Source organism: Paramormyrops kingsleyae, chromosome 17 (genome assembly GCF_048594095.1).
Source record: "Paramormyrops kingsleyae isolate MSU_618 chromosome 17, PKINGS_0.4, whole genome shotgun sequence".
NCBI lineage: Eukaryota > Metazoa > Chordata > Actinopteri > Osteoglossiformes > Mormyridae > Paramormyrops > Paramormyrops kingsleyae.
This window is the reverse complement of record NC_132813.1, coordinates 17,846,721-17,906,542: the sequence shown is the minus strand read 5'-3', so window position 1 is coordinate 17,906,542 and position 59,822 is coordinate 17,846,721. Positions and strand designations below refer to the sequence as shown.

The following is a 59,822-nucleotide window of genomic DNA, read 5'->3' as shown; positions in this document are numbered from 1 at the left end:
TGCACATATTAATCTGCCACTAAGTTGTCTTTCAAATTTAAAGCTTGCGGTCGGGTAGTTTTGTATTATTGTTTCATACAGCCTTTAAACTGTAATCTCCAAATAATTATGTTAATGGTTCCCAATCATACTGATTACTATCGTTCAGCGGCTCTTCCCGTGGGAGGAAAAAAACATTGTTCCTCTATTTATTTCAATAATAGGATCTGTAATTTTACAATCACCATAACTCCCTTAAAATATAAACTATGAAACAAGTACATTTTCATGATCAAAAAGCGCACTCGGGAATGGAGTCTGCTGTCGTAAGTTCACATCGGGATATTTTTTTATCGTCCTTTTAAATGTTACATGTTCTCTGTGAAAAGCATGTGAAAATGAACAGACCCCGGGGGCGTCAGCATGGTGACTCGTTAGTCAAAGTCATTTAGCGTTGGCTACCAGAATAAAGCTGCTCAGCTTTTGCCTGGGGAGGTAGAGGGTTAAGTTCGCGATGACTCACGCATCAAATCTGCAAAGAGCAAACGGACACAGCCGTCTCCACTGCGGGGACAAAGATAGGCTGGACCGTCTCTGTTGATTCAGTATTATATAAAAACGCACAATTCCTGCCCTGCGTGCAGTAAAGCCACTCCCAGAATTGATTTCAAGCAATATATCGACCCTGTAAAATATGAACAATATGCCTACATACTGTTATACAGTGGTTGAATGATCTTTTCTGCAGTGTGCATCAAATTTCTTTCGCATTTCCTACATACCAGAAAAAAAAATTCAGTGACCTTTCCAATGAAGTCCTATATTGATTTATCTGTGCACCTCTTTCTTGCATTCATGAATATATCTCTTGAGAAGAGGGAACTGAATTTAATGGATTCCATTTATCTGGAAAGTTAATGTAGACATATGTTAAACAACACGGTAACTCCAGGTTCAGAAACTAAATTATCACATTTAATAACCAAATTCATAAAATATCTTAGAACCAGTTTGAGAGATCATTCCCACTGTTTCAAGCAGGTCTCCATCTGCCTTTGGTAAGTCCTTAACAAAGTGGCAGAATCCCTCATAAAGCAGCCTGTGCGTGTGGCTAACTGATCGTTCGTACCACCTATATAGCCAAAAGCAAAGTAACTATATAATTGCCCATTATTTCTTTAGCCATATCCCAGCGTCCTGCCTTGCTCACCCCTGGGCCTGTGACATGGGGTCGTAAGTATATTTCTGTAAACAAATCCGTAGGTCCCGTTACTCTGTTTATAGGCTTGAGGTCGATTGTTTTTTTTCTTGATTATGACGCTCCTGTTTTTTTTTTTTTTTTTTTTTTAAAGCCCGCCGGTTTCCATTCGCCCGCAAGCCTGCACTCCGGAGTCAGCGAGCGGCCGGTGTGAGTGATGCTGCCTCGGGCCACAAGGGGCTTGACGTCAGGAGCCTGTTTGTAGTCAGGTCACGGCGAGGTGTGTGCGTGCTGGGGGTGCAGCCGGAACTGAGTCACCCTATGCTGAGAAATCCGTGTGGCGGGGGAGAGGCGCAGCCCGCTTCACTCTGGCTGTTGTAGGCCGAGCGGGCGGGGGGGCGGGATCTATAAATAAGGAATAGTCTGCTAGATCCACGGAACTCCATTGATAAAAATCTACACTCCAGGCAGGGAGCTGTACTGTATCCGGGACGTGTAGGTAGGGTGAGAGGTTCACCTGTGTGATACTTACAGAAACATATCACAAGACCGGTCACGTGATATCTTATTCTACATGGTCATCATGTGTTCACATCTATTCATGTTGGTTCAGCTTTCTAGAAATGTATTTTTTCGTCTTTTTTAGTCAGTATAAGAGCTTAGTTGTTCATGCCTCAGTGATTTGGCAGGTCATTTGGATAGGATGCTGTCGGTATGTAAACAGCGTAAGTCCCCCCTCGTGCAACGCCACACGTGACTTGTAGGTTTGAGGTTTTCTTACATGCCTGTGTCACATTCTGTCTGGTCTCTGATAAAACATAAGTACCTCCAGGGCTGAAATGATTTAAATTACAATGCCTAACCACTGAGGCGATTCAATGAATTGAGCTTAAATTATCCTCTAGTTCCTGACTAAGAACGATCTCACTTGCAGGGAGCCCAAAGTCATTGCCCACAAGAGGATATTAATGGACCGGGCAGAGCTGCTCCGCTGATTTATTATCGAACTAAAAGGAGTACTGTTTCATAGAAAATTCCAGAAAGAACTTGCTGAATACTCACGAAAAGTTTTCGTGACTGATGGACGATACCGTGCAATCTTTCGCGATGTTCGAATAAAGCGGTATAACGGGGAACGCGTGTATCACTAATACGCCTAAATGCATGACATGTAACAGGTGTTAACATAGGCGCTATGAAAACATTACGGTTGTAAACGAAAGATAAACATTTCGGTTAGATCGCATGCTAGATTAATTATATGTTGGAATTAAATGGAATTAGGGACTAAACACTCAAAATCTTTGGGACACACACAAAGAGAGGAACCTAATACAAATAATAACGTTATAAATAATAAATGCCTCATAAAGATAAATAGATAAATTCTACAATAAATATGGCACTTTATCGGTTATCACGATATCGGATCATCTCATTGCGTTCATTCCTACGCGCGTCAGGTGTGTGCGCTCCATGTATTGCACGTTACAACATGTCTTATAGGAGAACATGTTAGAAGTAGGTATATTTACTCGTATTTTCTGCTAGACTTGAGAGAGGTGCCCTGGGATCAATCAAAATGACAATGGATTTACACCTAAGACACTTGATGACAGCATGTAGCATTTTGGCAAAAACTGTCATCTTTAGCCAGGAGAGTACCTGTTATACCTTCGAGAAAGATGTCAACCTTAACCATGAGCTGTTTGCACTCTTTCTTGTCCTAGTATGTTTAATGTCGAACTGCTGAATGTAAACTATGATTCATCTCTCCAGGATAGCGGGTATGAGGCAGCATGTAGGCGGGAAATATTCCCTAACCAAATATAGCTTTAATTTTAAAACCCGCCTACTTTAGCATTTTAGTATCTGCTCATTACTTGCTGGGTGGAGGGAAAAAAAAACAAAAACCTTTAGAAAATGACAAGGCGAGCTAATTACGGTGATTCCTCAGGGCATAAATTATGTGTTAAAAGTTCCTCTAGTGTCTGTGTCTCTTTAGAGCTGGCAGTTAAAATCAGGTCCCTAAGCAAGGAGATGGGGGATTTATTTTGAGCCCTGCCACTTTTTCTTTACGCCTGAAGATTGGTAAACAAACAATAGACCAGTGAGAAAGTGGCTTTAAAGGCCTCTGCAGGAAGACTGGAGGGGCGGAAGGCCCTGCCCAGCTGAGTCACATGCACCTTTCTTTCTGCATTCAAATGAAAAGTCTGTTCATAAGATAACTAGAACTGAAACAGAACTTCAACCATACAGTGAAAGGGGTAACGCAGTTTAATGAATTTGTAAACAAATGCTCTCAATTAAACTCAAATCTCTTGCTTAAATGTCTGATTCCCAGTCATTCACGTTACCATGAAAGTGTCCTTGGAGCCATTCATCAGCTTGTAAAAACACACGGCTCCCTGGGTCTGGATTTCACCACTTGTTACTCATGTAGGCAGGTTGCTGATGTCTCTCTCAATGTGACGCTCCATAAAAAGGCATCATTGTGTCCCTGTTATCCATTCAACCTGGATATGTCATCTAAGGTGACAAATGGCTCTACCCGTCTCTCTGGAGCCACAGGGAAACTGCAGTCGGACATGTGGGTGGCCCATCCTGGTCGCACTGTGCCTGCCACAATTGGGCCAGAGAACGGTTCCCTGCATCACTAAAGCAGGAAGAGTGTGGCCTGATTAACAGACTGACGGACAGATCAGCCAGGCCCTGTGGCTCTGCGGCTGTAATATTCTGCTATGCTGCTGTAATGCAATGATCTGAGTGGCTCTAATGCTCTGCTATGCAGCTGTAATGTGCTAATCTGCGCAGCTGTAATGCGCCAATCTGCGCAGCTGTAATGCCCTGCTATACAGCCGTAATGCGCTAATCTGCACGGCTGTAATGCTCCGCTATGCAGCTGTAATGTGCTAATCTGCGCAGCTGTAATGCCCTGCTATGCAGCTGTAATGCGCTAATCTCCGCGGCTGTAATGCGCTGCTATGCAGCTGTAATACACTAATCTGCATGGCTCTAATGCGCTGCTATGCAGCTGTAAAGTGCAAATATGTGCGGTTGTAATGCACTGCTGTGCAGCTGTAATTCACTAATCTGCATGGCTCTAATGCACTGCTATGCAGCTGTAAAGTGCAAATATGTGCGGTTGTAATGCACTGCTATGCAGCTGTAATACATTAATCTTCATGGCTGTAATGCACTGCTATGCAGCTGTAAAGTGCAAATATGTGCGGTTGTAATGCACTGCTATGCAGCTGTAATACACTAATCTGCATGGCTCTAATGCACTGCTATGCAGCTGTAAAGTGCAAATATGTGCGGTTGTAATGAACTGCTGTGCAGCTGTAATACACTAATCTGCATGGCTTTAATGCGCTGCTATGCAGCTGTAAAGTGCAAATATGTGCGGTTGTAATGCACTGCTATGCAGCTATAATGTACTTATCCATGCAACTGATCCATGTGAAGCCCCCCCCCCTTCTATTCCCTCCATTTTGTCATGGAAACGGGTTTATAGTTGGTTTGTGAGTTTAAATGGCTACAGCAGGACTTCATGTTGAACATTTAAATACCCATTTCACTTGCCATGTAGGCCATTGTCCTGTTAATCTAACAACGGGGCCCGATTGTGTTGATAAAGTCGCTTTAATTACAGATGACTCCTTGGGGCATTCCTGCTCTCGCTGTCATTGCCGCTTCAGCATATCACGAACATTTTGCGTGTCCTCAGTCAGCACGCTCAGTGCGCACTGGGGGAGACATTCACTCTGCTGGGGGGAGACTCCAGCCCCAAGGCCCAGAAGGGTGATCCTCAACATGACCTCTGATCCACATGTGACAGGGTGTGCATGTGGTTATGTGTTCTGTGTGTGCACACCAATGTGTGTGTGGAGTAATGTGTGCTGTTTGTGAATGTGTGTGTGTGTGTGTGTGGTAACTCGCTGGCTGCTCTGTCTTCCTCCTGTCTGGCCGCCTTCCTGTTTTCGCTTGTTTCTCCGCAAGTCACAGCCCAAACTCCTCTGCTTTTCTACAACGCCCCCCCCCCCCCCACTTTGGCTGGTTTCATTGGCTGAGGATATTAATGAATATTTCATGAGATGTAATACAGACTGCGGCCACTTTGAAGAAGGTGAAAGTATAAAAGAAACAGTGGCAAATAACCCTGCTTACACTTTCATTTCTTTTTGACTTCCCTTCTCTTTCTCTTTCTCTGCCCCTCGCTCATACTTTCAGTGACACAAACAGCAAACCCGTGCGCGGTTGAGGCAGAGCTGAATCAAAGTACTCGCCTCCATGGCGCTGGCGGTGATCAAAGAGTCCCGCTCATTAGACCCATGATCGATAGCTCCGGTACGCTGCAGTCTGCCCGCTCCAGCTCCCTGACTCACAGGAGTGGGGAGAGAAGGTCTGCCATTATCTGCAGATGACAGAGAGCAGCCAGGTTTGGGTTTGAGTTTGGGTCCTGGTGCACTAATGAGCGGCAGTATGCTGACCCTCCTGCTTCTGCTGTCCTAATTCCCTACTCGTCTTCTGAAACCCCTGAAGCTCTCCTTTTCGCAAAGGTGTGTAGCAATCAGTGCACTAGGTTCTTCTGCTTCAAGGAGAAGAGTTCCTCATATGGTCTGGAGTTTCAGCAGTGCCATCTGTCGCTGGTGATTCATACGGGATCCTTCGTCTATCCTTCATTTGAAGGATAGAACAGAAGGATCCATTCAAATTGTCGACCTTGAATCCACAGGGTTTCTGGCGTTCAGGGATTCTCAAGACCATCCCACCCAGGCCCCACAGCGACCACATACCCGGGTCAGAGCCGAGGCTCTGTCACTACCAAACACACCACGATGCGTCAGTATCCGCTGCCAGCCAGGTTCCAGTACTTTCATCGGAGACCTGCGCTGCTGGTCTTTGAGGTCCCAACATCTGCAAGTGTCTGCTAACAGCATCCGTCTATGGAGGGTGTGCCTCCAGCTCCGCCAGCTGTGAGCTATGGTATCCATGGTGATTCTATTGCCTCGCTTCATCACCATGGTGGCAGGTGTGATTCAGTGACATCTTCGCAGGTCTTACACTCTGCGTATACCACGCCAGACTGATTGCATGTTTATCGCAATAACGATAAGGTGTGGCGCATAGATCTCGGACTTGAAATTGTCATCGTGGAGAATAATTGCAGTGAATAATAGCTGTGAAGTCAAGATGAGTTTGAAGGCCTGACGTTTGAGGCGTGAGGAATGCAGCACTGGACAACTGCAATTCATCTGTTCACTGCGAAGAATGTAGTGCATTTCTCATGCATTCGCATCCTGCGCGTCTCCTTGGTGAGTAAACACCAGAATGGTGGTCAGAGAGGCACAGATTTCCTGTCACTATGCAAAAGGGGTTTCTCCAGGATGAGGCAGATGGCTCCTCTGAAGAGTCCTGGACCAGTGCAGCGTGAGTGAGCCCGGGGATAGCCACTGAGGGCAGGACGAGGCTGTGAAGAAGGAAGTGAAGGAGTGTCGACTGATGAGGTGAAAAGCAAAAGGTGGCCAATGAGGGGAGAGGGGGAGGCGTCAGCAAAGGACTGACATTCGGCCCTGCAGGATGCAGGAAGTGCTGGGGCTCTCTCTCTCTCTCTCGAGACCAGTGAGGCTTTGAAAGCCGTAGTGAGCGGGACCTTTGTGAGCTGTCAGTCAGGAAGGGATCTCATTGGTTACCTTGCTGCTTCCTAATGATGAAGCCAAGCTTTTGCTGGAACTGGAGATGAGATGGGAAGTCGGGTTACTCTGGTCATCAGTACACATTCTGGCTTAGAGTGAATAAAGATCTGAGCACATTAACCCTGCACCAGTGTCCCTGCTTCCACTTAAGGGTGGAGGGACATTAGGCTTTAGGGAAAGGTCAGACATGCTATAAGGGCTGATTACTGTGCACAGCCCACATCATGCCCTCAGATCGCTTATCCAAGCCTCTTTCTGGTCCTCAGTTTGAATTAAAGGCCAAGCTATGGGACCCTCATCTATTAGCCCCCACCCTCCCCAGTCCCCCATCTCAGTGTAGGTCATTGTACTCTAACTAGTTTTAGAAACGAAGGTGGTGCTGCTGCTCATGCTGGCCGTGCATCACTAAAGCAAATCATGGAAAATGAGACTGACAAGGAGAAAGATTCTGGCTGGGGGTGTATATCAGTCAAGCCAAGTATCATGGTGAGTGAGGACAGAGCCAGAGGCTAGAAGCAGATCTTGAGGTAGGGGCAGAACTAGTGGCAGAGCTAGAGGCAGGGGCAGAATCAGTGGCAGAGTGTGAGGCAGGGGCAGAATCAGAGGCAGAGTGTGAGGCAGGGGCAGAACCAGATCCAGAGGCAGGGGCAGAGCTAGATGCAGGGAAAGGACCAGAGGACAGGATGGACTGGGAAGATCACCCCATTCAGCATCCTGTTTTCAGCAGCATTCACAGAGATTTTTCTCTGCCTAAATGCAGAGTTGTGTGGGATTTTTAAGGAACTGATGAAACCATTCAACTTGGATCATCTGGCATCCACATTTTGCTGGGGTGTTTATTAAGGGAAAATAAAATAACAACTGATATTTCTGCGTGACCTCAGTTTTATAATAAAGAAAATGAAAATCCAAAGTCAAATGCATTTTAATTGAACTTCCTATTTAAAGATTAGCCATTCAGCTAATAGTGTATGAAACTACTACCAATAAACTACACTATATGGACAAAAGTATTGGGACACCTGGCCATTACTCATACAGGAACTTTTATGACATCCCATTATAAATCCATAGGCATCAATATGGAGTTGGTTCCCCCTTTGCAGCTATAACAGCTGCCACTCTTCTAGGAAGGCTTTCCACAAGATTCTGGAGTGTGTCTGTGGGAATTTTTGCCCATTCATGCAGAAGAGCATTTGTGAGGTCAGGCACTGATGTTGGATGTGAAGGCCTGGCTCACAATCCCTGTTCTAGTTCATCCCAAAGGAGTTTGATGGGCTTGAGAACAGAGCTCTGTGTGGGCCAGTCAAGGTCTTCCACATCAAACTCACCCAACCATGTCTTTGTAGACCTTGCTTTGTGCACTGGAGTAGTCCCACTGGAACAAAAAAAGGCAAAGGGCCTTCCTCAAACTGCTCCCACAAAGTTGGAATTGTCCAAAAAGTCTTGGTATACTGAAGTATTAAGAGTTTCCTTCACTGGAACTAAGGGGTCTAGTCTAACCCCTGAAAAACAACCCCATACCATTATCCCTCCTCCACCAAATTTTACAACTGGTACAATACAGTCAGGCAAGTAATGTTATCCTAGCATCTGCCCAACTTAGACACATCCATCAGACTGCCAGACAGAGACAGAGCGTGATTCGTCACTCCACAGAACATGTTTCCACTGCTCCAGAGTCCAGTGGCAGTGTGCTTCACACCACTGCATCTGACGCTTCACATTGCGCTTGGTGATGTCAGTCTTGCATGCAATTGCTTGTCCATGGAAGCCAATTTCATGTAGCCCCTGGCACACAGTTTTTATGCTGCAGTTAGTGTCAGAGGAAGTTTGGAACTCTGCAGTTATTGAGTCAACAGAGCTTTGGCGACTTTTACACACCATGTGCCTCAGTACTCAGTGACCCCCTCTGTTTACTTTATGTGGTCTGACACTTCATGGCTGAGATTCTGTTGTTCCTAAATGCTTACACTTTGGCTTAATTCTTACAATTGACTGAGGAATATCTAGCAGGGAAACGAATTTCACAAACTGACTAATTACAAAGGTGACATCCCATGACAGTACCATGCTTGAATTCAGTGATCTCATCAGAATGACCCATTCTTTCACAGATGCTTGTAAACCTGACTGCATGGCTTTGGGGCTTGATTTTATACACCCGTGGCAATAGGTCTGAATGAAACACCTGAATTCAGAGATTAAGAGGTGTGTCACAATACTTTTGTCCATACAGTGTATGTTGTAATCCCATTTTAAAGAAAATTCAAACCGTTCACAATTTTACAAAACCTCATCATTTTGATATTGGGTTAATCTCTGCCCGCGGGATGCTATCCTCTCTGAGAGTGGGGCTCGGAGCACTAGGCCCCAGTTAGCTGGCATGGGATACTGACAGCCAGGAAAGAAACACTGGAGGATTCAGTCCTGCTCTGTAGTCCTTAGGAATGAAGTCGGTCAGCTTAAAGTGATCTTCAAATCGAGACCGAGCTGGTTTCACTTCCCCGGGTCCTTTTTCTTTAGACGTTCCTGGGACATTCCTTACTTTCAGCTTTCATACAGATCTGTGGATGATCAGCGGCCTTCTTTTGACTCAGCTGTGCTTGCAGTCGGTTGGTTTCGGGGACGAGCTACATGTCCTGTCATTTAATCATGATGTGGTTGCAGACTTGTTACAAACAGCTGCGAACAATGGTGCTTATATCCATCTTAAGCTTAAAGCTATACATGCAAGTCTGTCCTGTTTGGAGGAAGGAGGAGAGTAGCAGCAAAGTGCTTGCTCTTCTTATAGTAAATGTTATTACTGTCAGAGAAGAATCCTTCCCATAAACCCCCATGATCTCACCACCTGTGTCAGTTTTTTTGAGGGTTGTGTTTTTTGTCACATCACTAAAGAAATGGTGATGTATGTACTGCGGTGTTTCCCAATCTGGTCCTCAGGAACCCATGATCGATCAATGTTTTTGCTCCCTCCCAGCTCACGGTAGGGAGCAAAAATGTGCACTGTCTGTGAGTCCCAGAGGACAGGACTGGGAAACACTGGTATATAGAGTCTAAAGAGCTGGTGTGCCGGAGACTGTGTGCACCATCATCTTCTCCAGATCTTATTCAATTTCCCTTAATGGAGGTGTTGGCTGAACTCAAAACTAATAAATTTGAAAGCTTTTACCTTGGTGTCAAACCAAACGTTTGGTTAATTAAAGAGTAAACTTAAAAGGTTTAACGATGTTTATAAATTGTAAAATGTTTGTCAAATGATCAAATTTGCATTGGAAAAACTATTATTTATTTTAACACATTCTATGGATGCCACATTAATAACAATCTATGAGACTACGCCTCTGTGCCTGTGATCAGAAGGTTTGAAACTGGTCTCACCCCATCTGTGCCTCCTTGAGGAGAAACCCTTAACCCCCAGCTCCCAGAGTACTGCAGAAGGTGGCTGCCATTCCTGGCAGCTTGCTCTTACTGTACCTATAGAGAGCAAGTTGGAGGAGGTGTAAAGAAAACTTCCCCATAGGGATCCTTTGCTATTAATGCATTATGAATATTTTTAAAAAGGTGTAAGACATTATAGCCATGTTTATTATGAATTACCAATGCTGTATGAAGCTCTCTTCTATAATAAACTATAGAAACCTTCATAATGAAGTACAAAGCATTCTTAATTCTTATATTTACCATTATAATGCATTATGAAGGTATTTATAATGCTCACCTGATGTGTGTGGTTTGAATTAAATGGTGCAAATTAATGAAGGATAATTAAAATCTCAGCTTGCAGGCCCCTGGCTGGTGAGATCTGGAATTGTCTACTCTAAATGGTAAACATCGTTTACCGGACACCTGTACTGTTATACAGTGGCAAAAAGTTCTATCTGCTGGTTGGGTTTCATCATCTGTAAAATGGCAGCAAAGCCAAAACGTGAATTAAGGAGGAATAAACAGGAATACAGACAGCAGGCAGACTGAGCCATAGACGGAGTGTGATTTGGGGATGGAGATGCTCTCTCTGAGTTACTCAGCTGCTATCCTGCTCCCTGTATCACGAAGCTGGATTTCTTACTTAGCTGGATAACTTGTAGGATTTAAGTTACCCCAGTTTACATTGACTTAATCTTCATTCACTTACATTTAGCCCAGGCTACTTTAAATTCCAAAAGTTACCCAGCTAAACAAAAAACTGCTCTGTGATACAGGCGTCTGCAGAGGAAAGGTCTCGTCTGCCCTTTCCTTGATGCATTCTTTTATTTTTGGTTCTCATGTCCTGTTGGCATAAAGACTGAAGCGAATACTGTGATGTCAGACTGGCATGCAGAAATACCTAATGCATTTGAGGTACCAGTCAGAGGCTACGCTGGACACCATCCCATGCTGTGGGGTCCAAGTTCCCTTCCGGGGAGGGGGGGGGGGAGGGGGTTGTATTCTTTCCCACACTCCTTTCATCATGTGATCACGATGTCAGCAAGCCTGCATGTGCCCTCCCTTAGCGAGGCCTTTGGGTGTTTGTGTATTCAGATGAGTGCGTTGTGGGTCTTCACAGACCTGACTGCCCATATTAAACAGCACAGATGTTCATCACCTTTTCCATGAATCGGCCTCTATGTCGAGCGGGACGCCTCAGTCCTGCATGGTAAACAGCTGCTTCTGCTTTTTGCTGTCGCAGGGCTGCGTGGTCCTGGGAGTCTCTGCATACAGGACTTTCAGGTGCAATATGAGTGACAGTTACTAAGAAATACAGTTAGGGTACTACGCCCCCCCCCCCAAGATCCTCAGGGCATGTGCACCAGCCCCTGTACAGTGATGATGGAGGGCGGGGAGGGCGGATGGTGCTGGCTGGCTCTCTCTGCAGTCTGTGCCCCTGCTGGTCCGGCTTACATCTGATATCCGTGTCTATCCGTCCCTCTGGCTCCGCTCACCTCGGATACCTCATTCGTGACTCATCCAGCCCCCAAACTCCACAGTGTGAGAAAGATGCAGTGTGACGCATCTGAGCATGATGACGTGAGCGAGTGAGTGGATGGACGGACGAGAGAGGAGAAAGAGAGACACTCGACCTTCGTTCCCTTAGCTTTTACTCTCCTTTGTTTTCTGTGTTTTGTCAGCTTTGGATTGGTGGGGTGCAGTTGTGGGGCGGACTCTGGTTAATCGATAATGTTTATGTTGGGGGTCTGAGCTCCGCCCCAAACAATGCTCTCCGTCACTATGGAGTCATTGACCTCTTCCGTTTCTATGGCAGCAAGTATGACCAGGATGGTAAAACGCTCCCTTCTTCACTCTCCCTCGTCATTGTCCTCCTGCGTGGTTTAGCTGGTTAATGGTGAGTAACTGAGTAGGATCTGGCTTTGTTTAGCTGGTTAATGATGAGTAACTGAGTAGGATCTCGCAGGCCCACCAGGACAAACGCAGCTTCAGTGATTGCAGCTCGGCCCCCCCGCCCACCACCAGTAAAAAGACAAACTGTCAATCAGCACATTTTGATACGAGGCAGCTACAGAAATGCTGGGGCTGGCATCACCTGCGTTTTTCGTCCCCATCTGTGTATCAGCCTCTGTGCTGCCGCTGCCTTTCCTGCGTGTGTCGGTACCGTGGTAACGTCCCGCCCAGTTCCAGCAGGGGCCTGCGAGGGACGGTACCATTCACCGATTCACACCGGTGCACCGGATTCGGTTTGGGTTGACCTTGGGATGCATAATCCTGGGATGCATTGTTTCTAACATCTGTGCATCAGAAAAATCCGATTTATTAAAATATGATTATTAGTAGAGGCCATATGCCTTTCTTATTTAGAAATAACTTTTTTGACCAATAATGTCATTTCTGTATTGATTCTCCACCTCTAAACTATTTCTGTATCTGTACCATATTGAATTGCATGGCATCATATTCTATTCCATTCTACTGTATTCCACTGAATCGCATTGTGTTGAATCAAATCGTGTTGAATTGCACTGCATTGCACTAGAGGAGAATCATATCCTAGCACATTGGTAGTTGCTTCATACGTATCTTTAATTTATTGGATGGTTGCCAATGAACCGAGATGTGTATCACTCTGGCCTCAGCGATGGAGATGCACAGACCTGCAAGCCTGCCCCATCCCTCTCACCCTCCAGGCTGGACACTATAAATACACCCTGATGATGATTCACCCTTCGCCCGGTCCCCTCGCTGCTGAGCTCTGACTCCTTCGAGCTCTGCGCCTCGCTGCTCCTCTCAGCTCCTATGCTTTGGCTCCTCTATCCAGATGAAGTCTGCCTCCCAACTGATCTCACACACTGGGGCTGAAGGCTTCTTAAAGATCTCGCCCTGTTTCCCAGACTTCTATTCCACTTTTTGAACCCTGCCATCACTTATCCGACCATAGGATGCTTTTCTTTGCTGCTCTGCTGATATTTACAGCTAATTGGCTGATCATACCTTCCCTGGCCAAATGACACCGTCAGGCAAACTGTGACCCTCCTACAGGAAATTACTGGTGCCGATTTAACACCTTGTCTTGGATTGTATGTGTGTCTATGTGTGTGATATGTGTTTGTACAAGATCAACTGAATGTTTGGATTTGCAGAATGTTTTTGCCATTCAGAAATGTATTTGGCATAAATAATGTTTTTAATGAGACTTAATCACCTCACTGCATTATTTTATTGGAAGACTTATCGGTGACTACATTCTGCAATTCAAGGTGCTTGCTGGTCTTTACAAGAGACTCTGATTCTTTATGAATCCTGCTCCATCTGTATGATGCGTGATGATCTGTTTGAGTTTGTAGGAACGGAGAAACTCTGGGGGAGAGATTCTGTGCCTTTAAGGACCTGCAGAGGTTTATGATTGTGTCTCATTTATTAATGCAAATGCATGTTACCCAGCAGTCAGATAGAAACCGCACCAGGAAAAGGTCTCGTTAGCTGTGCACATTGTGGGAAGTAAGCTGAAAGTGAAGTATGCGTGATGCGGTCGTCATGGCTACAGGTCTGGGAAGATTCACTCTGTGCACATTTTCTAATTAAGAGTTCCTAATTAGCCAGTAGGGTTGTCATTGGCCAGGCGGCACAGAGACCCCCATGGCCACAGTGTCGCATACAGGAGGATGGGACAGATTGGCGTTTCTCTGATGTCTTGAATAGAGTTTGCTTCACTTATTCTGTGAAGGTGTTGCTAGTCTAACTTCTTATATAATTCTATTTCATAGCACGACATGCTCATTAAGTTTCTAGTTTTTCTGACTGCTGCTGCACACCGCTGTATTGCAGTCATACAGGCATGCTCAGAATAACAGTATTCTTCCATTTATGGTCATCATGACGTCTTTAAACTTCCAAGGATTTCAGCCTTAAACTCAGCTCTTTATTTTATCATTGAAAAGCACTAAATGTCAAACCGTCTGTTTTTTCCCCTCATAACTACGCAAAGCACTCTTTTTTTCTTGGGCATAATCATGGCAGAGCTTTTGAGCACTCTGCTAAAGTCACATGCTGTGTTTTTGTTTGTCTGGTCTCTATGGAGTCCAGAGTATGTGTGTCTGAATGGAGAAGGTCAGACTCTGGCAACTCGAATGTTATAAACTCTCTCATTAAAGAGCCTCTAATGCAGCTTCCCATAGACCTGCCCCAAGTACAGACTCCTGCCCTCCCTGGGGCATCTGACTCCTGCAAGGAGTGCCGAAAAATAAATAGTTTAAATAATATTTAAACCAGTAATTCCCAGGAAATAATTCCCAGTGTCCAACTGTGGAGCAGAACATTAACTGTTCTGCTTTCCTGTAGGTAAAGTCTCAGAAACTTCCAGATGAACGTCTCAGTGTTGACGTCCTCGTCTCCGTCTCCCTGGTTTCCCGCCTCCGTGCCACCCGACAGTCCAGATCCTCAGCATGCTCGCTCTCACCTCAGCCCCGTCACCGGATGACGGGCGCTCTCCGTACGAGGTGTCGCTGTGCTCTGCTGGTAAGGTCACACCTGCTCGTTGCCAGGTGGAGTGGTGGGGGAGCTGCGCCTTTCCAGGCCCCCGGCACCTGCCCCCGCTGCTCTCCCGGCACGGGGTCGGCCGCTTCCTTCAGTCACCGCTGTTGTCATAGAAACCGTCATTAGGAAGTAAATGTGTGGAATGTTGTTGCTTGGAAATGAGCGGTGTAAGATGTGTGGATTTGGTGGGGAAATATCTCTGCCGTCACCCTCATACTGCCTGCAGTACAGATTAGTAGTTTTTTATGCTTTGGTTACTTTGCATTAAGGGCAAACCTTTGTTGTGTTACGCACACGCTGCAAATATGGCTGGGCTCCATCGTGGGTAACTGCCTTTTTAATTCAACAGGGTTTATATACACGTAGCTGCCAATTGGTTAACATCTCTCACACACCCACCAAAGGAGAAAATATATCTCAAAGTCTGCTGCACAACATTTCTCACCGTTTCCAGGAAACATGTTCAAGCCGGAAACTGTAATGAAACGTTGCATTCTGTTTACAGATTGAACGTGCTCCAGGTTTTCTTCTACTAAAATCCGCTAAGCTAAAACGCTCAACCGATAAACCGCTAAAAAATTTAGCGTAAGATAATGATAACCGCTAACTTTTATTATATGAATTTAGCTTCGGTTTGGTTTTTGGCTTTGAAACTCTTAAAAACATAATAGAGATGCTACATTTTTTAACTGTTTAACACTTTAGTTCCATCTTTTGGACTAGAGTGATTACCAGGGTGTCAGGGTCGGCCTCCCGCTGTGGTCCTTCCGTGCCCCTTCCCCGTTTGACCAGCAGGTGGTGCTGGTCATCCCGTTCATACATCAGTCCTTGTTCTCCCCTGTTACCTGTCTGGTCTTGTGGCTCAATGTGTAGAGCATGTGGTTGTCTGTGTACCCTTCTGTCTTGAGTACCCTTCCGTCCTATGTTTGAATCCCACCTCCTGTTTTTGTATTTTGCTCCCTAGTGTTTCATTTGAGTTTCTTTAGTTCTTGTGTCTGATTTTGTAGTTGGTTTTGGTTTTGTTCCTTGTGCCCCTGCTTGTGTCTTTACCTGTTTAATTCCCTAGTGTTGGCTTCTGTTTCCTTGATTAATTCTTAGTTTCCCTGTTTTTGTTCCTTTGAGTTTATTAGTTTCACCTGTGCCTTGTTTTCCTGGTCTGTGTTAATTAGTCTCACCTGTCCTGTGTTAGTCTTATTACCCAGTTTTGGTTTCTGTATTTAAGTCCCTGCTTCTGTTCTGTTCTCTAGTGGTTCATTGTCTATGTCTAGGTTGTTTGTGATTGCGTGTTAGTTGATTTGTATTTCTTGTGTTTCATGGTTTGTTTCAGAGATTCCCAGTATTAGTTGTGTATTTAGGTTTTGTTATTTAGTTTTGTTACTTAATCCCTTTTTAGTTTTCGACCCCTCGTGGTCCTTTTGTTTTGTTAGCCCTTCCTTGTGTTTTTCTTTATTCAGTTAAATAAACCCTGTTTTGTTCTCTGAGCCGCAAGTGGGTCGTCCGCCATCCTTTCCGTGCCTGCACCATGCCTCGTTCCCGTGCCCGAGATGCCCACAACCGTGACACCAGGGGATATTTAAGACTTATCCAATTGGATATCCAATTATTTTTTAATTCTCCGGAATAAATCCGGCATGCAATTTTCTTTCTATGATATTCCATTTGTCAGATATAAGCATTTCTGTAGGAGAAGCTCTATTTTGCTATTTCGTAACACGAAGCTGGGATTTCTTTCTTAGCTGGATAACTTGTCAGATTTAGGGTAGTCTGGGCTAAAGTGAACTAAGATAGTCCATTTAAAGTACGGTACCTTAAATCTGACAAGTTATCTGAGATACAGACACCTATTCTGCACTTAGTTCAGGATACCCAATTTTAAATTGACTTTATTTTCGTTCACTTACATTTAGTCCAGATTACCTGAATTCTAACGAGGTACCGACCAATCATATCTTGTGTTTACACATAGCCAGCCAACAGCCTTGCCGGACAGACTGTTGCAGACAGAAGCAAATTTGTGTAATTTTAGGGTTTACAAACATTTTTTATCATTAAATTTTATTCACTTTACATGCAAAAAAGAGAATACAGTCAGACCTCGTGCATTCGCGCTTCGTGATTCACAAATTCACAGATCTGCAAAAATTTCATTCTACTGTTTTTTTTCTCAGTGTTTTTAATGTGTGTGTATGTATTTTTGTTCTCTCTTTTTCGTGGTAAGCGCACACATAGTATATTTACAACTTATTATTTCTGTAGGTCTTTACGTATACAATTTTTAATTGATTGAATACCTGTGCCCTGTACGTACGTACATGTTTACGTATTTTATTGAATTATACCTTGGTTACGTATATGACTTCTGTCAGTAAGTTTACAGTCCCGTTCGTTTACTCATTTTACCTTACTGTGAATGCAAGAGAAAACGGCAGCCAATGACGTGTTCTATGAATTAGTAGGGGTAACATTAGCAGTGTGACAAATATCCGTTACGCGATACTGTACTCTATTTTTACATCAAACATTTGTTTTTTTTAAAAGGTAATGTATTAAGCTAACTTTGAAATGAAATTAAAGTGTTTTGGGAGCATGACTGGGGTCATATTTAGGGATTAAACTATAGAAATAAGCACTTATTACCATTTTTAGTGACTCTACCAAACATCAGCGAATCCTAGTTCGCGACGGGTTTTGGAACCTAACCTCGCGACTGTCCGAGGTCTGATTGTACAAATGTAACCCATTTGTAATAACCCAACATTTTGATTATTAATTGTAATGTATCCATTCATCCATTTTCAGTCACCATTTATCATATTCAGGGTCTTAGGGGTCCAGAGCCCATCCCAGAGACCACACCAGGAAACATCCCAGGATGTTTTTGAACTGGAGGGGGGGGGAACAACAACACACGGAGCTATGGCAGAGACTCGAACCCGGGTCCCAGAGGTGTAAGGCAACACTGTGCCACCGTACTGCCCAAATCACAGTTTATTTAACTACATATTTTTAATCCCCAAATGTGATCTATGCAACCCCCCCCCCACACACACAAACACACTCTCTCTCTCTCTCTCTCTCTCACACACACACACACTCTCTCTCTCTCTCACACACACACACTCTCTCTCTCACACACACACACTCTCTCTCTCTCTCTCTCTCTCTCTCACACACACACACACACACACACACACACCATGCCACCCCACACTTTGGAGCAGCTTTGTAAAATAAATGTACCATTTAATGATAATTACCTGCATTCTCATGCGGTCATTAATCTAAAATAAAATGCCAAAATACTACTACATTTCCTATTTTAATGCCTGTTTATATTTACTTTCCTATATGCAGCATCCATCCACCCATCCAGCTTCCGACTGCTTCCTGCCCTGGACAGGCTCGCAGATGCACCTTGGGCTGGGTGAGCAAAGCCCTGTACTCCATCCCTTTTTGACCGGTGGATGTATCAGAGATGCTCATACTCCGAGTAGCTGTGCACTTTAACTCTGCCCGGAAGCAATGGCTGAAAAACGAAGCCCCTCGAACCCTCATTAATAATGCATGTGGCAGGACAGGCAATGACTCCTTTCCCGCTAATGGATATTAATACTCTCTTCCTGTGTTCTGCAGGCTTGCTGTTTTATTTTTGACATTCCCGTCTTCTCCCGCCAGTGTCCTATAAGGTCAGGTGAGAGACCCAGGAGTAGGATACAGTCACAGAGGCATCTTCAGGGGCACACCACACACACACACACCACATATACACACACACCACGTACGTACACACACACACACACACACGTATACACACACCACGTACGTACACACACACACACACGCACACCACGTACGTACACACACACACACACGCACACCACGTACGTACACACACACACGCACACCACGTACGTACACACACACACACACACACACACCACATACACACACCCCATGTACACACACACACACCCTCTTTCCAAATATGGTGATAAACAGAAGACGCCAATGGACTCGTATGTGACAGATATCAACCCTGAAGCTCGAGTTACTCAGTCAGCCCCCATATTACTCCCTCCCAGGTGTTACTCTGAGTTGTGTTTCAGACTCTACAATCCACAGCATACAGGCTGGCCAGGAACTATACTCACTTACCCAGAAACCCTGTCACGGTTTCCTTTTAAATATTCACATGATGCAGAAGATCTAAGTTCTCATTGGAGGAACTGCGCGACCATCACTTTTGACATCCAGTAGTAATGAAGCACCAGTGTGAAGTTAGTTGGGGTTACGTATGCTGAAGCAGCCCTCAAGCCTTCACTGAATGAGATGGCCGAGCTTCACTCTGTGACTTGGACTACTTCTTCTGCCCCCAGAAGAGAGGGTTTTAAAGATCTGAACAATTTGAGAGGTCCTTTTTGACATTAGTTCATTTTAAAGGGATTTAAAAAAACATCAATGATCCATCAGATATTTGGACTTTAAATACATTTAAGTATTTACTGTTATAAAATCGTTATGCATATAAATAATTCAGCGCTCCTTCGGTTTCATTCAGAAACTGTGATTAATAATAGATGGCGTTTCATATGGAACCCATGTCCTCTGCGGACTCTGTGTTCTCGCCAGTGACCTTCCACATCCCAGCAGGCTGCTTGGGTCTTGCACATACAGATGTCTGCTTGGCTCTGCATAGCTGGGGTCAGCTGGACACGATCGGCAATGTGACTGCAGCTTCTACAGGGATTTCCCTGGAACCCTCCACCAGGTGTGTGTCTCATGTCTGGGGGGCTTGTCCAGGTTCCCAAATTAAAGTTAAGGGTGGCGGGGAGGAGCTGTGCCCATTAAATCTCTAAAGCAATGTTTCCCAAATAAGTCCTCGGGGCACACTGGACAGATCCACATTTTTGTTTTATCCCAGTTCCCAGGAAACCTGACCCAAGCAATCAGGAGCTCTAAATAACTTACAGGTGTCTGGGAAGTGGGATAAAACAATAATGTGGATCCGTCCAGTGCGGCCCAAGGACAGCTTTCTGAGAACCTGCTCTAAAGCATAATAAGTGCTTTATAAGTGCTGGTGATCTTCAAAGTCAAAGAAAATTGCCTTTGTTTTTGGAAGTAAATGTGTTTTAGCAGAAGCATAAGGGACCAGGGTGACGATCGGCATGGGCACAGCAAACGTTGTGCGCTGTTGGAGGTAAATCGTGTGGTCTGTCTTCTAGACACGGGGATCAGTGATGGCCTGGTCTCCGTGGTAACAGCTGTGGCAGAGCTCTGCAGCGTAAATTCCACCCAGCAGGGAGCGATCGACCGAATCTGACCTCCTGAATGAGAGTCATTGAGGGGCGACCTTTGGTCTGAATCTTCCTTTTGACGCTGGAGAAATCCCCCCAGGCCCTGGACTGCAGGGCCTGTCCTGGGGGAGACGCTGAGCTGTGCTGGGGGGGGGGGGGGGGCTACGTGGGGAGACATGACACAATCGAACTCATCACCGTTCCACTGCTCTAGTGCGTTTGGGAACCGGACTCGAAGTCAAGCGCAGTCTGCGTTCACACTCGTTAATGTGCTGAGTATTTCTCTCCCCTCGCTCTCTCACACACACACACCCACCCACATGTACACATACACGAGCATGCACACACACACACACACACGCTCATACACAAGCATACATATGTACACACAGACACACACATGTACAAAGACACACACGTGTGTGTGCACACATGATCACACGTATACACACACCATTGTGCAAAATTGTTGAGCAATTTGTTGTTTGTAAAGGGGATGGTTATATAGCACATCACAGCAGCGAGAAGAAGCTCGTATCGATGATACTGTGGTCACGTTGTTGATTGAGTATTGTATTTCAACTTCACTAAATGCTAATTGTAAGGGGAAATTAATGAAACGTCTGTATAGGTTACTTAAATTGCGGATATAGACAAATATTTTTTCAACAAATAACAAGGTTGAATTGGTCAAATAAAAAAGGAAAATAAACATCTCAATTTAAGATGAGTATTACTATATGAGGACAAATTTTGTCACACGATTTTGAGTTTGTAATTTGTTCACCAACTTGCAATAACCACCAATATCAAATAATAAAGCACAGATAATTAAACTGCATAGAGAAAAATTCTCGGCCACAGTCATACAAGAATGAAGTTATCGAATCTAGATGCAGTTGCATGAGATTCTGAACGGCGATCACTGTGGCGGAACGGACTTACTGTGTTTCATCAATGCATGGCGGCTCTCATTACGCTATCGGCTACTGCGGTTCTTACTGTACAGGCACAGCTGTACATGACTGCCCCCTACTGGAAGGTCTTCGACCAAATGCAGGATCCGGTAAATAAAAACACATGGGGCATAGATTTGGATGATTTATTAAACATAGAGAAAGTGAATTCAATTAACGTTTATAAATAAATGAATAAAATTAACATATTTACAAAACCTCTTAATTTACTCTATATACACACACAATACGAAAACAGGCGTGTTAATAGGCCTACAGGGGGAAAAAAACACATGGTGCACATCTAAAAAAAAAAAAATCTATTTCACCAGAAAAACTAGTATAAGGGTTCAAGTGGGTTCCAGGCGCGTCGCAGCAGTCAGAAATACTCGGCTGATTCCCCGTCTCCTATGACCGTGTCCGCTTCCCATCAGCTCCAGATCTGTTTCTGATGCCCGTGAGACAGCGGCGCTTCTGGGGGCGGCTCACCGTCCTCCACCATCACGAAGCCGCTTTGAGGTTTTCCTCGCTGCCGGGCGGCGCCGTCTTCACCACCTCCTCGGCCACCTCCTCTGGGCTGTCGGATTCCTCCTCGATGGCGAAGTGCACGTCGGCGGAGGAGCAAAGGGAGCTGACGCTGCTTTGCTCCATGGTACACAGCGCACAAGACAGCGGAACGGGGAGCCGGCCGTCGCACCCGTGTCCCTTGAAAGGAAGCGACACCTGGACGGACCTCAGGCCTGAGATGGTGGGCAGGGTGAGGCTGGGTTTCTTCTGCAGGGCGCCCCATTCGCGCTGCTCCTCTTCGTGCAGCAGTCTGGTGAACACGTTGGACTTCTTCTTCTCCCTCCTTTTGGAGCGCACGTAGCCCAGCATGATTCCGAAGAGAAAGACCCCGTAGAAAGACATGACTATTAAAATGTACAGATACTCATTGCCGCTCCCTCTGCCGGGGGTGCTTGCGGTGGATCTGCCGGTTTGCTGTGGGGGCACGGAGAGGGCCGGGGAGGTGTTGTTGAGAACGATGTCCATCGTCAGCATTCTGTTTCCAACATGAATAAAATATAACAAAGTTATAACAGATTCATTTGCCGTAATAAAGTTTGGATGCTCTTCTGTAGGCCGAGTTATTATATCTCATCCAAGATTACGCAACAAGTATCATAGTTGGGGAGATTATAACCAAGTCTTGTGTACATTGTTGTTTTTAAAGATTTTGAGAAAAAAAGTTACTGATGTTACAAAAGGCGGGATTCTTACCGGTAAGAGGCTTTGCTGAAGATCCGACGGTTCCACACTGCAGATCGGCTCGCTGGCTGAACGGCTGTCGTGTGAGCCGAAGCCGCAGCTGGGTCCCTTTAAGTAGCTCTGGGGCGACGGGGTGTCACGGATGACGCGGAAAAGTTTGAGCTAAAAAACTGCAGTTCTTAGGACGGGAGAAGGGGAACACGGTCCGGAAACCCAGCGCTGGGTTCTCACAAACCTTACAAGTCTCATATTACTACAAGAGTATCTCTATTATTAATGACAGAAATAATAATAACAACAACAAAACTAATACTACCACTATTATAATGTGGTCACTGGTGTTTTGGTGATCATTATTATCGTTATTATTAATATTAACCTATTAATAAACAGTACGCGGAAACAAACAGCATTTCTTCAGGTCGAAATTTATAATATTAAAATACTGAAAGTGTCTTCAAGTATGACCTCCTGAGATCCCACCCATTCATTTATGTCCATTGTATTGGACATTTTATCTTTGCATCTATCTTTTCACTGATGTTAGGAAACGTATTTATTCCTGTTGTGCACTAAAGAGGACATGCTGTGAAATTAAAAATAAATTTGAAAAAATTGTAAGATGTCTTATTTGTCTTTGGAGGAAATAACCTAAAATTGAAGGACACTTTTTTTCCTTGGGTCTCACGTCACGCCACGTTAATGATATCATGCCAACCCTTGGCAGAGTTGACGCCCAGATTCTAGTTTGTGAACCAGGCAGGATACCACTCAGAAGTACGAGATGGAGGGGGGGGGGGGGGGGGGGGGGAGGTGAGCTGGACCCCAAGTCAGAGGGACTGTATTAAATTGCACCCCTCGAAGTTTGTACAATACTAATGCAATTAGCAAAATCAGTCACACTATGAAAGGCTACCAAATAAACCCCATTTTATTCATAATACTGTAACTATAGGCCTATAGTTTCACAGACATATTGTTGCTCTTTTCCCTGATTTGTACGAAATTGCTAAAAAAATAATATTAAGCCAATCTTTTATCGTTATTTATTATATATCGTTATGGTTGTGCCTTAGCGTTGAATGGTTCTTTTTGGATGGCAGGAGGGCAGAGGTGGAACATGGACACACAATTTTTGTTGGTGGGGAGCCGGGGGGGCTCATTCAGGACACCGTATACAAACGAGTACAGCCACTGATAGATGTGTATAATGAAATACTGAGACTTTTCCCAGACTTGTTTCTAATCCCCCGTTATCCGTATGATCTCATTCAGCTGCTGTGGACAAACACGTAACCGTGACCAGCTAATAAAGTTCCCGGGAGACCCTGCACTGTAAAGAAGTCAGGAGTCCAATAAGCGAACATCACCAAGCCAATTAGACCAGGAGGTCTTTCAAGCAGACTGTCACTGTCAGCTAAGCAGTAATAACGCAAATACGCGTTATAGAAATCACGCCCTCGGCTCCTCTAATGCTGAAGCAACAACACGCCAAAAGTAACCTGAACCAATCAACCACAGTTTTATTTACTTTCATTTGGTCATTTCAAGGCAAATTACAAATAAAGTTGGATACACTTGCAATAACATATGTTACAAGGCAGTTTCCCCATCCCAACATGAAGGAAACACCCGAGACTGGTCAATATAGCAAAGGTTATATAGTTTTCAAATATATAGTATATATCTGGCATCGTCAGTGAGTTTGATCACTGCTCCCAATGTATACACAGTACAAGTTGAAAAAAACAATTCATAGTATGTTAAAATGTTTTTCCTAGCATGTTCAGTAGAGGAGATGCATAATACTAGCTTGAAATGCTTTCATTTGGCTCATTTCATATTTTCCTCAAAAACAGCAGTTTTAAATGTAAGGTGTATACAGCCCTGAACTATTCTTCAGCCACATGCTACAGTGTCATAAAGACGACCAGTGCTCCACAGGGGTCAATCCGCACATGAGAGTCATTTTGCACATTTTGGGACAGTGCTGTGGCTGATGCAATACTACACTGCCTTCAAACACCTCCCGCACCCCACGGCCAAAAAAAAAAACAGGGTTAATATTGCACATTCTGGTATTTCCTACTGGAATACATAGATTATACGAATATAATGGTCAACAGTAATAATGTGATTCAAACATTGCAGAGCAGCCTTTTCTACAATATGGGCTTCTCTAAGAAACAGACAAGAACTCACAGTTCCTTCTTTACCTCATAGAAAAGCAAAGGACTGTTTTTGTACAATATGGGGATTCAACACAAGAGAAAGAACCTTTAGGTAGCTTAGCTGGGTAAAAACAAAGCATTCGCTTGATGCTTATACAGTAAGTGACCCTGTTTGTGTACCTCAGGGGACGATTCAGAAAGGAACAAAAGGGGCTTCAGGGACTCACAGCCATCCGACCAGGACTCTCATGTCTGGTAGGTCTCAGAAGGTCCATCAGCAGAAGCCAAGCCCCCAAAGGAAGAATGAGCACTCAGACAAATAACCTGAATTCATGAAACAGGAGCCCTGAAATTATTTTGCACCTGAGGTACAAAATACCGATTCGGTACACGTTGCTGAAATTAACAAAAAACCCTTCATTGCCTTTGTTTGTACAGTGATGCTGTCCTTGGAAAAAAAACAATCTCTCTGTTTCATGCCTCATGCTCAAAACACTGTGTCCATAGCTACATAATCAAGGATGAAATCCACCCATCTATATAAGAGAAACACTATTCATCACTGCTGCAGGGACACATTACAAAAATGCACAAAACATTCTGTCACCTATGCTGTACTCTCAGCCTGTAAGGATTACTCCAAGAAACATCCGATGGGAGAGGAATAGAACAACACTCAAATAAAAAAAAACACCAAATACAACAAGAAGAACTGCGGAAATAGACCTCATGTTGATTCAGTGAAACGTGGTCCTCAGACAAGAAATATTATATATGTATATATGTGTGTGTGTGTGTGTATATATATATACACACACACACACACATATATACATATATATACACATATATATACACATATATATTTACAAATATACATATATATACACACACACACACACACACACACACACACACACACACACACATAGTGGTACCTCAGTTCTCAAACTCATTAGAACTCGAATTTCTTAAAAGTCGAACCAGTTCGAAAAAAAAATTACCTAGAGCTCGATCTGAACCTCAGAAGTCAAACCGTGAACGCCGACCTAAGATAACTTGTACGCGCGGGAAAATGACTCACGCGGCACATCTCTCAGCAGAAACAAAGGGTAACGCTTCAGTCTCAGCCTCGCATTCGCTGTGATAGCACCGTGCATGTTTACACTAGCTGAATACATATATTTAGACAGTAAAAATACATTTAGACAGTAACAGTAATTATTATTATATAATAAAATACATTTAAAAATAAAGATTTATTATTCATTATTTTAATATTAATAATAAACCAGTAATAAGTTTAATTATAATAATATTGTAGTGCCCAGCGGGGACTGAACGGAGACAAAGACGCAGACGTCAGGGTATCGGGGAATACGGGTTTTAATTACAGGTAAGACAGGCAAAACGCAGACGGACACTATACAATGACCGGACTGGGGAAACAAACTGAAACGCGGATGAAATACAGAGGACTAATGACAACAAACAGAATCAGCTGATCACATGAGGATTCCACACAGGGTTAACGAGGGGGCGTGGCACACGGAAGGAGCGGACGATCAGGGCAGGACACATTGTTTGGATACATTTATTTTCTTACTTTACAAATTACTGTTTTGATAAATGTGCTTAGATGTGTTTAGTGCAGTATATGCTCTTCTTGTTTTATCCGGTTCATTTTGTGTTTAAATGCTAAAAAAAAAAAACATACTTAGGTGTATTTTTTTGGGGCCGGGAACCAATCAATTGGTTTTCCATTATTTCTTATGGGAAAAATTCGATCACAACTTGAACTTTTTAGGATTCGATCCAGAGTTCTGAACGGATTAAATTTGAGTTCTGAGGTACCACTGTGTGTGTGTGTGTGTGTGTATATATATATATATATATATAGGTATTGGAGATGCCAATCTGACCCCATCTCATCTGTGGAGGATTCTGGTCTCCACGGAGAGGGCTGAACGGTTACGGTACCCCAGACCACGTCTCATGAACATGCCCCTTCTTCAAGTCTGCCAAGTCTCACAAAATCTTACAGGGGCTCTCTGCTGCCGTCCCACTGAAGATGCCACTTCCTGCTGTTCTTGGTCTTGCATGTGCAGAGTAAATTCAAGTATTGGCCCATCTGATGGGATGTGGTCGTAGCGGAGAGAGAGAGGAGGGAGCCGCCCCCCCCCCTCTACTTCCCACCATACATCCGCTCGATGTCTTCCTGGTAATGAGTCTTCAGCTCCTTGCGCTTCAACTTGAAGGCGTCTGTGACCAGGCCTGTCTCAGGAGTCCAGGGCTCAGAACTGAGACGAATCTTCAGCGGAACCTCAAACCTCTCCAGCTTGCCTGGTGGGGGGGGGGGGGGGGGGGGGGGGGGGGGGCGCAGAAACCATGTTCATAAGTTCATCGACAACTCAAGGAGAGGATGGATGTGATGACATGTATTTCAAGCTTCTGTTATTGGATTATCTGTGAAACTTGCAGATTATTAATGGAGTAACCAACACAAGTCGCTGGGCAAGAATTTAGAGTTGAGTGAATGATTACATATGTGCTGCCACACAGCTAGAATCTATTGATTTTGGATACTGATTAGTCTGTGATCTTGAGCACATTTCTGATCATCTTGGCTGCTTTTGCCCAGTTCCTTATCCGATGCTGACAGTCCTTAGCTAAGGCTAATGGCATTTTCAAACCGAGCATCAAACAGATGTCTTTCTCCCTGTCTCCGTCTCACCTACAACCGCGGCATCCATCATCACCTGCAGCACCTCCTTCTCCATCTCAGAGCTGTTGCAAATCTCTTCCCAGGATCCCACAATGCCCTTCTCTTCTGCCAGGGATATCAGCTGCTTCTGATTGGGCACCACAAAGCCAATTACATAAGTCTGGTCACTAGGGAGAGAGAAGGGGGAAAGTTTTCCAGTGAAAACTGTGGGGGGAAATAACTGTGAACCACCCCCCCCCCCAAGGAATCTGTAGCTGTGATTTGACTAGCCCAGGTGTAGTGACACTTCATCATAAACCATCAAATGACTTTATTTTCCAGTCAGTGTTCCCAGTCAATTTGTTACTGAGGAAAGGAATGAAGAAGATCTGGGGAAGTGGACCAAGTTAAAATGCATGAGAGACGGAGGGACGGGACCCCTGTATGAGGATGAACTGAGACACAAGGTCCTACCTGTTGGCATAAGCACATATGTTGTCTATCAAGGGAGAGTTCTTCAGCACAGCCTCCACCTTGCCCAGAGGAACATACTCCCCAGCCTGCAGCTTCACCAGGTCCTTCTTTCGATCTGTGGAGGTGGACAGAAGGATTTAGGGCAGGCTTCAAAGTAAAAGAGATCATATATAATCACTCGTTTGTGATTGAACAAATGATTGCACGTCTATTAACTCAATCTTGACTTTAAACTGTACATTTGAAGAAGGAAATGGACATAAAGAATGACGATGGAAGGGAGGAACAGGGACCCTGGAAGTGTCTCACCAATGATCTTCAGGCAGCCATCAGGGTGGAACTCGCCAATGTCCCCGGTGCAGAACCAGCGCTGCCCATTCTCATCCACAAAGAAGTCCTCCTGGTTCTTGGAATCGCTCTTGTAATAGCCCATTGTTACATTGGGACCGCCAATCAGGATCTCCCCTCTGGGGTTGGGCTTGTTTGTGCTGTGGTACCCGGCTGATATGGAGAAGGTAAAAAAAAATAAGATAAAAAAAACTATTTGTTCATTTGCTAACCAAGATGAGCTCATTGTGAAACAGGAGAATGTTGGCCACAGCTTAAACCTGTTCCTTCTGACGACATTATAGCTCCTCCCAAATTCCTCCAAGCTCTTTAAGAATAGACTGGACCACACTTCCTACGCAAAATGTTCACAGAAGATAAGGGTAGGTATTCAATGCCAAATTAAAGGCTCTTCAGACCTCAGACATGTCAGCAGGGCTAGTAAATATTTAGATGGGCTAACAGCTGGATATTGTGAGACGATGGAACTTTTAGGGTAGGATAGTGCGTATACCAATGTAAACAGCATGCAAAATATTATGCCAGAACTGGACTTCTCAGAAGGTCTGAAGGCTCCCCATTCTAATGACGAGCTAAGGTAAACCGTTTTCTGGACCTAATCGAAATGGAAGCAACCAAGACAAGGTCATCATTACATGATCTGTGTACTTCCTTAAAAGGACACCAAGCTTGCTTCCCCATCCAGGACCTCCAAGAACCCTCTGAGCTGGAGATGATAACATTTGTAGCAGACGTTCTGTAAACGTTAGGGTTACGCTTATGACCAGGGGGGCTGGCTGTGTCTCTGTTTCGCTCACCCTCATCCCAGTCCTTCAGAGTGATTTCGGAGCAAATCAGTGGAGCACCGACTCGTCCGGTACTGTAGTCCCACACTATTAAAAGAAAAAAAGAAGGAAATGTAAGTTGTAGCCTCATAATTCCACCAGTAAACCTTTCAAGGATGCAGACAGCCCAGATCTCTCAGCCTTTGTACCTCATATAGGTCCCTCAAGTTTACAGGCCCAGTGGAAATGTGAAAGGAGGTCAGCCGAGCCCTGCTGACCCACTCACCGTCGGTGATGGTGCCGGCACCGCAGGTCTCCGTCAGCCCGTAGCCCTGTCCCACGTGGCAGCAGAAGCAGATGTTCATGAAGCGCTGGGTGGCTGGTGACAGCGGGGCACCACCCGAGAGCAGAACCCGGATCTTCCCTCCCAAGAGGGCGCGCACCTTCCTGAAGACCAACCTGTGTCCATCACAAATCAGGGCAGAGGAGACAAGACGAGGTTAGAAACAAGTTTATAATGTGGGGACCTCAACAAAGTATTATGTTATAAGGTTATGTTCACTGTGTCCATTTGGGCCTATGGTATAGGGCTTGTGTTGGCCATGTGTGAATATGCACTGTAATGCCTGAAGCTGCTGAGATGACACATTCATCCTCACATGTGTATACACTCACTGAGGCTGTACCTATCGCACAGAGGCGTGCTATATCCCTTGGAGATCTGCTCCATCTTGTAGTTGTAGGCCAGAATGAAGAGTGAGCGCTGAATCCCACTCATTTCCTCCACCTTGGTCATCACATTTTTGTAGATGCGGTCCATGATCTCCTGTGGGGGGGGGGGGGGGGGGTTCGTTGGTGGAGAAGAATGATGAAGTGGGAGATGAGGGACCTGAGAGCCCTGCTCTGGAAAGGCTGATTGGCATGTACCCAGCTGTGGATAATTAAGGTGAAGATTTCATGTGAATCACACCGGAAGAGCTGCAGCTGGATGAATGCATGTGTGGTAATCCCACAGCCGAATGTCAAGTGGAGGACACAATTTGCTCCTGCTCCCGCCTCAACAGGAAACAAAAGGAGCCCCCCCACCCATATTTTCATGTTTCCATTACATATCTATTCCCTTTACTGATACATGTCAGCCCCTGGACTCTGGAGCCCAGAAACAGCTTGATAACAAGAACAAAATGTACAGATCAGGCTTTTCCATCCAAAATGACATTTAAAAGGAACATGACTTTGGCACATTTGGCCCTTATACATCTTTTATTATTACTGATGATTTTTACAAATTAAATTACGGAGGTGAGAAAAATGGGTCATGACCTTGTGCACAACCCATGTCAATCAGGCTGCCGTGCTCCTTGCTGTTCCTGCTTTTCGCACACAGATGCAATGTAATGCTTTGAAAGATGGTGAGGGGGGGCATTTTGGCAGGAAGCAGCGGTACTGTTTATGCAATGCCGCTTCTGTTATTGACTGGGAGTCTGCGGGGATCACTGGTTTTGTCCTTGCACGTCTTCTGACCTGTGGTACATGAAGCTGAGGGGCACTAATACCATTAGGGCTTACTTCCTTTTAGTTTTAAAAATCCAGAATTTTCTGCTGTTTCAGACAAAGAGCTTTCACATGTTCTGTTTATAGTGGGGTGGGGGGACTCTGGTTTTCATGACATCATCTTTCCAGCCACCAGTGGCCGAGGTGAGGGCATCACGTGAGGCATCGTCTTACCGGGACGGCGACCATCAGTGTGGGGTGCAGCACGCTCGTGTCGCCTTTACTGCCTCTCTTGATTTTTGTCGACTGTTGAGAAACAAAGAGAGGTCAACACACGCAGACAGCAGAGGAGTGACTCATATCCTCCATGATGCAGTTAGTCCACAGTTAACTGGTCTCCTGGTCTCCCCTCCCCCTGGCTCCCCCACAACCTCTGTGGTCTGCTGGTCCGGCGGGAACGGGACAGCTGTGCGCCCTGGTGCTTGTGTGTGTCGTCCTTGACAACGTAAGCCGGCAAGTGGAAGATATCAAAGACAGCAGGCTGTGCGAGGTCGGCGCTGTGGGAACCGAGTCCAACTGAGTATCTCAAAGCTGTGCCTGATACAGACCCGCCAACCCGACTCTGAAGGACTGAATCGAGAATCACAAAGCCGCACCTGATACAGACCTGCCAACCTGACTCTGAAAGCCTGAATCGAGAATCACAAAGCCGCACCTGATACAGACCTGCCAACCTGACTCTGAAGGACTGAATCGAGAATCACAAAGCCGCACCTGATACAGACCTGCCAACCTGACTCTGAAAGCCTGAATCGAGAATCACAAAGCCAGGCCTGATACAGGCCCACCAATGTAATTCTAAAGGCCTGAACTGAGAATCACAAAGCTGTGCCTGATACAGATCCTCCAACCCTACCCAACTTCGAAGAACTGAACAAAACCCAACCAAGAAACGCAAAGCCATCACGGCAACTGAATGCTGAAGGACTTATATACCCCCAACCAGCTAGGAGGGGTGCGGTCATGTTTAAGTGAGTTTACAATCAGAGACTGAAGTTACTGCATATCCAGTTCACTGCTGATTCTCTGTACACTGTCATCATGTGGACCTAAGACATAGGCCCTGTTCATTAACATGCATCCCCGCATTGGTCTCGACCGACTGTTTGTAATCAGATCACTTTCCCGCAACTTATTTAAACAAACACATAAATCACTTCCGTATGCAGGATCTGCTGATCATTAAAAGGAGGAGGAGAAACCAAAGCCACTGCCGCATTCCAGGGTTGAAATGTTTATAATGAATGCCATAATACTAAAAATGAAATAAATACATCTATAAAGAAAGAATGAAAAATTTCAATAATTAATGTGCCCTTTTATTTTTAAATAATTCCGTAAAGGGTGTATTTCTTAACGTTTATCTTCTACGTAAAATCCTTAAATTGTATTTCGTAATAACATGATTTTCATTTGACAGCCATTATGATAAAATATAATTTCACATAATGCAAATGCGATTTCTTAAATAATTCAAACTATATTTAACAATGAAGTTCATGCATTTTTATACCGTGTCAGCATGATACAAATGTACATGTTAAAAATGTCTTTCAGTACTTGGGTTAATACTTTTCTATTCAAGGGCAAAGGGTTCAGCCTGTAATGCATTGTGCTGGTTGCCATATGATAATATTTCAGCTTTTAATCATATCCAGTGAAGCTCTCAATGGTTTGTCTGATACGCTGAATTATGTCTGACTTGGAGCAAGTAAAGTAAAAGGAGCAAAGTAGTCAGGGCTGGAGTGTGACTGAATTTCTGACCGGGAGTTCAAGCCCCCGGACAGCTCAATATAAAACAATCTAAACAATTACTCTGTTATTATATGTTTCTATTAGCATATCCATTATCTAGGCTATTGAACGCACATTCTTCCCTACACAATTTCATTTTATGTTCATTTAATTTTTACCGACACGGTTCACCAATATTAATAAATCGTGGAGCAGCTTTTACATAAATAAGGAAGCTTCATCAAAGCTTGCATTAAACACTATCTGTTGAGTAGGTGGTCCTTCAGTACGGCCCAGGACACACTCATGTTCACACTGCTATAACAATGTGGCCATATGTGTCCCAGACCACCTCCGAATGTGGTTTGAGCGATTGGATCTCAATGCATCTTCAATCCGTTTTTGGTGCTGTCCACTTGTGATCGGATCACCCAGGATGCATATTAATGCTACATGTGAACAGGGCCATAGTTCCAGGCACAGAGTCAGCCTGATGCTGACAGGGGGCAGCTGTCTGCTGGGTAGCCTGATGCCTGGAAGGGGGTGTGTCCTCTGAACAGCCTCAGACTGTAGTTATATTTTATTTCAGGGTCTTGACACCACTAGCTCAGGAAAAGCAGATCACCCAAGGTCTTTGTGGTAAAAACTTCATGTTGTCACGCCCACAGGGGCGGATCGGACAGGTGCAGGGCATCAGGGACTGATTACCTCCTCAATATAAGGAGAGTACCTCACTCAAACAAACCGCGAAGTATTGCGCTAATGTACAGCCTTACTGAGCGTTATTCTGTCCGCTGTCTCCCTTTGATCCCGCCCCTTGCCTGTCTGCCTATTGTACAATCCTCACCTCTTGTTCTTTGCCTCCTTAGTCCAGCTCCCGTCCTTGACCCGCCTGTCCTGCTGAGCCCGGCTCCCCCTGTCGTCCAGCCCGCCTGTTCCCCAGTCCTGTGTGTGCCTGTTGGACTGACTCACCGGCTTTTGACCCTTGCTCCCGTTTTACGACCACGATTTCCGCTTGCCGTCTCTGGACTTGTTTGCCTAATTAAAGCTCTGTTTCCCCGTACTTCTGGATCCTCGTCTCCCTTATCTACCCGTTGTGACACATGTGTGCATGTCAATCAATTATAAACCGTGATTGGGCGCATGCTCATTTATTATAAACCGTGATTGGGCGCATGCTCATTTATTATAAAACGGTGATTGGTCACAGGTTGATTTGAACTGTAATTCAAGGTTAAACATAGATTTCTACTGGGGATTCTTCGTATCTTTATCAACAATGGGTTTCCCAGTTAGCCAATGAGAATGTGGGTTTGACTATTCAGAAATTCAGGCCATCCATAGTCCCATCCAGTGCGGGGATCTGGGGCCAAACCCAGTCAGCATAAGGCTCAAGACAGGTGGATGCTCTGGACCAGTACATACTGCCAGTACATACAATAACATAAGAGCAATAGCAGCCTGAAAGAAACATTGAAATGGAAAGCATGTAAAATAACGTAAGCAGACAGAATGGGGTCTGTCAAACATGCCTGCGCTTCCTCACCTGGTCGGCAAGCGTCTGCGGGGAGGAGTAGCCAATGCGACAGCCGTGCAACATGCAGACCATCTCGGCGCTCAGCTCCAGCACGTGGGCCAGGGGCAGGTAGCCGATATAGGTGTCTTTCTCACTGCCCGAAGAAAAAGCAGGGGGGGCTGAGATTTAATTATAAACGGAGACAGGGACAACTGCCTGCTTATGCCAGGCACAATGTGCATATTCTTCTGAAAACAAAGAACAGGAAAAAAAAAATCCAATGCAGGGAAAAGAGAGGAAAAAATGGGAAAGTAAACTCCCAAGGGCTGGGGAAAGGGCTGCTGCACACCCCCCTACACCCCCCCCAGGGGCTTTCCGAGAGGCAGGCTGGGAGATGATGCGGACAGCGGTACAGTCAGGGACATACAGCCTGGATGTAAACACCCTGAGCGACGTGATGCAGACCAGAACTTTGCTCTGTTTTACGTGATCCCCGGCAGAGACGAGCAGCCCCCCATCCTCCCCCAAGCCAGATTTTCAATGTAAATAAGCCTGACGCTGCTGTGAAGCTTCAAACCCTCAGTGAAGTTACAGACATATGTGAACAGTGCCAGAATGTGCTAAACCCTCTGGGGCTGCTGCTGCTATACCTGCCTCTCTCTGGTGTAAAATGGTGGATTTGGCTAGGAGAGTTGGTGCAAAATCACTAAAAGGACCGGTGTGTAAGTGTGTAAGCGGTGCCCGCTTCCTGTCAGGAGTATGGAAAGTGCTTCCTTTATGAGTAAGCAGTGACCAACCTGAGATCGGGGATCCGCTCGGTCATGCCTGTGATGCCGGCGATGAGGTTGCTGTGGGAGATCATCACGCCCTTAGGGATGCCTGTGGATCCGCTGGTGTACATGATGACGGCGATGTCTGAGGGCCCCGGCCGGCTGGGCATTTTGACCCCTGTGGGGGGGAGGGGGGGGAGGGCTGATTACACACAGATACAGGGGAGTGCTTCTTCTTAAAGGTAAGGTAGCTAAAAGGCTTTTAATTTAAATAGGCAAGTTTCATAACTACCCCTTTAAAATACCGATACCTTAATCACAGCTATACGAAGACAGGATAACCATCATATTAAGGCACGCAGGGGTCATTCTGTGTTGGCTCTGACCCTTATTTTGAGTGCCGCACACACACACACACACACACACACACACACACACACTGAATTCTTACAACCATTTTCACTGCGGTCATGGATGGTACCATCACACACGTGCTGAAGCGCCTCTGCGGGGGCCAAGCTCTAAGACTCCCCCTCCACTGTACAGAAGACTGTCGTCAAGTTCAATACTCTCATTGCCAGCAAAAAAACACTCCTGTGGGAAATTTGATGTTTCTTGTAAATAACTCAATCATGCAAAATAAACAGTTCTAAGAAGGAAGAGTCCAAGAGCAGTACCAAAACAGAACACTTAAAGACCTGGAGGACTTCCACGAGAACGGTGACGGGCGGCATGGCCAAGATGGGGGGGGGGGGCACACCGGGCCGGCATGGGATGTCATGTGAACGTTTGGTAACGGCTTTTTTTAAACAAGGTCCAGTCCATGTCCTCAGAGCAGCACCATGCACAGCTGAGGACGCCGGGCCATGCAGCCGGGCCTGGAGGTGAAGATGCGGAACCGGCCGCGAGAGCATTCTGAGAACAGCCGGGGAGGGGGTGGGGGGCTAATCTGACACAGATGTGTCCCGCGCTCCCTGCCGCATCCTTGTTCACATGACCCGACGAGGGCCTCCCCCAGCCCCCAAGCACAGAAATACCTCGAACCACTCTGCCTCATCAGCTTTAGGAAAAAAGAGGCCTTCGAGATTTGTGGAGGCAAAGCGTGTCTAAAGCTCATGAAATGTCTCACTTGGCTGTCAGACAGAGTTAGTGTAGAAACAGCCCCCTGATGGAGCGCAGATGTTCAGTCCCGCCATCCATCATGGAGCATCTTATCTCACTGGCTTAAGGTGGAAGGACAGACTAACGGACAGACACGAGCACATACACACACACACACACATACACACACACACAGTCATACAGACACACGGGATGTGTGTGTGTGTATCCATGCATACACACACAGACAGACAGAGACACACACACGAACACACACACACACAGACATACGCACACACACGTCATCACCACGAAATGCAGACAGCTGTCCTCACTGTTCTCGGGTCTGGCTCCCAGCTCCTGCACAGAGGCCATGCTGTGAACACGTACACCCTCAGGAAGGCGGGGCCAGGCGCTGGGTTTGCTGTCCACGACAATGATCTGCTCGAGTCTGGGAACCTCTGGCAGGATGGCCTGGAGGAGGAGAGCTTCCAGTCAGGTTTGCTGGAGACCAGGGAGACACTCAGCAGGATGTGGACCCGGGGTGCGGCTCATTCGGGACACTATGGCAGGAGTGTCTTTCGGGTTTCTCCTGTGTGCTCGTACAGCTTTCGCTCGCATAGCCCAGGGTCTCAGACCTACCATGAGTCGAGCTTGAAGCAGATCTCTGCTGGTGATGATGTGGGTGACCTCCGTCTCGTTGAGCCCATGAGCGATGGCTGGACCCCCCAGGGTGGAATACAAGGTGACCACTATGCACAGAGAACGAGCAATATCATTGTGAGCACTGGACCTGGTATAAGCCCCAAAAGGCACACTGCAGACTGCAAAACAAGATAAAGAACCAGGCTTTACACTCCAAATGAAATGTGAGGTGACAAAACTAGAAATGATTGATTGGGGTGCATGAGTTCAAGTATAAAGGGTTTTGGTTAAATAACCTTATTAACAAACACATGAGACATAGTACTATCAATTTTCACCGGCGAGCTCACCCAGGGTAAATTAAAGACGGCATGACATTTTGTGGTCTAGAAGTTGACGTCAGTGTCTGTGCTTGGTTAGAGAACATGGGCTGAGCCCAGATGGGCGTCGGCCAAGCAGACCCGCAAACTGAAGCAAGCATACATCACTGTGTATCAGCCTGGACAAGGACACAGCTATAACAGGAACTGCCTGACAGCATTTGGGGTGCAGCAGGAGCAGAGGCCAGAGACTGTCGATCAGCTCTGTTACTGGCATTGTCACAGAGCGACCCCTCTCTGCCAGGAGCCCTCTGACAGCCGTTTGGATGGTAATGCAATGTCTCAACCAGAACTCCCATGATGAGAAAACGCTGCAATGGAGACAGCGGACCGACAGTGAGGTACATTCCAAGAAAATGTCCCCCCATCTCATTGTCCTCAACTCTATAACCAATCTTAAAGGAACGGCAGCTTCCTTTTGCAGCCTCTAACCATAGTTTGTTTTCAGTAATATCTGCAAAAGGGAGGGGGGTTGAAATAGGAAAAATAGTTTGTGGGCAAAGTCAGCTCTGTTTTGCTAAGAATGGTGGGATATGTGCAAATCACCACGGAGGCCTGCAAATCCGAGCGCCAGCTGTCCCGGGTTCGAGGTGTGAGGGGAGGTCAAATCGCTCATTCCCACGAGCTCTCCCGCCCCTTTCAGCCTGATTACTGCTATTGTGTGTCATTCTGATAAAGACCGGAAATGAAATACTTCCAGTCAGACGGGATCATGGCAGCCACATGCGGGTTGCCATTACCTTGGAGGACGTGCCGATATGGGGCAAAGGTAAGGATAATGCCGGAAGACCAGAATGGCACTACTGGAAAACTGAATGCAACCTTTCTGGGTCTAAGGTCAAGAAAGCATTCGTGTGAGATACAGTATAACATGGCATACAGAAATTCACGGAGCGAGTCTCAGCAGACTGACTGACCATAAACATGCATTTGCCAGGATGTGAGTGGGGGGTGGGGCAGCTGAAAGCTGAACTCTGACAGACGCTGAAGCAGAAGCCGCTTGGGACCCCAGGCAAACAGACTGCCCTTTTCCATGTGCAGGACTCAGCAAGTCCCCCAGTCACATCCTGTTCTAATAGGTCCCTTTAGGATGGGATCACAACCCTATGGCCAGCGTATGGGGAGTAAACACAGCACGGCCCGGCGCATGTCCACAGGACAGAGACACAGACGAGCCGTCTGACGGGATCTCAACAACGCGTCTATTCATCAGCTATCCTGTTTTTGGTGGTCAGCAACTATGAACCATCCTTGGACCCCTTGGCTGGACCGGCACCAGCTCAAACCCACATGACAGCGATTCACCTGAACACTTTTCAGAGAGGTGATGTCACCCCCAGCAAAGTGACCCTGATGATGGGGTATGGGGGGTGAAAGCATGACACCTCAGCCTTAGGCTAAGCCACCATTTTAACTGCCTCAGACGCCCATAAAGGTACACTGAGCCCAGAATCATTCAAAACAACAGCAGGCTCCTACAAACATCACATGCCATTGGTTTTTCTTCCCTGCCAGCAGGGGGTGCCGTCTGATTCACCTCCCTCGAGAAACAGCCTAAAGCTATAGCTCCAAGGACCTGAGATCACCGGCCAGAGAGGGTGCACCCCGCTGCCGCCATAAGCATCTCAGGACGGGGGTGCCCAACAGCAGTGATGGACCCCCTGCAAACCCCTGCATGTAGCCTGGAGGGCGGGGGGATGGAGAGCGCTGACATCTCAGTAATGGGGGGATAAGGATGAGGAATTCCGAACATACCAAAGAAGTGGAGGGAAAAGATGAGAAAGGGTGATGAGCGGGACACTTACATAAGAGTAGGACGGCGGGCATACAGCCAGGACACACTGACCCCGTTCCCATTCGATTTTCCCTGAGTATCACAACCCCCCCGCAGTATCTTACTGTCATGTGATCTTCCTAACACACCCACAGTCACTCTGCCCATTCACAGATGGCAGGGGAATGCAAGCACCCCAAACCCCCACCCCATATGTAATACGAGGGACGTGGGACAACAGGCCGGATGCTGGGGGGTCCTCGTGATCTATGAGATGTCGTCCTCGTGGACACCGTGAGTGTGAACAGCACTGCAGTAACCAGGTCATGCTGAGCCATGCCAAAGCATGCCACGTGCCGACAGTGTACGACAGCCCCGTCTCCCCTTCCCCGTCGTCTGTGATTGGCTAGATGCTGTGATGTCACATGGCTGACCAGAGTCCCAGGAAAGGGGCTGTTTTGAAAAAATTCTTTCAGTAAATACTGTCCAAATAAAACTGGAAAAGAAATCCAACAGTTCATCCTGGGACACTCAGAGCCAGACTGTCTTTATGTTCTACAGCCCAATATATCCCACTCCAGCTAGCCACACTTCACACATTTTTAATTAACCAAAATGATATTTTTCAGTTTTATCAGAGGACCATGTGGCATGCGACCACCCCGGCTTTATGCTCCCACACCAGCTACAGGGTCTCCAACTTGAAGCATCAGGGTCAGAGCTGGACTTACAAGGGAAGTTGTGCATGAAGCAGGCTTGTGCGGCAATGAACCATTCTGCCCGCGTTTCACAGAAGATGGCGATGTTTTTCTGGGGCTTCTGGCCAAGAGCCGCCAGGCCTCTGCCAAACTGGGCCGCGGCCTCGAAAACCTCTGTAAAGGTCAGCCATATGTAGTTACCCAGGATCACCTGCAGGGGGCAAAAGAGCGTGGGGTAAAGTAGCAAAAAATGTCACCCAGTGTCTTAATGGCCCTGAAGAGCAGGGAAGAAGCCAAGAGAAATAAACACAAACACAGGGAGACCAAGCAAGACGCAAATCCATAACCCTATTAAGAACAGAATTTCCATGAGAAGGAGGGTAGGAGAGGAGAGAGGCTCAGCCACTGCTAACACCGGCATGCATGTACAGAGCATGCTGTGTGTGACCGGCTTTCACAGAGCCTTACTGCATTTTATTTTACTGTGTTCGTCACCCATAGCGTTTAACTCCTGCTTACATTCACAATAAGCTGGGAGACACTGCCCTCTAGTCCACAATCAGTGTTACTGCAACAAATAGCAAGGGTTACTCATTTGAATCCTCCAGGCTAAATCAGGCCGCAACAAATCATATATTAATTATAAATTTTTATTACTGCAATGGCTTACTTTACAAATGTGGTTTAAGAGTCCATTTGAAGCTGTGCCTACTGGCTATAACGTGAAGAACAGTCACTTGGCTCTTACGCTCCAACTAAATTCATACAATATTTTCTGCTTACTGTATTTTCTGGTTCTCACTGGCTACAGTGAACATTACATCCAACTGTACTGCCCACTCTCCCACATCTGGCCGTACTGAGGCCTCGCACCCAAGACACTCACACCTCCACCTGCGGCTCTCTGGCTCCCCCTACCTTAATTGATAAAGGTAGATGATAAAGTGCATGAGACAGCAGAAACCCAAGCAACAGTCTGTCATTTAAAATTCCAATAAAGGGATCTTCATTGTCACATCCCTCATTATAGGGCTGCACTATTAATAGTAAAAGCAGAAAAAAAAACTGATCTCGTTCACACCTCCATGTGATCGCATTTCAAATTACAACGGTTCTTATGCATTGTATTACATCCGATGGATCAAAACAAGCACTCCTACTTTCCCCAGAGAGTCTCAAGCATCCCATAATTCTGCATTCTCTTCAAAAAGTGCTTTTCCACTGCACCAGGTACCTTACTTTTGATACTCCAAGAAAGTACCAAAAGTACAGTACTTCAAGGTGTTGGTTTCCACAGGTGTATAAACTGGTACCAGCGCCAAATGACATCACAACATGAGGCAGGGTATGTTGTACTGAATTCTAAAAATGGATGTAGTGTATTATAGAGCTGGACAATGTGCAATATTAATTCCAACATTGCATGTTATGCACATACAATTCTCACATCGCTAGTCAGCTAGATTAAAATCAGGTTTTTCTTACCTTCAATTCTGTATGGACATTAAAGCGCAGTGACTTTAGGTTTCGTTAAAACATTTCTACTGTGACACGAAAAAAAAAAAAACTTAGCAACTTTTGCAATTTTAATTATTATTATTCATTTTCATGATTATCTAGCATGAGTTTAAAAATCAGTTTAAAGTTTACCTCAGCTGCTTTTGCATGAGCTCTGCATGCGTTCTAAGACGATCATAATCATTTTCATCCTTGGTGTTTAAATCACTTCTAGACGGGTTTGTGGGAAATTTATGTTTTTGTTTCATAAATACCCGAATATTCATTACAATAAAATCACATAGTAACGCTTAGAAATGATCCAATACCATGCTGTCCTACATAAGAACATAAGAACATAAGAACTATACAAACGAGAGGAGGCCATTCGGCCCATCGAGCTCGCTTGGGGAGAACTTAACTAATAGCTCAGAGTTGTTAAAATCTTATCTAGCTCTGATTTAAAGGAACCCAAGGATTCAGCTTGCACTACGTTATCAGGAAGATTATTCCATACTCTGACTACACGCTGTGTAAAGAAGTAGAAGTGCTTTCTTAAATCCAGTTTGAAATGTTCTCCCGCTAATTTCCACCTATGGCCACGAGTTCTTGTATTTGAACTAATGCTGAAGTAACTATTCGGTTGAACAGCATCCAAACCTGTTAGAATCTTATAGACCTGGATCATGTCCCCCCTCAGTCTCCTTTGCTTGAGGCTGAACAGATTTAGCTCAACTAACCTTTCCTCGTATGACATTCCTCTAAGACCAGGAATCATTCTTGTGGCCCTACGCTGCACCTTTTCTAAGGCCGCAATGTCCTTTTTAAGATACAGTGACCAAACCTGCACACAATATTCTAGGTGAGGTCTCACCAAGGAATTGTATAATCTTAGCATTACCTCCCTTGACTTAAACTCCACACACCTGGAGATATACCCCAACATCCTATTGGGCTTTTTTATTGCTTCCCTGCATTGGCGAGAATGAGACATGGAAGCATCAACATACACACCAAGGTCTTTCTCAGAATCAGCTACCTTTATTTCAGGAGGTCCCATAAAATACCTGTACTTTATATTTCTGCTCCCTACATGGAGTACCTTACATTTGTCTATGTTAAATTTCATCTGCCAGGTGTCGGCCCAGTCACTAATTAAATTAAGATCCCACTGTAGCTGCTGAGCCGCTAGTTCAGTATCTGCTACACCATCCACCTTGGTGTTATCTGCAAATTTCACCAGTTTACTGTATATATTGGTGTCTATATCATTTATGTAAATTAGGAACAATAGTGGTCCTAAAATTGAACCCTGCGGTACCCCACTATGAACGCAGGCCCATTGTGACATTGAGCCTCTTATAACTACTCGTTGCTTCCTATCCGTTAACCAGTTATCAATCCAGGTCGCTACAGTTCCTAAAATACCTGTCGCTTTGAGTTTAAGTGAGAGCCTCTTGTGGGGAACAACATCAAAAGCCTTTTTGAAATCTAAGTAGATGACATCATAGGCCTTCTTACCATCAACTTCCTGAGTAGCTTCCTCAAAAAACTCCAACAGATTTGTTAAACAGGATCTACCTCTCCTAAATCCATGCTGGCTATCCCTCAAAATGTTATTTGAGTCCAGGTAATCTACCATTTTCTCTTTGATTATAGTCTCCATAACTTTACCAGTTATACAAGTTAGACTGATTGGCCTAAAGTTTGACAAATTACTTCTATCCCCTTTTTTGAAAATGGGCGTTATGTTGGCATGCTTCCAATCAGAAGGTACCACACCTTCAGATAAGGATTTTAAAGTATTTTATACAAAATACTTCATTTCTTTTTACGCTATCCTGGTCTCTGGTTCTTCCGACCAGGTTGCAGCTAAAGCTTGGGTCACTTCATCTGTCCACGCATTTATTATTAGTATTTTTGTTATAATTTTTTTTTACCTCATTTATTTTTGTTTTCTGAGTTTGCAACTGTTTTCAAGACGGCGGTTGTATTGCGTTTCATAGGCAGGCTATTTGCATAACCGATCAACAAAGAAAGCATTTCAGGTCCCTCCCCAAAGAACAGAAGTACTAAAAAAATACCCCACTGGCACATTTGGCTGTTCTGGTTACCCTAACTGAATGGCCAATTGAGAGCTTCCTGTCGGTTGTCAGAAGTTGATATGCCGGTCCTGGATCTACCATATATTTGACACAATCATGTTTTGTTGCGTTTCCTTTCGCAGTTTAATGAATGTAATAAATGTTTAAATTTGAGGGAAAAAAAACATTACAGAGAATCCTGATCTCAATTCTAAGCAAGAAAAACACGATTCACGTTTTTTTTCCAGAATCGTGCAGCCCTACTTCACAATCACCGTTATGAAGGTGCTCACCTTCTTGAAGACCTTGCCGTTAGGCTGCAGCTCGTCCTCCTCGCTGAGGATGTCCCGGGTGCCTAGGAAGTCTCGGTTGGGGAAGCGCTGCATGGAGTGCTCAAACACCGTGTCCAGCGTGTCGCGGCCGGGGTTCAGTCCTGTGGTCAGGCGCTGCAGGCTGCCTGGCGTGCGGTACGGACCGCCCGGATGCCCGCTCACAGGCAGTGCCCGGACCCGCCGGGCCCGCTCCTGCTTAGCTCCTGTGCCTGACAGCAGGTACCAGGGCAAGAAGGTGATGACGGAGTAGACCCACACGACAGAGTGGAAGACCTGCAGCAGCAGGGGGTTTATGTCCTCCTTCAGCTTCATCCTCGTCTCTGTTACCCTTAGCTGAGCTGGGAGAAAAAAACCAAGTCCTAAGGTCACTGTATCTTCTCCTTTATTTCTTTTGTGGGGTAGGATGTCAGGTGTAGGTGCCCCCTGCTGGCAGCTTCTTACAGAAGGGCCACTTCAAGTAGGACTCTTCAGTCCTGGAAGATGAAAGAAGAAGCTTGTTATAAGGGTCAGAGGGAGAGTGCGACTGCATGCTGTGAATTCAGCTGTTCAGGAAGACCACAATGCACACAAAGGGAGAGCAAAACAACACACCAAATGTACAGGAAGAGCGGAGAGGCAGATACACGCTGTCACAAAGAGATGCGATGCAATGCCCCCTGGGGCATCTGCCCAGCTCCTAATGCCGTGCCAGACCCTCACCCACCCAACGCACTGGGCAGGACGGCACTTGGATGCCCAATATGGATATTAATATAACCAGCTCATTAATGTATATGTACAGGAGAAGCATGTTTTGGGGCCAAAGCACAGTGCAGCCAGCATGCAGCAGGACTAGAACAGATGGGGCTAAGGGTCTTGCCCAAGGTGATATGACTACTCAAACTGGAACCCACAGCAGGCACGGGCACATCGCCTGGACCAGCTGAGCTCCGCACTGCCTGGGACATTGGGGAGGAGGGGGTGTTCCCATGAGACAGTGCTCTGCAGAAACCTGCCAGCTCACTGCACAAGAGAAATGAGATTTTATTTTAGGTATTTATGACCACCTTTCAGAGCTAAGTGCTCTTCTGCCTCCTAACCTGCTGCTTCATTCTGAAGCCACAACACACTGCCCTGCAGGACAATGCGAAAGCATGGCGTCCGTCTCAAGGAGACAAAGCAAAGGCAAACAGCTACATCACACTACTACAAGATCCCCCTTTACAGCAGCCAGCACATCGCAGAGCCACACCCTAAATCACCACTCAGGTGCAAAGGTCAGCAGCAATTAAATTGAGACCCTGATGAAATGTCACATAGAGAAGGTCCATCCATAAGGGTCAGGATCGAAAGGGGCTGGAGCCTATCCCAGGCACACAGGGCAAGACAGAACTTTGCCACAGCAGTGGAGACAGACAGGGGAACACACATCCACAAAGAATCCTAATCTGTTGCTTAGGATGCGAGGTGGCAAAATGAGCAAATCAGACAAATACTGATGTTAAGTAAATAAAGTACTAATTCTGCTGTTCGGTAAGCAGATGCCAAGGAGGGTGGGGCAAATGGGCCAAGCGCACACGTTAACGAGGATTAATCTGCTCAGATAATCTGGCCCCGTGAGAGAGACACACTACGGCCTAATGCACACAGGGCTCCTGGTGCCAAATCTTCCCTGATGGCCAGGTGTCAGGGTGCCTGAGGGCTGGAGGCATCAGGGACAGTGTCACACCGGGTGACTTAAGAGCGATTCATTATTTTTAAAGATACGGTGACCTCACCCCCCAAAGGCCACCCGCAGGTGACTAATTGTTCTGTATAAGGAACAAGGGTCAGGACCACTCACACGTCAACCCCCCATGCAGATGGCAATATGCATCTCCATGTCAAGGGGCAGGACTGACGGTGTGGTCACTGTAGGGAAGGGCGGGACTGATTCCCTCACACACACTTCCACAATAGAGTTGAGGTCTCTGACCTGCAGAAGAAGCACGGAAGCCAACAATGTGTCAGACTGAGACATGTTGCTCCCCCAGCACTAATGCCTGACAGACCATGTGACCACTCAGGCCGGCCCTCATTGGAGCATCAGTAGGTGCAGGTTACCAGGAACACCTCGCTGCAGTACCTTCTCAATACTCAACCAATGAGCGCTTATGTCTGCCAGCATATACCACCACCCTGGGGAAGCCGTTTCTGCTGACCCAAGCCTGGCCCAGGGCCAACAGCGTAGAGGTCGATGGCGAATCTGACCCTAGGTGTCACTTCTCAAATGGCAGGTACAGTCCATTAATGGCAATGGGGGGGGGGGTGCATTCCCTCAAGGCAAATCCGAGACACCCTTGGCTTCCAAGATGCAGCTCATGCCCGCTGCTGCAGTCTCTCCACTGCAGCACTCTGGGATGCTAATGCAAACTTTCTTTCAGCTGCCCCCCCCCCCCCTCCCATCCCCCCCATGGTTGTCAGGGAGACGCAGACAAGCACTGCAGGCCTGACGCTGAAACAGCTGATCCGGTTCCTTCATGTTACTGTTCATTAGTGCCATAATAAGTGCTCTGTTCTCAGCAGCATAAGCAGCAGCTGGAGTGCTGGCCTGGCTCCCCCCTGGTCCCAGGGCCTATTTTAAGATGTTTCTGCAGCACTGGGGTCGAGTGCCAGGGAAGAAGCTGTCCCAGCGATGCTGAAGCGGGTTGCGCAGTTTTCCCACATTCCTGCATTTAAGGAAGCATCCTGGCGAGGCGGCTGCCTCCAGCAGTCCCACCACCCTCCCACCGGCACCAGACATCCGAGATTGGCTAAAATTAGGAGTGTGGGGGGAGAGGGGGGGGGGGGGGCAGCTTGATGACCCACCAGAAGGTGAATTGCTTAAGGAAACAGCGCTGACGCATCCACATTAAAAGAGCATCCATGCAGCTGGAAAACCTCCGCCAACAATGGGGCAAAGTGAAGCAGGATCCCTCCTCCACGTGGTCAGAATATGAGTGTAGAGGCAGCTGCAGCAATCAGAGTGGTGGCACAGTGTTTGTGCTCACCCTGATGATGCCTAATATGTACATTTCAAAACAGAATCGAAACTGGCCACGCACACAAGCCTCGCATTCCGAATGAGATTAACACGAACCTAATGTAAGAAATGATCCGTCTTATTGTGAACTGTGACAGCATCTCCCCCATCAGCGCTCTCTCTCTCTCATTTTCATTTTTTATTTCGTAAATAAGTACAGCAGACGGCTTTAAAGAATATTTATCAAGCCCCATATGTTTATGTTGATCATAATCGCATAGAGACAACACAGTACCAGCCAACATCCGCACATCGGTCCATAGTGCGCTCATCTCCTGGACAGACACCCGCATGTGCAGCTGCATGGAGAAAACAAGCCGGGCGACCCCTGCAGGGACACTGGCTTGAGGTATACGGGACCACCAAGCGGAGCCGCGCTCCCTCCATAAAAGACAGTGACATCGACAGAGAAGCAGCCGGATCACTGTCCGCAGGTATCCGGCATTAACATGTAAGACCAAGGTAGGGAAGACAGGTGCGCGAGCCATTATGTGGACCAGTGAGGTGGCATGTAGGAAAGCGGACCGGAGAGAACAGGCAACAGCAAACACGGGCTAGGGGAAGTGGCGAGGGCCGTTTTCGCCCAAAGACGAGGATGCTGCCCGGCGCCCGCAAATGTCATCCACTCCACCCCAGCGACAGCTCGGAAATATTGCCACTCACCTGCTTTTAAATCGCTGTCATGCGCCGCCGGCTGTTTATAGAAGCCCGCATAAAATGCCGGGTTAATGCGAGTGTTTCTAATCCTGGTCAGAACTGCAGATCGTAACCCTCCACCGGCGAGGCGCGCGACAACAGCCTCGCTCCTTACTGGAAGTGACGCCGCTCGCCGCTCGCCGGACCACCATTGGACGTGAGAGATGGCGCGTGCAGTGGGCGGGGTTCGCGACAGGATCTCGAACAAGCCCCAAGCTGCGGCCTGAGGTCACTGGTGCCGGGGGCGCGCTTCGCCGCTGTTTGCAAACACGACTTGAAGGTTAGAAGGGAACAGAGAAAGCAGTAACACGTCAGAGAATGAATGAATGAATGAATGAATTCTGTTCAGACTGTTCCTGTCGGTTACTCTGAATAGTTCATGTGTTTTGTATATCTTAGTGCACGCATATACATCCCTCCTACTAAATACAAACTGCACGCATCTATCAACGTAGGTATACCTATGTAAATAGAGGTAGAACATAGCTGGATATCATAGCTGGAAGACTTAATATTAGGTTTACCACATTTCTATTCAGAAGGGATCACAGCCAAGGGCTGTATCAGCCCAAATAAATAAATGAATACCCAATGAATAGCATAACTCTAGGTTGAGCATGGGGAGCTTAGGTCTCCACCCATTTAACTGGCTCCAGGGGATTGTAATGGCTGGTTTTGATTATTTTAATGTACCCAATAAAAATGAAGTGAGACGCACACAAAGAACTTATATGCAATTACAGTACTGACAGTATACTGACTGAAGTATAGTTTCAGTTCTGTGTTTTGCACGTATCTACAGGAAACGTGCAAAACACAAGGAGAGCAATTAAACATTATGCTCCATGTTTACTGGATGTTAGGGATCTGGCGTATTTGTCCCATGTTTTGTGCTGCTGGAGCTAGTTCTGTGATTCAATGGGTTGCAGTTTCCAGCTTGAGTAGATACCATGTAGGTAAATTTATTCAAATTGAAAGGTGATTTAGTGTAAAAGTTCCATTTAAGCAGTTAAATTATGTATGTAAGGGAATAAAGCACAACTGTCATTTATTGATAATTGATACAAATCTCCCACACTAGCAAAAATAAGTATTTTTAATAACAGCACATGAATTACGACAAACAGATATGGTGGTATATTGCACTTGGAAAGTACAAGGAAGGAAAATGCAAATTTTTGAACATGTGATGCCCGAAGACAGTACTCACCCACATAGCAAGTGATTCTGGGCTGGTTCAGGCCCTGGCCTCAGCAGAGAATACTGCAGGTTAGGTGGCCCTGCACTGTGATCCCCAAGCTGTGAAGGATGAGATGATGGTAGTGAAGAGAAGCATTCCAATGTACATGTACTTGTGTAAATGAAGCATGTTTCTTTGTTAAATGTGGCTGACTCATTTTTTCTAGACTGACTGCCGACCAGTTCTGCTCCTGAATCCTCCCTTCACTTATGTGGCAGGTGAGTGGCTCTGTGAGTTAAGTCTCTGTGCTTGTGAGCAGGAGGTCCCTGGTTTGAGTCCCAGCCCCAGTAGAATGTCTGCATCTCTGTGGGCCCTTAAGCAAGGCCTTTCTGGGGGTAGTGCCACCTCTGGGGGAGCTGCATGTTGTCTGACTTCTAAACTATGGGGAAGGTGTAAGTGAAAACATTGTAGCTGTGTTTACAGCTTGGAGGTTACAATGCAGGACCACCTAATGGGCAGTGTTTTCTGCTGAGGCTTGAACCAGCAACTTTTGGATCTTAGGCACAGAGGTTTAGCCTACAGAGCCACTCACTGCCCCCACTGGAAGCTGCTCTGAATTTAGCTTTGACTCTGGTGCTCATACAGGCCAGATTTGGTAACATTCAATGTAACTCTGGCCCATATGTGGCCCTTATCTGTTTCAAATCCAGAAAGCGGATTCAGACCAGTATTGGTCCGTTGTGCAAAAAGACACTGGGCCAGATCTGGGTTACAGATCTGCGGCAATTTCTGAACAACATTTGGCCCCGATCCGGTTCAGACTCCTCTTGCTATGAGGGCACGCAATGAAACTTTGAATTTGAATTTGAATATTTGCGGCAGAACATTCACATTAAGCTGAAAACTCAGTACTGACAGTATACGCACATGAAAATCTTAGGCACCTTCTTTACTTTGGAGTCATACCACTGTAAGACTCATAACTAGCAAAAAAGAAAGAAAAATAGCGATGTTGTCATGACAGATATTTCGTCATGCAGCTAATTTACAGTCGTGCTGCAGCCATGACCTACATTTGCTCACGTGACACTAATGTCTGTTCTATTTTAATTCTGGCTCCCTGCTTCTACCGAAAAAATCGAGTTGAAGCACTACCTGTCTCTCCTGCTTGTGTCCCACCTAGCATGATGACTAGTGTGCTAGCTAGTGTGAGCACAACCTACACAAACGCCAACCCCAGACACACGACTGGCGCTGGCTGGAAGGGGCCTCATGGGGTACTGACGCATTTATATACAATGTATGCCAACAACCTTGTCACGTACTACTCTGTTTTCCCCTTGGTCTTTAATATATCATCACATATCCCAAAAATTCCGATACATGCAAACTTAGCCACTAAATGTTGGATCAAGACAACTCTGTATATTGCTCAAATACCCGATTACATAAAAAATTCAGATTAAGATGAGGTATTAATGTTCTGCTATGCCATACTGGATCTTCTGCTCCTTGAACTGCTTAATTAGTCTTCTAGGTAAAGCCCATGCGTCCCGTCCACCTTCTGCGCTGTCCAGTTTATGTTCTGGTCCACCGCTATCGACCGTCCCATTGATCTCACAGGCAAGGTGGAGAGAAATGTGGCTTGGAAAAGTGGAGAAACAGAGAAGTAATGTACAGTATTTAGATGCACCACACCTGCTTGTCCTCTAGGGGGCAGCACCACACTGAATCCTGAGGACTGCGATGCTGTGGGCAGCAGCCCAGGAAACTGTAGAGGTCACAATCGTATAGGCAGCAGGCAAGAAAAGTTCTGACAGCCACCAGGTGTCTGTGCTGGCTAGCAGAGGTGACATGGTGAGAATGTTAATGGGGTTTAGCTGAGGGTAGGTCACACTGTTTGTTCTGTGCTCAGAGAACTCACCAGCTTGCTATTAGTCAGTCATCAGTTCAAAGAGAAATCATTATTTTTCACCTACAAGTGCCCTCCAAAATATTAATATTACAAATGTCTTTGCCTACAAAATTAGCAAGCTGAAGTCCAGGGTTCTGTGCATGTTCTACTGCAGCTCTGGGCAAAATGTGGCGCATCTGTGGGTCCCTGAGAACCGGATTGGGAAGCACTGCTCAACTGAACAGCTCCAAACCAGGGACCTCAGCTGGTCGAAGGGCTCATTCTCCCCAATGGAGAAGATGGGAACCAAGTCCTCCCTATGGCCTAGAGCTGTGAGCTGGGGTCCGCGGGCACCACTGGTGTGTTCTGGGCAGGGTGGGGTGCTGGCTGTTTGACACGACCTGCCCAGTGGGTGGCAGGACGTGCAGGCAGTGTGGCATGAATGACAGGCTCTCTTAGAGTGCCCAAGGCCAAGGATGGGTGTGACGCACTTCCCGTCTTGTGGTGACTGTCCTGACCACAAAGCCAATAAACTCCATTCACTTATACATATATTTATAACTAAGCATTGCTTGAGTCATCATGTATATTGTGTAATTTGAGTATGTTTTGCTGCTGCACTCCACATAGTCTGGTATGTTTGCTCACCCGCTTTCTGGGTGTGCTGTGCCTTACTGTTTTCTCTTTTTGTGGGATTGGGAAATAATATGCTGCAACTATACAGTATGTTATGGGAAACTACATATATCTTTCTGCCCCCCTCCCACACCCACTAATCGGTCATTTTCAGCAGCCGTCAGAGAATATGAAGTGCAAGGAAAGCAGAACCCACCCATGTTAAAGAATACACCAGCACATTCTGTGTCATTTTAATACAGAACATGTCTCAGAACAGCCATGAAAGTGCTAATAAATGTACTCAAATGGTGACCATGCTGTAAATGTATTTGTTAGGAAAGAATGCTGAGTGTATTTTTAGTGGTAAGTGAGTAATATACAAATGAAGAAAATCTCAGTGTTTGCATAAACCTTTGGCTGGTAGTGTCCTTATTTTAGGAGCAATAAAGGCCCAGGAGGGTCGCTGGGCTCCTCCAAAGTTTAGGCTGAGAACCAGAATGTAAGAGGTGAGGTTTAGCTCAGATTTTTGGATGATCTGCTTTGTTTTCTCCATCAACTGCTTTCACCAAAACTGCTTTGGCTGGAATATGAAAATTGAGTAAAAACATATTATTAATTATAATTATTAATTATAATTAACTGCCTTGTGCCCATAGTTTCCGGGATAGGCTCTGGACCCCCCCGCGTCCCAGAAGTATAAGCGGTTTGGAACATGGATGGATGGAATTATAATTAATTATCATAATTACTGTTAATGCAACTCTAACCACACATCCCACTTGGGAAAACTGAGGTATGACTTTCAATTAAATATTTTATAGCCCTGGACACCTGCTTGAGTTGGAGCCATGTTTACTTCTGTGGCCGTCTGTCCGAGCCCCTTGACTGCGAAACGGGGGGGCACTCTTACGGTAATGTGTTTTGCGGAACAATGCAGAGGGACAGAGTAGGAAGGGAGTGTCCCCATCACGCCAAATGGGGGGGTTAACCTAAGGGGGATAATATCATTTCAATAACAAATACTAGCCTATTACCTCCCCTGCTGTAAACAACCAGCTTGACCACCTGCTTAAGCAGGTTGACCAACTTATGACAGTTGACACGCTCAAGGTATATTTTCGCATTCTGGTTTAATGGCTTAGCTGGTTATATCAGCAGGACCAGCTTGACAGACAGACCACACCAGCATGACCAACTGGTGACCCACCCAACTAAACCATTAAAGAGCAGCAGGAGTTGGGACATGACCATCTAAGACCATCCTAAACCATTTTAGACCAGTTAACACCAGATAACAGCATAAGCTGGTTTTTAACTATCTTTACCAGCAGGTCGGGTTGTATTACTTTGTATTATAAATATTTAGTTTGAACAATATGCATTATAATTCTGTTAAAATTAAAATGACCCACTAATTACATATCCATGTGAATGTAGATTGCAGGGACACCAGGACCATCAAGCTTATCCTAACAGGGTGGAGAGCAGGAAAGCGACACTGTGACAGTGACCCAGTGAAACGGCAAAATGGTGCCTAGGAAGAGGAGAGAGCAGAGGCACTGCAGCACAGTGACTTTCAGCGCCCAGTGGACGTGCTGACCCCCTAAGCCAGGGGTGGGCAATCATATTGACAAAGGGCCGGTGTGTATGCGGGTTTTCGGTGCAACTCCCGAATTAGATTACTATTTAGAGGACTGATTGGCTGAAGAGTCCTCACCCCTAAAGGTTACCCCAAAAACCTGCATACACACTGGCCCTTTGTGGATAAGATTACCCACCCCTGCTCTAAGCCCAGCCACACTGCTTGGCTAATATTTTAATATGTGGAGAGGTGCCACCTTGTGGCTTGTTCAGCCCAAAGCTTCAAACCCCCAATCCAAGGCTGTAACATGCCTCCTGACTGCGCCTGGGGGTCTCCGGGACCGGCGCTTCTTCAGGCCCATCCACCGCCATGACAGGCCCATCCGCCACTATTTTTAATGTCAGTTCAGAGCAGTGGTGAAGCCAGAAAAGACTTTATGAGTGCTGTGGGAAAACAAGACGCCCAGGGGGTCAAGCACAGTAATGTGTATCAATAATGAGCATCACTCCAGCGTCTTAAAGGCCGAGTCGGTGACGAAACGCAGGGATCCCCAACACTTGGATAAAAAACACCTCCTCCCATTTGGGTGTGCAAGCGGACATTTTGTCTAGCATTTGCACTTCCTGAAACCCCCTTGGCCACTCTCCAGTTCAAAGTCACCACCATCTAAGCAGCTTATTAAACATTATTACTCTAGGCTGATGAGGTAGAAGTTTCCGACTGAAGGATTCAAGAATAAGTTGGTTTCCTTGAATTCATCACGTGAACCTTGATGAAGTAGTGTAATTCTTGTTTGTGCATTATTTATGTCTGCCACAGAGTGCATCAATTTTCTGCATACTATTCTACAAGTACTTTGCTATTCTCATCCATTTTATCATTTTTGTAATAAAAATGCCCCGCTGCAGGTGTCTGCCCTTCACTGCCAAGCTCGCTCTCACCTACATGTGTGACTGTGCATCATGGAGAGCAAGATGCGGTAGACGAAAAGGGAATTTCCTCATGGGGATCAATAAAAATGTTATTGATACTATTAATAAAAACCTATTTTATAGCAGCAAGCTTCCGTCAGTCCAGGTTGATTTGGTTTGACTTTCATATGGGAGCAGTCACTTGCTGTCAAGCTACACTTTGTAATTTTGCATTTTATACATCGATCATTTTCCCACCTGATTTAAATGAATGCTGTTGCCCTAGTAATATCCGTATCCCCCGTGAGACCTACATAGAAATAAGATACTGAAATGAACACATCCCTTATTCTTATATTATTGAATATTACTTATTTTTATTATTTTATTTTAGTGCTTTTATGTCTGAAAAATAAGGCCAGCACAAGACCTCTGGAGCACAGATTAAATGAATTGTTCATTGACTTTTAACTGTCCACTTAAAACATATCCATATTTTCAGATTTAACAATAGCCAAAGCTTGCTGTCATTACCAAAGATTGTGATTTTTTTTTTTTTTTTTACTAAGTTACAAATTACACATCACAGGAGGTTTTCCGACTTAATTCCACCTTTGATATGAAACACATTTCACCGCCGTGCTCCTGGTCCACATCCACCCCATTCCAGCTGTAGGCTCATGGTTCATATGGTCCGGCGGTGCGTGCTCGCTAATCAACATTGCATCTCCCTGTTAGCATTAGCGTAGCAGCCACTTACGTCCTGAAGAGACTGCCGTTAAACAGCTGCTTTCATTCACTAATTCTTTTCAGCTAGCACTCGCTTGCGGTTTTGTTCTGAAATGGGAGTAATTTAACAAGGCTATAACATCCTTCTCCCTCTCTGCCCCAGGAAGTCGTGCACAGGAAGGAGATGCTTTTGAGAGATTTTATCGGCCCTAATGCTAGTATACAGTATCTGAGACATTTCATATCCGCTTGTTATCTGTCTGTTATCAAATTAATCCCCATGAATTGCCCACGCGCATAGCGTCCAGTCAGCAGACGCCAGCAAGTCGTTCAAACGAACACAGATGGCTGAGTCTGTGGTTTTCATGGAAACGGAGGACGCAGATCACACACAACGGCAATTTGTCGTCGGCCCTGTTGCCGTGTCAACCGCTCATCCCTCAGGCTAAACAAATTGATAACTTTGCTTGTCCATGATTCATCTTGCTGCAGCCAGTTCAGGTGAGGTCATTCATGTGTATTCGCACCAACTAACCCCAAAAACAAATGAAACATGAACACAACCTATAACAACCTTTGTAAATGGGCTACATTTCACCTTTGGTCCTCATAACACGCCTTATTTTTTTCTTTTAATGTCTTGAAAGATTGTTGGTTTTTGAAATTCTGTTGAAATTGGCATTTAAGGTTTGGCTACAAAGAGATGTGATTTTCGGGTTTGCCACAAGGGGGAAACATTTGACCTGAATCAGAGTCACTCTGAGACAAGCGCAGTAACCATCACTCTCCACTAGTGGGAGACAGGCACCTCCTTCCTCAGTTCTGCATTCTCAGTTACCAAGAGAAAGATTCCCTCCAACTGAAAGACACAAACATTCCATCCATACATGCATCCACTCATCCATTTTCTGTGCTCACTGCTCCTATTCAGGGTTGCAAGGGGTCCAGAGCCTATCCCAGAGGCTACAGGTGCGAGGCAGGGAACAACCCAGGATGGGGCACCAACCTACCAGAGACCTAATAAATGAAGAAATGCAAGTCTTCCTGACCTGGGCACTGGTACTATCACTTGTAACCCAAGTAACCTACTCTGTTCCATTAAGGGGGGGGAAGGACTATAGTGTGTGTGTGTGTGTGTGTGTGTGGGGGGGGGGGGGTCATGTTTCATGGCTTTGGGTTCACTTACTGTTATTGTTCTGGATGAAGATCTGCACCATCTGACCTACAGCACTGACACCACATGACATTTTGATTTGCTGACAGACAGAAGTACAATCTCCCAAGATGCAGATGTAATAATCAAAAGAAAAGCAACATAATTAATTCACTTCATTGTTAGTGCAGGTTATTTGCTTGGTTTGAGTTTATTATATTAGTATACATTCATAGATCCATTTCCAGTAGCTATTTATTTCTAAAAAAATCTTATATAATTACTGAGTTATATTACACTTCAGATTACATGTTTTTTCCAAAGACTGCACAAAGTGGTTGTATTTTGTGGTTGTTTGCTATTTATATGAAACAAGAAAATTACAACCGCGGCCTGATTGATGCAGACTAAAGTACAAGGTCATGTGATCCTGGCCCCCAGGGAAGCTTCAGTGTTTCCGCCATGCATCTTGTAACATATTTTTCCAGTGTCTGTTTCGTGACAAAAATGTGCTTATAGGTTTCTATAGACTTCCATCCCAGTTTTCCCATGGGGGGGCACTGCCTGCCTGTGTGTGTGTGTGTGTGTGATGGGGGGGTGTCCCACTGTTTTTGATCAGATGCAGGATTAAGACTCATCCACTCAAGGTCATGGAAATGGAAGAAAGCAAACAGCTTGCCAGTTCCTACGCTGACAGCCTTGCTCAGTACCCATTAGAGCAATCAATGGCTTTGACTTGCCAGAGAGGGAAGATGATGGACAGAGAGAAAGAGAGATGCAGAGAGAGAGAGAGAGAGATGCACACACAGAGAGAGAGAGAGATGCACAGAGAGAGAGAGAGAGATGCACAGAGAGAGAATCCTCCATCCAAAGTTGCCCTAGGCCCTGACCCCCCATCTCAGGACAGGAAAAGATGGTAAGAAAACACTGAACATACAATCATCAATGGAACCTCTTCATTAATTATTTAACTTGCCAGCTACTGTATGTTTTACTTTATATCTGATTCTCCTTACAGATTTTATATACTCTTACAGCTGGCTATTTTATGACAGGTCTTAGGTACCATCCAATCAAGGATATGACAGCTGGTCCCCTCCCGGGATATGAACGGGCACCCATATGAATGCAGTAAAACGCTGAAGCTTGCCTTGCAGTCCAGGTCTGACGGAGACTGGGGTCAGTCATGGTGGGATGTGGGAGGGGTGGCTAAAGAAAGGTCAGACAGGGCCCCATTAGCATAGCTGTCAGCTAGCGGATATGGTTGGTCACATGTGGTCACGTGGGCCTCTCGCGTTGCCACCACAATGTGCGTGTTGGGGGGGGGGGTCCTTACGCAGGCAGTCGTAAGTGGTTGCCATGGAGAGGAGAGCGGGTGGAGGCTGGCAGGAAGCAGCGCGTCACTGGACATGTACAGACTTGAGCATGTTTAAGAATACTGGCCGGTTCCTTTGCCCATGTGTGCCAGGGTCCGTGGGCTTCGCACACGTACTGATCCGGGATGGAGGGGCAGTTTGGCGTTTCCAGCTGCGGGGGCTTATCAGCTGTCTGCTACTGGCTGTAAAGGAGTCAGCTGACTCACCTGCGCTTCAGCACTCCTGAAGCTGTAAATCTGGGATGGGAAAGGTGGGGAGAGAGGGCACTCTAGGAGGGATGGCAGAGCAGATCTCCTAGGGGGCCGAGCATGACATTGGGGGGGGGGGGATGAGATGGTATCAGGGCTCTCCCTCAGGAAGCGGGTGACCCTGGAGCAGATCGTGGGGCAGATGTTACAAGAAACAAGCGCACTTTATCTCCCCATAATAACTGTGTCAAATCCTATAATTACATGGGGGGCACGTTTGAGTTCAGCCTCTTCGAGTCACCAAAATTAGCGTGGTAGTAGTAGGGTGGCAGTTATCTTATCTCTGTTTGTTTACACCGTTTCCAGCAAGATGCAGTGTGTCAGTGTATCACCTGAGACCTGGAACCTCATTCAGAATAAGGCAGGAGGAGTGTGAAGCCGCAAGGCATCATGGGAGAATCCACTGGCAGGCCTGAGCCCTGACCTTTGGGGAGGTGGCTGTCACCACTGCCTAACCTGAAATCTCTTTCTTTTTTTAAAAGTCGAGGATTAAATTGTGTTTCTTTACCATGAAATTCAGCAAACAAGCAAACACACATCGCCCTGTGTGCAGGGTGGGAGTGTTTCATTATGGAGACTAGTGCACACACAAGTGCTTTTGCATTAGTTGGGTTTTAAACATCTTAAATTAGTCTGGGGGAGTGGGTTTAGCAGATCAGAGAACAAAAGGATCCTTCTTCAGCATCAAAGCCCCCCCTTGCTGGGCTCATCCTAGCCCTTGGAAGGTTTAGTGTTTTTTTCCCCTTCAGACTGGGGAAGGCGGCTATTCTTTGACCAGCCTAAAGCCTGCAGTCCGCGCCCAGACAGCTTCCTCCCCGCCGATCCGTCTGCCTGCCGGACTGACCGCCCCCATCATCGTGGCGATGACACTGGCTGTATTCTGTGACTGGGTGACAACTCATTCACCTCAAAGAGCATCTCCCTTCAAAGCGAAGAGCTTTAACGCAGGACCATAGGGGTCACTGCCGAAACCACAAAAGCAGAAATATGGCAGGAAGCATCAAGCCTGGGATTCAAGGCAGGATTAAGGACACTCTGGCCAAGGGCTCCACCCAGATTAAGGGGAGACGCCATCTGAGGGCTTCATACAGATTAAGGAGAGACGCCGCCCATGGGCTCCATTCAGATTAAGGGGAGACGCCATCTGAGGGCTTCATACAGATTAAGGAGAGACGCCGCCCATGGGCTCCATTCAGATTAAGGGGAGACGCCATCTGAGGGCTTCATACAGATTAAGGAGAGACGCCGCCCATGGGCTCCATTCAGATTAAGGGGAGACGCCATTTTAGAGGCTCATTTCGGAACAGACTCCATGTGAAATATTCTCAAATGTATTCCGGTCCTCCCTACTGCTTATGCCACTGTTGGTACTGCTACTGTTTTGGAAGAGTTAAGTGAATTTGATAACCCTCCTCCCCATGTTTGCTTCTGGGGGGGGGGGGGGGGGCACAGAGATTTACCCACCAGCTCAGTATTTGCTCTTGTTTTTGCTGAAACTAAATCTACACCGTGTAGTCCAAGGTACCACTTTTCACTTTGGTTTGCACCTTTGATGCGTGGCGAGTATCAGAGCACTATAACAGAAAGGATGACTGAGTAAATGTTTGCGCAATAAACACCAGCTGCTGAAATATGAGACAATATAAAAATATTTATTTAAAGCTTCCTCCACCATAAAAGGTGACCCTTCCAGGAAAGCTAATCGAGCACCTTAAACATACAACACGGCAGTGAAAAAGACCATAACATCTGTCTGCTTCATCAAACAGTAACACAGGAGACCACAGCGGAGCCACTGCCAGCAAAAGGCAGAATGAAACTAGAAGAATAATTGAACAAAAGCAGGTCTAACAGAAGTTGCTAGATGTACAAGTTTGAGCCGAGCTCAGAAGCAGGAAACGTCAACAGCCGAGCGCAGAGAAGGTCCCTAAACCGTTAGTCCCCAAGATGAACTCGTCCTGACGTGGCAAAGCTTTTAAGTGTCTCGGCTTTATCGGACTGGATGTGGGTAAACAAGCAAATGTTCATTTCCTCTTTTCGTTAGTCCTCAGCCTAACTGGGCAGCAGTAATCAACAGCCCTGTTCCCTGTACATACAACACATGACTGTAAATGTACATGCACGGAACACCGTACACGCGTAACGAAACACCTGGAAAGAGTCTTAACCCCATATCAGAGGAGGCTTTGTCACAAGGGTACCTGAACACACACGTTGCTGCTGATGGGCATCAAAGCAGATTCAAAGCCACGAAGAGCCTGTTCATCAAGATGGTGTTCAGAAGCCCAATGGTGATATACGTGCTGAACTTGTACGGAACCTCGATCTTCTTCTCCCTCCTGGCGTTCAGGTCATGCAGGGGAACCTTGTGCCAGGAGCATATCAGCCACAGGCTGACGGATTTCATCACGCTCCTCATCCCCACGAGGACGGCCAGGCCCAAGAGGAAACGGGCGCTGCCGCGGGCCAGGGCCAGTCCGGTTAGGGCCGGCAGGGGCAGGGGGAAGCCCCCATCGGGCTCATACGTCTGCCCCAGCTGCTTGTTCACCCAGTATCCCATGGAGCACCCTGCACTCACAGCCACAATGATGGTGGTGTCCCCCCGCGTCGTGCTGTAATGGTCCAGCTCGGGGTAGCTATAGCATAGAAAAAGCGCCAATACCAATGCCACGATGGGGGAGAGGGGGCTTGTTAGCTGCAGGTGGTCGAATGCATCCCACAGAGGATAGGTCAACATCAGAAGGGCAGCAGAAATCAGCATCCCACAGATCACATCCTGAAAGACAGAGGTGAGGAAGACAGGGTGCTCTGATCAGCATATGGACACATGGAGGCTGAAGCTACAGAAAGGGCCCTATCTGTATGAGGGACTCACATGTGTAAGGGGCCCGTGTGCATGAGCACCCCGCGTGTGTGAGGGCCCCGTGTGTGATAGGGCCCCATGTGTGTGAGGGCCCCGTGTGTGTGAGGGCCCCGTGTGTGTGAGGGCCCCGTGTGTGTGTGGGCCCCGTGTGTGATAGGGCCCCGTGTGTGTGAGGGCCCCATGTGTGATAGGGCCCCGTGTGTGTTAGGGCCCTGCGTGTATAAAGGCCCCATGTGTGTGAGGGCCCCGTGTGTGTGTGGGCCCCGCGTGTGTGAGGGCCCCGTGTGTGTGAGGGCCCCGTGTGTGATAGGGCCCCGTGTGTGATAGGGCCCCGTGTGTGTGATAGGGCCCCGTGTGTGATAGGGCCCCGCGTGTGTGAGGGCCCCGCGTGTGTGAGGGCCCCGTGTGTGATAGGGCCCCGCATGTGTGATAGGGCCCCGTGTGTGATAGGGCCCCGCATGTGTGATAGGGCCCCGTGTGTGTGAGGGCCCCGTGTGTGTTAGGGCCCCGTGTGTGATAGGGCCCCGTGTGTGTGAGGGCCCCATGTGTGTTAGGGCCCTGTGTGCCCTGCGTGTATAAAGGCCCCATGTGTGTGAGGGCTCCACCTGTGTAGAGACCCTGCATGTGAGTGAGGGATGTGGCGTGTA

General features: G+C 46.2%; 3 protein-coding genes across 5 annotated transcripts in view; all 3 read right to left on the bottom strand.

Annotated features, from left to right (window-relative positions):
• Positions 1 to 21,223: 21,223 nt before the first annotated feature.
• Positions 21,224 to 22,472, bottom strand: kcne4 (potassium voltage-gated channel, Isk-related family, member 4). The gene is made up of 2 exons (XM_023845191.2): positions 22,352 to 22,472; positions 21,224 to 22,133 (listed from the first exon to the last, which is right to left on the bottom strand). Exon 2 carries the CDS (start codon positions 22,130 to 22,132, stop codon positions 21,593 to 21,595), a length of 540 nt encoding a protein of 179 aa, XP_023700959.1. The 5' UTR covers position 22,133; positions 22,352 to 22,472; the 3' UTR covers positions 21,224 to 21,592.
• Positions 22,473 to 23,842: 1,370 nt separating this feature from the next.
• acsl3a (acyl-CoA synthetase long chain family member 3a) lies at positions 23,843 to 46,727 on the bottom strand. Its single transcript, XM_023844128.2, has 15 exons — positions 46,589 to 46,727; positions 42,847 to 43,358; positions 39,006 to 39,183; positions 36,118 to 36,227; positions 35,811 to 35,949; positions 34,402 to 34,552; positions 33,635 to 33,758; positions 30,529 to 30,600; positions 29,487 to 29,626; positions 29,087 to 29,259; positions 28,834 to 28,908; positions 27,998 to 28,189; positions 27,689 to 27,803; positions 27,245 to 27,402; positions 23,843 to 26,853 (listed from the first exon to the last, which is right to left on the bottom strand). The coding sequence occupies exons 2-15, from the start codon at positions 43,195 to 43,197 to the stop codon at positions 26,696 to 26,698; spliced, it is 2,136 nt and encodes a 711-aa protein (XP_023699896.1). The 5' UTR covers positions 43,198 to 43,358; positions 46,589 to 46,727; the 3' UTR covers positions 23,843 to 26,695.
• Positions 46,728 to 57,943: 11,216 nt separating this feature from the next.
• Positions 57,944 to 59,822, bottom strand: part of sgpp2 (sphingosine-1-phosphate phosphatase 2) — an 11,181-nt gene continuing 9,302 nt past the window's right edge. For all 3 annotated transcript variants that reach the window (XM_023843875.2, XM_023843866.2, XM_023843885.2), the window contains one exon: positions 57,944 to 59,088. In XM_023843875.2, coding sequence (XP_023699643.2) covers positions 58,543 to 59,088 — 546 coding nt within the window. In that variant the 3' untranslated portion in view covers positions 57,944 to 58,542. The remainder of the gene's footprint in view (positions 59,089 to 59,822) is intronic.

Bases quoted from the DNA above. Each gene is read 5' to 3' on its own strand.
- kcne4 (XM_023845191.2), bottom strand. From the start codon at position 22,132: ATGCTGACGATGGACATCGTTCTCAACAACACCTCCCCGGCCCTCTCC.
- acsl3a (XM_023844128.2), bottom strand. From the start codon at position 43,197: ATGAAGCTGAAGGAGGACATAAACCCCCTGCTGCTGCAGGTCTTCCAC. The intron at 29,260-29,486 runs GTACAGCCTCAG...TGATGGACACAG, and splicing joins AGCACGCCTCTGTGCGATAG to GTTGGTCTTCAGGAAGGTGC. The intron at 28,190-28,833 runs GTGAGCGAAACA...TCTCCATATCAG, and splicing joins TCTGAAGGACTGGGATGAGG to CCGGGTACCACAGCACAAAC.